The 72,089-nt window shown below is 37.0% G+C and overlaps 2 protein-coding genes across 5 annotated transcripts; both read right to left on the bottom strand.

The window, feature by feature from the left end:
- Positions 1 to 2,653: 2,653 nt before the first annotated feature.
- LOC129261158 (PAN2-PAN3 deadenylation complex subunit pan3-like) lies at positions 2,654 to 29,437 on the bottom strand. Of its 2 annotated transcripts, none has more exons than XM_054899216.2 (15): positions 28,718 to 29,437; positions 26,790 to 26,887; positions 26,234 to 26,336; positions 23,779 to 23,849; positions 23,168 to 23,516; positions 22,715 to 22,950; positions 21,708 to 21,870; positions 20,954 to 21,112; positions 20,216 to 20,332; positions 19,572 to 19,694; positions 18,143 to 18,420; positions 15,446 to 15,585; positions 14,011 to 14,205; positions 12,517 to 12,655; positions 2,654 to 10,824 (listed from the first exon to the last, which is right to left on the bottom strand). In XM_054899216.2, the coding sequence occupies exons 1-15, from the start codon at positions 28,722 to 28,724 to the stop codon at positions 10,669 to 10,671; spliced, it is 2,334 nt and encodes a 777-aa protein (XP_054755191.1). In that variant the 5' UTR covers positions 28,725 to 29,437; the 3' UTR covers positions 2,654 to 10,668. The 2 variants fall into 2 exon arrangements, with proteins under 2 accessions (XP_054755191.1, XP_063955200.1); XM_064099130.1 differs by having other exon boundaries at positions 18,143 to 18,418; positions 19,567 to 19,694; positions 28,718 to 28,808.
- A 13,735-nt stretch (positions 29,438 to 43,172) lies between these two features.
- LOC129261157 (lengsin-like) lies at positions 43,173 to 58,123 on the bottom strand. 3 transcript variants are annotated; one of them, XM_054899214.2, is made up of 2 exons: positions 57,640 to 58,123; positions 43,173 to 47,497 (listed from the first exon to the last, which is right to left on the bottom strand). In XM_054899214.2, the coding sequence occupies exon 2, from the start codon at positions 47,486 to 47,488 to the stop codon at positions 46,148 to 46,150; it is 1,341 nt and encodes a 446-aa protein (XP_054755189.1). In that variant the 5' UTR covers positions 47,489 to 47,497; positions 57,640 to 58,123; the 3' UTR covers positions 43,173 to 46,147. The 3 variants fall into 3 exon arrangements, with proteins under 3 accessions (XP_054755189.1, XP_063955201.1, XP_063955202.1); XM_064099131.1 differs by lacking the exon at positions 57,640 to 58,123 and adding an exon at positions 53,368 to 53,669 and having other exon boundaries at positions 43,920 to 47,497; XM_064099132.1 differs by lacking the exon at positions 57,640 to 58,123 and adding an exon at positions 51,499 to 51,590 and having other exon boundaries at positions 43,920 to 47,497.
- Between the last annotated feature and the right edge of the window lie 13,966 nt (positions 58,124 to 72,089).

The raw sequence follows: 72,089 nt of genomic DNA on the forward strand, positions 1-72,089 counted from the left end.
TGCGCATGATTTTTAGAGTTGCAATTGATTGCAACTCTTTCTGCAACGGCCCCCAGTTAAAATCTGGTTTAAGAATCATTCATATTTTAAAATAATTATATATGGTTATAGTTATCGGCAAAAGATTAGTAAAGGATCGAAAGCTGGTTTGCAAGTGCAAGAGAGTATAGGGATGTACGTAATGTGGAGTGTCTGTTTCCGAAAGAGAACCTATAATTAATATAAGGAAAGTCAACTGAATTTATCTATTGTGATTATTAAAATATCAATTAAAAAGGGTAAGGAACTAATAACGGGCGATTCACATTTTTTCAAAGAATCCCCATGATATCACCCTTTTCCCTCCTTACACTTTTCCTGACATAGCATCTCATCAGCTCCTCCTCCATTTACCCTTTTGGTCCAGGGGCGCGTCTCTTCACAGCTAGGCCCCAGATTTTTTTTATATAGTTACATATGTAAATAGGAAAATAGGAAAGAGATAATAAAAAGGACTCGGAGATCAAGCAATTTATAAAACACTGTAAAAACGTTCTTAAAATTTTAGGCATGATGTTTATGCCCCTCGCTCTATCAAAATTGTTTATAACCTTTAAAATATTTAGAAGTTTAAACAACCTTTTTTAAAACGTGCTTAAAACGTTAAGCACTTTTTCTACTGCTTTGGGAAAGGTCGTGTATATGTCTTGGATTGTCTTGCCCCCAATCTATCCAAAGTTTGCCCTGGCGCCCCTGTTTGGGTCGTTTCCTCGCACTTAGCTCAAAAATTTGGACAAGATTAGATTTGACAAGCCATTGGATTTGTTTGGATTGGACTTGACTTGACTTGGCTTGATTTGTCCTTTTTTATTTGACTTTATTTCAATATTCAGCATCACAAATTACGTAGGCCCTCATATCAGGAGCCCTGTTATTACCAGGAACAATGAAATAGAGTAGGCTATTGGGCGAGTATATATACATGGTGACTTTGGGCAACCTTTGGGATAAGTTACAAAACAGTTCATAATAATTATGGTGTTTGCTTTTCGATAAAGGTTGGGAAAATGAGGGCTTAACAAAGAAATGAAAACTGACTGCATGCCTATCATGGAATTTAAGTGCCCCCTCCAAATAACTATTTCCCCCATTATTGAAACAAAATTTTACACAAAGTGGTAATAAAATGTGTCCCAAAAAGGTGAATTGGAATTATATTCTGTGAAGTTTTGGAAAGAAAGATATTTAAACAGTCTGTACAAAAGTTTCATGACTATGGTGCAATTTTGTAAGGATTGATTCTTTTTAAGTAATTTGAATTTAACAGATTGTGAGATTTAGTGACTTTTCTTGATAATGTTATCGATATCATAATTATTTGAATTTAACAGATTGTGAGATTTAGTGATTTTTCTTGATGATGTTATCGATATGATAATGTGCATTTTAAGATTTTTTTTAAAATAAGAATATCAATGATTTACACGAAATGATAATCATGCAAGGCTTCTGTATTCATTCATTTTCAAATATATATTTGATAAATATATATTTATAAATCTAATCTTAAAGTTTACTCGTAAAGAAATTGGAAATTAATCCAGTAACCATTATTATCCTAAGTTTGTTTGATAATTAGAAAATACGATGTAGGTTATGTTTTATAATCTATACCCTAACAGCAATTGAATAGATCAGGTGGCACGTCAAGAAATTCAATTAAAATTTGTTTTGTTCTTGATAATATGAAGAGATTATATTTTTTAACTGACAAGATGCTTTTCGTTTTTACAAGAAATCTTATTAATAAAAAAAATATATTCAATTACTGCTTTAATATTGGAAATTGCAACACATACGGGCATCAAACCCAAATTTTACTCTCAGCAACAGAGGGCGTTTTTGCATTTACAAAGTCTGTCACATAAATCGTATTGTTCAAAATCACTCCTGATGGTGAATTTATTAATCTGACTTGAATGACTAGTATAACTTTGTTGATTTTTATATACTATAAAAGCACAAGACATATCAAACATGAATGAATGTATTACAAATAGAAAAAGAAAAAAGAATAGAGGCTAAAAATGCATTTAATAAAGATTTTAAAGTTTGCACAATTTGTATCCAACCCTTTCCTAAGTGTTGATTATTATTGTTATCTAAAATTATGATTAATAAAAGAAACATGTTAGTATCTCTGATCGTCTCATGATTTGGAATAGTTTTGATCATTACTATTATGGTTTAAAATTACTTTAAGAAATACATTTAACATTTCTAGTAATTTTCAATACAATTAAATTGTCAAGACTAGATATTTGGGTAGAGTTATTGTATTTGTGCTATTTTACAAAAATATCTATCTCCATCTGTCTCTTACTTTTTTTGGACCTCCCTTTCCCCCTTCTCTCTCACTCTTTCTGAAATTTTCCCCCTCTCTCACTTTCCCTATTATCATCTCAAGTTATCCACCCTCCTCCTCCTCTTCTTCTCCTCTTCCTCCTCCACCTTTTCCTTCTCCTCCTCCTCATCCTTCTTCTTCTTCTCCTCCTCCTTTTCTTCCCCTTCTCCCCCTCTTTTTTCTCCACCTCATCCTCTCTCCTCCTCCTCTTCTTCTAACAAAAGTGATAACATGACTCAGACAAAAAACACAAGAGGATGAACCAACATATTTTAGTGTGCTTTCTCAACTTTATTTTAAAAATACCAAGAAGTCTGTACAGTGTGGAAGCTAGCCATTCAGGTTTTACATATACATGTACTGTACAAAAAGTACTTCACATATAAAAATTGACATTTTGCTTATCATGTTTAAATATTCCATTTCAAAATTTCCTTTCCACATCGAGCGACAAAAAATAATAATAATCTGATAAAAATAGTCATAAAATAATTGCCTAGATCATATTAAATCACAGGAAAATGTCCCATTTACAGTCCATTAAATAATGCATCCTTTTCGGGAAGAAGTGAAAACAAGCAGCCATGTGTGATTAGCAGATCCATTGCATATATGCAAATGTTCACATCTGATTGATAAAACGTTAAAAGAAAACGTGCTTCCCAAATGCAGTGTTCACTTGTTCTATAGTAACACAGAGTATCTGGAACTTGGTAGCAACTGCTCAGGCAAGATATTACTCCAGCCTGAATGCTCCTTAGTGTATCTTCATTTACAGGAAGTCTGAGTTCATTAGTAGCAGAAACTGCACTTCATATCTGACTTTGATAATGATGATAACTAATAAATTCTTTGTAGTATGACAGTTTTTGAAAAGCCTTGTTAATGCTGTGTACAAGGCTCCACTTAATATATATGCAAACTGGTCTTGTGTCCTTTGAGATACATGCACAGAAGCATACAACGTTCCCTTCCTCCACGACATGAGACATGAAACTTGCACAGTTATACGAAACAGCCACATTAGTGAAATTTGATCGACCTTTCGTTGATATGGAGTATACAATGCATTGAATGTAACAAACATGAAAGTAAAACGTAAAATAAGACAATATTTCAGCAAAACTCATACGTAGGCTTGTATTCTGAATGATGTCCAGTTTGACGGCCAAGGCCATGGCCTAACTCTGCGTTAAAGTTATGGGGAGCCAAACATTTCAACACTTGGTTTTATGATTTCTTTCCTATTTTTACTTATGCTCCATCCTCATGCTTTAAATGGTGAAGAAAACTTTTGGTTGCCATATCCAGACAGTTTTCAATTTTCAACTTTTAAAAAGAGCTGATAAATTCAACTTGTACTGTAAAATATTTGTGTCACGGTTGGTTTTCCATAGTAGACCAACTTTAGACCAGAGTTTATATTAAAGCAATTCAGAATACCGACCATCGAGGACACAGGCAGATACACTCTCATTGCTTTTGATAATTGCAAGGCCCAATATAAAAAGAACAATCAGGAAGAAAAAAATTGTACCATTTTGACATTATTTTTTACAGAAATGCATACACCATAGGCACAAATAAGGGCCACTGTACCCACTTGACATAGCGGTATCGGTAGAGAAAAGATCAATGATGGCTGAATTATACACTTTTCCAGAAACACATAAAAAGATGTCAGTAAAAACCTAAAAATCATTATCTCTGGAAAGGAAAGTTAAGAAGGCCATCAATATCAATAATGCTACGCATCGGATATCTGCTGACATTTCATGAAGAACTTGTAATTATTTTTTTCATTATTTCATACTTTGTTGTCATGGCAACTACCATGGTAACAGGGCTTAGCAGCCAATCACAATCAAGGTTTCCATTACTCCAAGTTTTACGTTTTTCTATTGCGTGTGCACATGTGGAGTACTTTCCATGTTAGTATGGCCCTATATACTGTTAATTGTGTCATGGAGAGTACATATACTTTTCTTATGACTCAAGGTCGTGCGTACGAGCTCCATCTCTGTACTGTACTGGGAATATGGGGTGTAATGCAGTTGCAAGACATTCGCAGTATATCAACAGAAAATGAATGAAAGTGAATCTGCCTTGTCAAGTAACACAAAACTTAATGATTAATCATACTTAAGACTTTTTACAACTGATTGTACACTGTAGTCAATACAATCAATCATAATTATTTTTCTACAATCATTGATATGCTTTGTGTTAGACCTCCGTTTCGATGATCAAGACATAACACATACACCAACAGATTGATTTGGTTTCACAAAACACACAATTAGGGCCTACTTTTGACAGAAAAGGGGGATTGATTTTCTTCCTATTTTTTTTTCTTCACAAAAATACATATATTTGATAATGTAAAAATGAAAGCCACATGATCAGCTCTCTCCCTGATAAGAATGAATGCGAATGTACATGAAAAAAACATTTTAAGATTTCCAGGTTCTTCATTAAAAAGGCAATCTTATTAAATTCGGGAGAAGTATGTACCATTCCAATTGATTTCCCCAACAAACCATGTGCTTCAGTCACACCAATGATACTGAATCCAAATTGACTGATGGTTTGTCATTGGCTGTCATGCAATAGATTGGTCAGTTTGGAGTCGGTTTTGCTGGTGTGACTAAGGTCATATATCAACACTAATGCTAGGGTTGTATTCATCTGCAGACAGACCCTGGGACTGTCAAATCGTAATAAAGGTGTGAAAAGAAGACTAAGTCAATGGGGACCGTCTATTGCAGCGCCTACATGTACGGACACAGCAAAAAAAAATCAGCCATGTTGGGCTTATTATCTCCAGACACCCTAAGTAAGTCAGAGCATACCAGTACATATTTTCGGACCTGGGGTCCATTTCATTAAACTTGCTATAATAACTTATTTGTAATAACAGTTAAAAGCTACTGAAATGGTGATTGGCTGATGGTAAATTTGTTAGAGAAACTGTGCATTTTTTATTTTAAAAACAGGATCCAGGTGGGTGTTTCACAAAGCTGTTCGTAAAGTTACGCACGACTGGAACATGATCTTGGGTCTTAACTCAATTACATAAGGATATATCACTTGGCATGAGAAAGGGTTACCAGTTGCGCATAAAGTCTTTCGTATCTTATGAACAACTTTATGAAACACCCACCAGGTGGGTGTTTCATCAAGTTGTTTTTGAGTTACGAGAGAATTTAAGAACGACTGGTGATCCTATTTTTTTTTTGGGGGGGGTGATAAATGGTATATTCATTGGTGATGGTTAAGCACGTAAGAAAGGTTTACCAGTCATTTTTGAAGTCTATCTTAACTTACGAACAGCCCCAAGGTGGGTGTTTCATAAAGCTGTTTGTCAGTTACGAGCGACTTTAAGAACGACTGGTGATCCTTTCTTGTAGTAAGTGATACACACCAGATTTCCATTAGCATTGATTTAGTTCCTAAGAGAAGGTAACCAGTCATTCATAAAGTCGCTTGTAACTTACGAACAGCTTTATAAAGACCATCTGGAGGCCTGCATCCTAAAGAATTGGGGCCCCCTTTCATAAAGGGTTACAAGTATAATTATTGTTAATTAATTAACTACCGTGCCTGGCTGCTGAGCCCTGTTACCATGGTAATTGCCATAATGCAAAAGTTGTCATAGTTGTAACTCTATTAGGAGAGGGCCCCAGATTGTTATAGTAAATTTACCATTATGGTAAATACAATAGAGGGCTTAGCAGCCAATCAAATCAAGCTCCAATGGTAGTTACCATAACAACAAAGATATCATAATCATGGTCTTAACAAAACGGGCTCTAGATATGAGAAGCTGGGGCAATGAAAGTTAATGAAAAAGGAACCCTATATCATTTCAAAAATCATTGAATATAAAGAATATAGATTAATGAAAGTCAATCAGAAACTCATGATCAGATAAATTTGTTCAATCGATTAAAAGTAAAAAAAAAAAAAAAAAACATTCATAAAAGAGGTGCATAATTTTTTTACTTTGGATATTAAAAATATCACAAAAACATATCATTCCACATGAAAAAAAATTGTGAATGATAACTGGTATATACTTTTTGGTTTTTCTTTAGCTTGGGCTTAGCATAGAGAATTGCTATGGGACTAGTTACTCAAAGCTTATTGACATATTGTAAAGTTGAACCTATCTTGTGCAATCAATCTTAAACACGAGTTCTACGAGCTTTGTGTTATGGAGGCTAAGTACATTGGAATGGGTAGTTGTTTGCCACAGTTTTCTATTTTCTTCAAACATTGTTGCTTGCAACCATCAAGGTCAATTGCATTTTGTACACAATCGCCATGGTCACAAATACATGTAGTCACACGACCAATTCTGCCCCCCCCCCCCCCGGGTGACGTAGTTACAGGGATATCAGGGCCCCGTCTTTCAAAGTGTTGCCATTGATCCGATCAACCACAACTATGGAAAGCCAGCAACGTCAACATCTAAAAGGCATGTTTGTTCAAAATATTTTATAGATGTGATGTATAATCATGCATTCATTATCTTCTTGAAAATTCAGTGTGCTTCTCTTTGTTTACAAAGGACACCATGCAAATTTACTGGAGAAAAAAGTATGACATTGTTGGATTTCCATATAGTTTTAAGATGATCAGATAATCGGAACTCTTTGTAAGATGGGGCCCTGGATTGTACGGCTATCTGGTACTGCTCGCTGGCGATTTGAGGCAATTTTGTTGTCTGAAACATATCAAAAGATCATTTTTGTAAAACAAAACCTATTGTAGAAAGAGTTGCATATAATAAAAATCAAAATATTAAATGCAGGTCCTAAATGCATGCTCCTGTTTGCTTAGATTTTGAGTTACAAATGTTTTTTTTTTTAGATGTGTATGATTAGAATCTTTCTGTAATTATTTTTGGACCTTCCAAAATGCCTTATCCCATTTTCATCTCTTACAAACACACACAAATCAGAATTTTCTACATAATTAAATGAAGTATTTCATTTGCACTTTCATAGGAGAATATTAAAAGCTAATGACTGTGGTCGGTGGATACAACATGGCTACTTACTTACACTTTAAGGTGACAGTTTTGATTTTCACACGTCAAAATGCTGTGCCTTTTGGCACTTTACATCTGATTTCAATGAAATTTCCATATTTTGCGAGATTCATTTGACACTTTTCCTTCAAATCAGCTTGATTTCAGGGTGACATATCCTGTTAAATGGTAAATAAGCATAGAATTAGAAGTGCTAAAAAGCAGACACTACTCTCAATAGCCCGACATAAACTAAGAAAGTTCATATTATACATCATGAATGGAGTTATTTTCGTTCACTGGATCACTGGTTGGTATCGCTATTGACACTGGGGGATGGCACTGATGAAATTTGACACTAACCCACAGAGGAATGGCCTATATAGGCTTTGTATAGGGACCAACTGATTCCAGTAGGGGATGGATTAACTAGTTGACTACCGAATTCTAGATTCCTATAGACTTTGTACAGGGATCATCTGGTTCCAGGAGACACTGAGTTAACCAGTTGATTACAGAATTATGTTTTTACCCTAGGCTTCGTACAGGGGACTACCCGGTTCTAGTAGGCAATGGGTTAACATGTTGACTACTGGATTCTATAAAATAAAAAAAATCTCATAGGCTTTGTAAAGGGACCATACGTTCCAGTAGACAATGGGTTAACCTGTTGACTGTTGAATTCTAAGATTCCAGTATAAGTAGGCAATGGGTCAACTTGTGACTACCGAATTCCCTAATCATCATAGGTTTCGTACAGTAGGCAATCGGGTAAAAGAAGAGAAAGCTCACGACAATCAGCCCTCATTGAGTCTGCTTCGCTGAGTGGAATGCTTCAACATTAACAACAAAAATTACATCGACAAAAATAAAGTGATCCTTGACAAGAAAATGATCAGTATTACACTCCCTGCAAATTTGAAATGATACGACAATGACTTAATCATCCGTTCTATGTACACCTACGCCTTCCATTCCACTCTGAGACTGTACAAGATAGCATCTCGGTATGTACAACAGTTGTCTTTCGACAGTCATCTATGTACACCTTACAAGAAAGCGATTCGCTCGTATAGCTCATTGATCAATACTGTTTCAAACTTCTGTTCATCAATGCAGGTTACATGTAGGTTTCCTCGACATATAAAAAAGTTCATGAATTTCATTCAACGACATTGTCAGGCACTGTACTGATAAAACAGGGACATCTATTTACAACAAAATTTGATCATTAAAAGTGGAAAGTTCATGACTTATAATATATATAAAAAAAACAAATTCGCGCGGGACCACGTCACAATGATGATTATGCGGCATGAATACCACTTTTCTCTATTTGTCGTATGACACAATAGTATGATTTCATGTTTGTCCTGCTCTCAATACTTGGCAATATATTAATAAGGTAAGGGGGAGGATGCCGAGGGGGGCACTGTTTGTCATTACTAGATTACCACTGGTCATCTTACCGATACTCAACTAAAAAAGATCATTCAAGTTCAGTGTTTGTATTGGTGTTGACAGCATGTTTCAGGCGGCCTAACTTAACAATGAGACTTGCAGTGTTCGGTGTCAATATTGGTGTTGAGAGCTGGTTTCAGACTGCTTAACCTAACACTGGCACCTTATGAAGTATTGGTGTTGAGATCAGGTTTCAGGCAGCCTAACCAAACACCATTGCTTTATGTAATCTGGTATTGGTGTTGTAACCTAACACCAACACCTTGCACTAAAAGTGAAATTAGTGTTGGTGTTGAGAACATGTTCAGGCAGTCTAACCAAACGAACACCAACACCTACCTCATTTTGCTCTAACACTGAATGTTGGTGTACAAAAGTGATACCTCCAATACTATAGAAAGCTCAATACTCCATGACATCTGAAATTATCTCAACAACAGAGAATGCCAACACTGAATTCAAAATCACTACCACAAAATAGGACTTCATCTGAAATTTAAAAACGTTGCAAAAATACTGCTCTCTAGTAACCTATTGAATTCCTCCTTGTTCATTGTACAACAAAGATTTAAAGATTTTATTCATTACTTTTGTAAATCAATAGGCAGTTCATAATCCATTGTAAAGGAAGATTACCTTAAATACAGATTCAAGAAATGACATTGATCATGATTTAAAAAACAAAAATATAAGAAAATCTATAGTAAGTGATTCCAATTATCAATAAAATTTATCACTAATTGAAATATGGACAGTTCTGTCAGTTCTTAGTACATTTTAAAATGAATACAATGCAAAAAAAGTGTGGCCGGAATAAAAACAATGAAAATTTAAAAATAAAAATTCAGTCATGTGACATAAGAAATAAATTGCTGAATTAGAATGCCATCTATGATTGAATATAAGAATTGGTTGTTTCAATAAAATATATAAAAAGAAAGTAAATAGTGATTGGGATTAAAAAAATCAAGACAGCATATTTTGGGATATATTAGGTGAATTTCAGCAGTTTCTTAGATATACTGGACCAGAATGGTGCTTCTGAGTGATTCTCAGCATTTTTTCCTCTTCAACAATTTCACAGTTCAAAATGACAAGAAAGAGTCAATTTCTCTCAAAATCCAGTAGCAGTAGAAAAATAATGGTTGCCTTAAAAAATGTGCTCACAAGTTTTAGGTCCGAAGTTTGAAGAAGAAGCAATCAGAGGTAAGGTCAGTGAAATTGAGATACTGATGGGTATAGGCCAAATACCAATGATCATGGTTTGTACTGGCACAATAAAGAATTTTGCGGAGAAGGAAAGGAAAGCTGATGTCAGAACTCCTCATCTTTTAGAGGTCTAAAGAGAGCAGCAGCCAGAGTTATCAGTGGCCAATATTTTTCAGGAGATTCTATCAATATCTGCACATGGTTATCCAATAGCAGTATCTGACAATAAGGAGAACAGCAGTCAGAATGCATAGTTATCGGTGACCAAGATTTCTGGAGATGTAGTTAACATGTCTAGAGTTATCCATTGGTAGGGTTTACAATGAAACAGAACAGTATAATGGACGATATATCTGACGATGGTGCTAACATTTCATCACAGAGCAGTGTTTGAGATTCATCATTACAGTTGGATTTGCTATCAGTGACCCATATTTTCTGACGACGGTGCTAACATCTCCTTAGAAAGCAGCGTTTGAGTGACCAATATTTTCTGGAGATGCTTGAAATGCCTCAAAACTTTACTAAAAGTGTTTAAAGCAGTGTTTGAGATCAAGCAGAATGACGGTTGAATGCTTTATCAGTGACCGATATTTTCCGGAGATGCTTGCGACGCCTGAAACACTTCACTAAAGGTGGTCTGAAAGCAGTGTTTGAGATCCGAATACGAGACCACCAAGATGTTCTGTTCGTCACGCGACATCAGGCAGACCTTCTCTGGGATACCAGCATCAAGCTGCAAGAAAAATCAAAGAGTGTGCAAAAAATGAGTTAGGATAAGTTTCACAAAAAAAACCCACCTAAAGAAAAATGGTACAAATTGTGGGTGATAAAGGGAAGGCATAAACACAAAAGCAGTGATTTGGGAAAAAAATAATGTTTCATAATTTTATCTCAAGCAGATTGATTAATATGTGATTGTGAACATTTTCATTTTCAGGCAAAAAAGGTTGAATTAGATTAAAAATAAACTCAAGTAGTTGAAATTTTAATTGTTACCCAATCATTAGAGGTCCAGATCTAGACCCACCTATGGGTGTTACTGACTTTTTTTGGTGTACCAAATATCAAAATGGCCAAGAAGTGAGTTACGTCCATCTGTGGGCATTAGTGATTTTTTTTTGTGTGTGTACCAAAATCTAAAAATGCCCCAAAAGTACATTCTTCTGTCCATGTTAATGATTATTTTGGTACAAACTCTTAAATAGCCAAAAAGTGGATCATGTCCATCTGTGTGTGTTACTGATTTATTTATTTGTTTATTCATTTTTTGGGGGGAAGGACCAAAAATCTAAAAATGGCCAAAAGTGAGTTATAGTACATCCTTCTGTATGTACCTATGTAGGTGATTAATTTAATTAAAATCTTGAGATGCCCAAAAGGTGAGTTATGTCCTTCTGGAGGTGTGACTGATCATTTAGGTACCAGGGGCCGTATTCTGGAACACTGTCATTACTTTTGTCATAAATTTTGTCATTTCTCTTCGAGATGTGACACCGCTATGATTGTCACGAATCAGTATTCTGAACATTGTCTTTTCCCTGTCATATCTCTCTAAGTTCCCACCCATCTTTTCAGAAGCATACCAATCAAAATCATTGTTAGTTCCCAGTGAGAGCCCTTCTAGCCAATCGGAAGGCCCGTGGCAGGTAGGGCGTATCCCCAATACAGTTGCTGGCAGCGCGCAACTACGCGTATATTGATGCGCTTAATTACAAAGAGAGACAGGGAGCTGTGAAGATTTTTTAGAAGATAGATAGAAAAAGGGAAAACAGAGAAAAAGAGGAGGAATTTACACGTAGGGCCTAACTAATTGTAGCATGAAAAAAAATATTTTTGAAAATAGTCATGATTTTGAGTGAAACTAATACCACAATCTAATCTAAATACTATCATTGTATGCTTGACATTTATTCGGTAGGGTATCAGAAAATTTGGTACCTAAAAGATATGACCAAAATTTATGACTGTAGACCCTGTCATAATTTTTGTCATATCTTTTGCTTGTATATTGGGATTATTCACATTTAAGAACCGCGTATATTTGGTGCGTGCTAAAGAGAAGAGACAAAATTTATGACAATTTTCATAACAAAATTTATGACATCCACCAGAATACTGATTCTGTCATCTCTCTAAAAAAAGACAAAAGACAATGTTCAGAATACCACCCCAGAATCTCAAAATGGCCAAAAGTGAGTTGCAGCCTTCTGCATTTACACACAGGTGTTACTGATTAATTTAATACGAATCTCAAAATGGCCAAAATGTGAGTAACGTCCTTCTGTGAGTGTGTCTGATCACTTATGAAACAAAATATAAAAATGCAGTTATATCCTTCTTTAGGTACATGTATTAATTAGGTACTGTACCAAAATCTCAAAATTGCCAAAAAGTGAGTTTGTGACCCCTGGAGAAAGTGACATACCTTGTTGAGGCACTGAACAATGTGAGAGAGATCAAGCCACGGGGAGCCATTCTCTTTGACCTGATGGAATAAGTGATCTCTAAAGAGCTTGAGAAGGTATCGGTCACCAGTCTCCGCCCACTGCACATCACCATGGAATCTACAGGAGTGAAAGAGAATGGTATGATGGTAAAAAAGGGACTTGATGGAATAAGTGATCTCTAAAGAGCTTGAGAAGGTAACAGTCACCGGTCTCGGCCCACCACACATCACCATGGAATCTACAGGAATGAAAGAGAATGGTATGATGGTAAAAAAGGGACTTGATGGAATAAGTGATCTCTAAAGAGCTTGAGAAGGTAACAGTCACCAGTCTCGGCCCACCACACATCACCATGGAATCTACAGGAATGAATGAGAACGGTTTAAGTAACTTATCCATTTCTCATTCATGTTCACATTATTCACAAACACATACATGAGATGAATGCATACGTGTACATGCATAGAGTGATACATGATTAAGGCATACATGTGAATATAAAAAATGCTTATTTATAGAACACAGAGGTCTTGCAACATAAGGTTGAACTTGAAGATTGAGTCATTGTAAAGCCATTAATGACTGTAAAAATAGGAGAGTAATGGAGTAGTTGGAGCAAAATGATTTATTGACATATTTTGTGTATAACAATTTATGTAATGAATATTCATTCTGTTCCACTTTTTTTTTGCTCAAAGTAACAACCTAAATTTCTCCCAATGGAAGCCTAATTTTCTACAAGCTCTGCTTTTTTATTTAGGCTCCTCACTTTTATGACATTCTGTAGTTCACCTTGTGTTGAATACTTATGTTAAGTTGTTAATTTGATCTTGATACACTATGTTTATGAATATATTTTTTACGTATATTATGTTATTTGTTTTAAAAGTGAAATAAATAAAATAATCAAATAAACAAAGAAAATATGCGTCAGAAAAGAGGAGAGGAAGGGAGAAAGAGACAGACATGGGTGGACGACAGCAACATAAAGAAAGACTAAAACCAGGAACAACAAGCAAGGTAAAAACAGATAAGGTGAGAGATAGCAAGAGAATCAGATGAATAAAGGGGAGAAAATCAGGAGAAAGAAACAAGACAGAAAGACTCATTTATAAACATGTATTACCTCAACAAAAAAAAGCTGGGTTATAGTATAGAGTGCTTATATCATTATCATTATTATTATTATAAAAGAAAAGAAATAAAGGCAAAAAAAAGAAAAGGATTAAATAAAGGAAGATAAAAAAATAAAAGGAGAAAAGAAAAGAAAAAAAAAGCAGCGGGTAACAGAGTCAAATCTGACTGTCGCCTTTAAAAGCTAAGAGAATAAGAAGAGGAATTTAAAAACTGAATTTTTTATCTCATACTTAGCTACACAAAGTGAGTTTCTCATATTGAATAAACACAACATCGCCTGCATAATCACCGATTCTTCCAAGACCCAAATTACAATACTATCCCATGATACTTACTCAGGTCTTTCGTTGATGACGCCAAGTTTACAGAGGAGTCTAAATAGGCGGCTATTTTGGATCTCCCGCGACAACTGTTCCTCTAGAACGTCATTGCACATGAGAGCGGCATCCAGCTGCGTGTAGAACCTTGCCCCAATCATAGGCATGATGTCGTTCACCGACCGTGGACGGGGCTGGCTGGTCAGGAGATATCTGGGTTTGTTATGAAAACACAAGTCGTATTCAGGAAAATGCATCGCTAGCAACAGATTTGAAAATATCTAAATAGACTTATAAAATGTTAAAATAATACTTTCATAGGATATTCACAAATATGCACAAATCCACCTTGTTATCATAAGGCTGCAATTCTGAAAGGGTATAGGCTAACATTATAAACGTCTTGTTTTTAAAAAAAAATATGAACTTTGATCTATGATGTTGTACTCAATATTGTTCATATGGATGACAAAACACCCTGGAAGAAAAACAAATAAGCGTAGACTCTTAAGATATCTGCGACTGAAAAATCATCACTCACTGAGAAAATAAATAGAACACAAGTCAGTGTGTGAGAAGAAATTAATGTATCCAACATTTGCTGTTAGTGGTCTTGCCTAAGTTTAAACATTAGAATACTACCCTATTAAAATTTCATTGGGATATATTAGAATCAGTGCTAATACACTAATCCCTCTTGATCTTCACTTCAAGCTGATTTAATTGTTTCCTTAAAATAGGCTCCTCAATATGAATAGGAGACCAAGGAGGGATTAAAGAGGCTATTAGTAGAAGTTAATCCCCCTTTCCCTCACACCTGCCTTTGAAAAGAGGTGTGTTTTTGTTCCATATTGATTAGTACTTACATGTACTTGGCACTACTGGGGCATTGCCATTCTTTACACAAGAAGAAAAACTTAATATCAACATCACACCCTACATATAACGAGGCAATCATGCCAGCTAAAAGGAGTGAAATTTGGAACAATCAACCATTTCGAAGTTATTACTTAATATTTCAGGGTTCCCACAGAAATTTGAAAACAGAATTCCATGACTAAATTGCTGCTTTCCATGACTTCCCGTGATTGTGACGTCCCAGGTGTCATGTAGAATTTGGGATGTCACAAAACTGGGAAAAATGGAAATCATGAACACCAATTATAATAGCAGAGTATGATCACAGAGTATGAGAGTTGCGAGACACGACAAACTGGATAGCTGCCATAGCCAAGAGGTAAATGCAATTCCATGACATTTCCATGACTTTTCACAAATTTTCAAAATTCCCTGACTTTCCATGACCACAAATTTTTCCAGGATTTTCCACGACTGTGGGACCCTGTATTTTTCGATACCTCATATCCCATTGACTTCAAACCTAAAACATGTCGATGATCTTTGTCTCACAAAGGAAGAACAAACCCAAAGAAAGATGAATTTGACTACTCACAAGACCAGGTTCTTAAGGTCGCCCGAATACTGGTGAGCCACAAGGTCGACAGAGGCAGATAACCTTTGACGCTGGATGCTCTGAACTGAATTGCAAGCTAATGCTAAGATGACCTTCCCGAGAGAGATCAGGTCTTCTTGCTGTAAAAGGACAAGACAAAATGACTTTCATTAAAGATAAATTCTAGTTGTGGTAATGATTTCAAAATAGGTTCAATCACATCACTACCCAGGGCCCCGTCTTACAAAGAGTTACGATTGATCCAATCAATCTTAAAGGAGAATGAAACCTTTGGAACAAGATAGCTTGTGTGAAAACAGAAAAATCAAAGAAATAGATCAACGAAAGTTTGAGAAAAATCGGACAAATAATGAGAGAGTTATGAGCATTTGAATATTGCGATCACTAATGCTATGGAGATCCTCACATTGGCAACGCGACAAGGATGTGTGATGTCACTTGTGAACAACTCTCCCCATTACTTTAGCATATATTTCACTTCAACTGCCTCTTTTATCACATCTATCAGTAGATCGTGTGTTCTTTCTATAGGAGGGCATGTAATACAGATTTTTAAAGAATACATCATGGATAAAGAGTTTGTATCACCATAAGAAAAAGCAAAAAGAGACATTTTGGGGGTATTTTAGAGTCCATCAAAGGGAAAGTTGTTCACATGTGACATCACACATCCTTGTCGCATTGCCAATAGGAGGATCTCCATGGCATTAGTGATTGCAATATTCAAATGCTCATAACTTTCTCATTATTTGTCTGATTTTTCTCAAATTTTCTTTGTTCTTATTCTTTTATTTTTCTGTTTCGAAACAAGCCTATTTGTTCCAAAGGTTTCATTCCCCTTTAACTCTATGGAAATCCATCAGTGTCATAAATTTTTTACAGGAAATTTGCACAATGTCCTTTGTAAACAAAGGAGAACACACCAAACTGTCAAGAAATCAATGAATTTATGGATAAACATTCACATCTAGAATTTTTTTTGAACAAACATGCATTTAACATGTTGACTTTGCTGGCTTTTCATAGTTCGATTGATCGGATCAATTGCAACTCTTTGTTAGACGGGCCCCAGGTGTCTGTATGTAAAATTTACAAAATACTTGCCAAAGGAATCTAGAAGAAATGGAGTACCTACATGTAATTGTTGTGAAATTAGCCAAACAAGCATGAAATTCAAGCAGTGTCAGGTCTTTTCCCTAAGTAATAATAATACACTGTCCCACATGTGCTTATCTGCGTCGGTGATCTTCAGTGTGATCGTCTTTTCAGCTAAGATGTCATAATTTCACAAAGTTTAGTTTATATAACTATACCAGGGCTCCGTAACACAAAGGTTTGCGATGAATTGCAAATATGAAAGGACCGCACTGATTGATTTCCGGTCAGCATGCAACGATGATCTTGATTGGTCAATGGTATTCAGCGATTGATTGCAAACCTTCATGTTACGGCCCAGATCTAAATAAGATAAATTAGGGACAATTTGGTCTCATCCCATATGATAAAAAACTGATTAATTTACAACCAGATCATCTTCATATCAATCCTGACGTCCGAGAAATAGGAACAAATTACTAAGTAAATTCCATAAAAAGGAACATTATTGAATTTTGTAATCTATTCTAATAAGGGCAAAACTCAGCGGACGATGTATGTCAAGATCAAACCCTCGGGTAGGAGTACGTTAAGACCTCCACTGCTCCCTGTGGAGGAAGACACAGGTTACAATGGCACCCCCCCCCCCAAGAAAAGGGAATATCCTTTTTAATTGGAACACTTAGCAGGTCATTTTGTCTAATATCCACCTTGTCTTCCACCACTTAGTCTACAGTATATGATCAGATGAACCAAATAATATGCAGACAAAGTTGAAATAGATCATGGGGCATAAGACATCAATCAGGGGTGTGAGTGGTCACAAATAAAAAGATTTGAATAGTGTTGAAAAAATCTGAAATAGAAAGAGCTCCTACACTTTTTGTGCAGAGGAAAGCCAAATATAAGCTGGAATTAAGCTGAAAAATAAAAATTAAAAAAATCTGAAATCAGCTAAAAATCTGAACTCTCACACCCCTGATCAATGACCATTAAGTGGGAATTATACAAAGTGTAGTGTAGACCAATTGTCAACTGGACCAAAGATACATGTAGTACATGAAGTCAAAATGGGCTTTGCCCATGTGTTTTTAGACCATCTGAGAAAGAGATCAAATACTTCTAGACCAAGTGAATATCAACCCATTATTCCTTTACTTTGAGATTACCTTAAAGTGAGAGAAACAGTTAACAATCACAACTCAAACCTGACAGTAGATTTCAGTTAGCTTCATGAAACTATTAGTAAGTAATGCATGACTACTAACCTCTTGACATTTTTTCCCCCTGTTTTAATATAAAGTGAGGTCATGTCCTATAACAAATATCAATTTTTGACCCATTTGAGAACAATTTTGCTTCTGCACATTTTCCCCATCATCGTCATTGTTGGTGTCACCATCCTTGTTATCTGCAGCTGGTGAAGGTGATGGGCAAATTATCACTTACAAGGCAATGTCATTATCACCATTATTATCACCACATCTATTGAACAGATTTGGCATTGAGATTGACTGTAAACTGATCTTGACAAGATGGTACCCTTGATAAAATTCAATCTTCCCTATGCTCAATGCTCACCTGATAATGCGAGATCATGGCAAGAGGGTTCGACTGGCTGGGGTCAAAGGTCAACACATCAAAGATACCCACACAGTTGACCCTTAACCTCGACTTGGACATGATGAGGATCTTGGTGGGGTCCATGACCCGGCAAGCCAGGCCGGCGGTGTGGATGGCACGTAGGGCAGAGCTCAGCTGGACGATGTACGTCCAGATCAAACCCTCCGGCAGGAGGCCAGCACTGTGCCCTCGGGGCCCGTTGAGCCCTCCGCTGCTCCCGCCTCCTCCTCCGCCCCCTGTGGAGTACAGTACACAGACAGATGCAAGTTAGTTTCAAATGCTAAATCAATACTAAATCAAAATAGCGTGAGTCATCATCAACACTGATGCCATATTCAAAACAAAGAAACAAACTCCTGGGGGGCGTTTCACAAATATTAAAGTATGACTTAGGTCGCACTTACATGCCGACATGTATGTGATATGCAACGCGCAATCTTATTGACCAATACGCAGTAGTGCGAATCCTCTTGGCATGATCTGACCAATGCAGCCATGCCTTTTATACTGTGCGCAACTAGACATTTAAGTGCGACTCTAAGTCAATTTTGTGAAACACCCCCCAGAATGACCGAATCTATTTGGGATTTTTCAAACACAAGCATACCATTGGTTGGTTTGGAGTTGGTGCCATCGGTGTGAATGTGGCTATACAAACTTTACAGGTGTACTCAGACCTCAAAGTTCGTAATTTCCAGATATTCTCTGATCGTGAAATCTGCCCTGATCTACCCCCAACAGAAAATACCCGGAATTTTTGGCATTGTGATAGCAAGTTACTCATAATATCCCGAATAGTAGGTACTTGCTAAAATTACGAGAAGTTTTGCAGGGATTTTTCCAAGGTCGTGGGGATTTTGGCAGAGTGAAGCAAATTGTGAGAACTTTCTCAGCTGTACTAACAGTTGGGTGCGAAAGCTGTGGCCTCACAGGCTAACCAGACCACAATGCGCATGCTCGTAATTGCGAGAACTTTAATAACCAAAAGGGTCAGTTACAGGTAGGTATGAATGCAAATTATTATTGTTTTGAGGATAAGGGCTCCATATCCCACTAGCAGTACTTGCTCTTTCTGTGGAGTCCTTTTACCAATGAAGTTTATATGACAATTTACCCTGTATCAATGTATTTTGACATTATTTGGTAATAAATTCAGTTCAGTTCAGTTCAGGCCTGAACAAGTTCTCGTAATTTAACAGGTATTCTGGAGATTGAGGCGGTCTGAATACATCTTACGAATATGATTACATATATGACAGTCCAACTTGAAACTAACAAAAATATTGTTTTAAGTGTTTTTGTGGACCTTCATTTTTAAAATTCTTGACAATAATCATTCCACGTTCCCATAACTAGACCTTTGAAAGACAACCTAGAATACTCCTACCTCGAGATCCAGGGAAAGGACTACTGTGGCCTTTGCGGAATGAGCTGAGACCGCCGGAATGACCGAAATGCCTTGACATGAGTGTGGTAGCACCAGGGTGGTAGTCATGTACAAAAACAATGGCTGAAAGACAAAAGGAGAGATGGCAGTTTCAAACTGACATGCATTTACCTGTAAAACTAAAATAACTTAACTATGAATTCAAGTTCAGGGGTTTGTTTCAAAAAGATAAAAGTTTGATTAATAGTTGCAATGGAACTCCCAGTTGTGTGTGGCATATTATAGAAATGACACATATTTGTGAGTGTCTTGTGGCCATACAGCGTACCCAAAGGTATTTATAGAACACAAGCACAAGCTTGTGTCGAGAGCTTTTGAATAATATAGTGAACAACCGAGATGCCTGCATCGTCACTAACATCACAACAAAAAATATGTGCTTCATTTGTTTTATAAAATGGGTCAGCAGAATGAATGTAAAGTGAAAGTTTGTTCAAATCCCTCCAAATTTTCTAAGATCGCACAGACTACATGTAAGTATCTGCAGGCATATCTACTATGCGCACATAAGTTACTACAAATTTTTCCTTGTATTTTAATATGGATAGCTCATGGAAAGGATTTATTTCTTGTTTTAAACTTACAATGCTCTCCAAAAGCTTTAGTTGAGAAGACTTCTCTTAGGGATACAATGTTAGAGTGCTGAAGCTTCTTCCATTTATCTACTAGCACCATCCACTGCGTGACTCCAACTCGAAAACCTGGAAAATAACGCAGGGGAAGTGTCAGGAAGCATGTTGGAATATCATTTGCATCCCATACACCAAATCATCATCTTCATCATTGCCATCGCCGTCGATGTTTTTATCAGCTTTATCTTCAACATCATACTTATCATAACTTTGATCATCATTATCATTGATATATCATCATCACCGCAAACATCATCCTCATCATCATTACATGTATCTATTCAATATCATTATGGCCATTATCATCATCGCAGTCATCATTGTCATCACCATCAAGGTTATCATGTTCACCATCATCAAAATCATGATCATTGCCATTATTGCCATCATCATCAACATCATCATCATCATCATCATGACTATCACTACCATCACCATCATAATCATCATCATCATCACCATGTTGATGATGATCGCCACCACCACCACCATCATCATTTTCATCATCATCATCTTCATCAATATCATTAACTTCATCATCATCATCACCATGTTGATGATGATCGCCACCACCACCACCATCACCACCATCGTTTTCATCATCATCATCATCAATATCATCATCATCATCATCATCATCACCACCATCACCACCACCACCCCCACCACCACCACCATCATCATAATTACCATGTATTCTCCTAAGGCAGTAGAGTTTGCTGTCCTTCTTGTTGACGGCCTTGTAACATGTGGTGGTGTAGCCAAAGGTACTTGACTTGTCCATTGGTGTCTTGGGTGAAGGTTCTAGAGGAAACAGAGAGTGGTAGTTGTCCACTTCTTGTGGGATATCTGAAAGAGATCAAATTAAAGGAAGATCTTCTACAGTGGCCATCTCTTTGTCAACAATGTTTTCAGTACGTGAGCAATTCTCATCATATATTAACTGATACTCAGTAAACTATCTATAGCAAAAAATGTCCTTCCAAGTAGCTGCACATGCTGCAAGGGGTACTTTCGGTGTGAGTGGCTGATCAATGTTTCCCAGCACTCAAAATTCCTCTCAGCTGTCCACCTGTTAACTTTTGAAATTGATCCACGCTATGTAAAAACAATTTTTTTTTATTTGGTAGAGCTAGAGAAACAATGAAATTCACACTTTCACAATCGGATAAGTTAGAAAGCTTTAAAAAGTAGCATTAAACCCTAGCAAATTTACTCACTGGGCTTGAAATCTGAGACAGACATATCAAATCCTCACTTTAAAAACTTGAAAAAAGTCTTAAATGAAATGGGAAGATCTCAGGGACTGATAACACTGGATTTCAAATAGCCTTGTAGTGTGACTGCTAGCACTCTTTCTTATTGCCAGGGGAAAAACGGGGAACTGATAGCACATCAAAGTGCAATGTATGATAAGGTGCAATGGTCGCATCAGCATGCGTACCTGGGTGTTCTGTAAGGTCCAGCTGAGTAAGGGCCTGGGCCTGCTTGTTCAGGACATCAATCTTGAACTCTTCATCCATGAAGAAAGACGGTCCATTCAAATTCCTCTTCATGTAGTCCACATGGGCAGGTGTCGACGGATAGACATGGAACGTTGGCAGCACCTACACATTATAATTGGGAAATGAATAGGATACAGATCAGTTATACCCCTTCATAATTAGCCGTTCAGCTGGGTGATTATCAAAGACGATGCAGTTGCTGTAGAATGCTCCCTCGTTAATAATGATGATAATAACATTTATACACTGCCATCTATCTATATATCTATAATAATAACGGCATATTTACCCAGGGTAGCCACTTCAGTTCCGAAAACTGCTCTCCCAGTGGGCCCTGCTATAATTATTACCCGGCTAAGCTAGGCTACCGATTCAGGGGCACACAGCTTTTTGAAGAAATTATTTCCTGCCGGTACCCATTTACCTTTGTATTACTTTGTATTATGTTTTTTGAATGGAAATGAAATAAAAGAATTGAATTGAATTGAATTGAATACCTCACCTTGGTTGAGGGCAGCACAGTGTGGATACATTTCTTGCTGAAGGAAAACATGCCACAGCTAGGATTTGAACCCACAACCCTATGTTTGAAAGGCAAGAGTCAGAACCACTAGACCACAACGTGCCCACACTATCTATCTATCTATTCTGAGGCTCACTATTATTATTAATTTGCTTTTAGATAGAGCTGCCCCCCAAAAACTAAAAAAGAGCCCCGCAAATTCCCACAGAGTCCAGTATAGACTGTGATCTGGTGAGCTCAAACAGGAGTTTCATTATTAATTTTTCACTGAACAGTAATATTCTCAAGGGGTTAACCAACCTACAGGTATTCTTTAATGACTTTGATTGAACCAATTTGTGGTATATTTGACTGTGAAGTATTAAGTTTGTGAACAGAAAATAAATGAATAAAATACATGTGTACCCCTACGTGATAACTTACAATGCCGGCATTGGATTGTGCTTGTGACATGTTCGACATCTGGTCGTCCGTATAGAAGTAGGTGGTACCCCCGATGTTCTCTTGAGTCACCCCAGGGTATTGGGCAGACCCCTTGGACTTCGCTGCACTGTCCATCTCGATTGGCTTGGGGGCAGGGGCTCGCCGGAGCTCCTTTCTGCTGGTGTTGGGTGAGCCACCGGGAGAGTGGAGGGGTGAGGCACCGGCCGACAAAGAACCTGAAGGTCAAATGGCAAAGGTCAAGTGGGTGATGTAGCAATGCTCAATGTCAACAGAAGAGACAAGTTCTGACTGACATTAAAGATATGCTAACTCTGGCAATTAATGTATCTACAGACAACCCAAACAAACATTTAAATTTCATGAATATTCAATCCATCAATTAAGCGAAAATAAATAATCGAAACAGAACTTCTAAGTCTGATCTGCACTCACCAGACACAAAATCGCTACTCATTAATCCTCCTGCGGTCGTTCTGGGTATTGCGCTGGCTACATGGGCTTGACTAACGGTCGTCGGCAACATCGAGCTTCCCTGGCTCAACGGCCTCGGGACAAACTCCGGCACTCCTGGAGTAAGGCTCTTCAGCTTGGACTGTGGCTTGAACTCGTTCAGGGAGAGGGGCCCGGTGTCTTTCGTCGGTGTGACGGGAAGCGGGGGAGGGGGAATGGACATGGATGAATGGGGCGGCTGCTGCGGGGGAGGCTGGAAGTCACCCCGGCTGTTCCTGGGTTGGAACTCTGACTTGGGCGTGTTCTGGGCTCCGGGTACAAACTCCATTCCCTATGGAAAACAAGTGAGAGAGAATGCATAAAATTCGGTATTACTATAGAAAGAAGTAAAGACCAAGAACCAAGAAAATGGGGTTAAAGGTGACAGAATGTACATATACTACTGATATTTAACTCAGTGATGCAAGTTGGGAAGATTCATTTAAAGAATTCCTTCAAGATCTCTAGAAAAAAAAATCCAAAAGAATTTCCTTTTTTGAAATAAAGTCCACTTGAAACGTGGGTCATATCTGTATTTCCAGTGTCCCACTTACCTCTAAAGCCATGTTGAGATGCATGTTGGCGAAATTGGAGCTCAAGTCATTTGTACTTAATGTGCTACCACCTGCAAAAAAAAAACCAAACACGATTTTTAATTGAAAGTGAGACAAGATATCTCTTGCTGCTAGAGGATAAATTTAACAGAATACTAGCACCAGCAAGCTAGCCTCAATAATGATGCCCCCCCTCCATCCCCATGGCATACATTGGGTGATTGAATAGGGTGGGGGCAGGGCTCGAATTAGGAATTCAAGAGGGCAAGGATATGTTTAATAGGGCACTTTATATAAAGGAGAGGGGAGGCAGTGTTCACTTGAAGGGTCATCCAAGGTTATTAATATTGGGCAACAATATTAATGTATTTTTCAATGCGACATATGCACTGAATTACCGCGGGGCACCAAGGCCTCATGCAAAAGGGCACTTTTGGGCCTTAACCTTATCTAGGCCCCTCAACGAATCGCGCGATATTTTCGCCGCGCGAAAATTTTTGACCGCGCCCCTCGCTGACTTTTTACTTTCAAGTCTTGCGCAACTTTTGAGACCAATTTTGCGTCACCCGGGTACGTGGTTCCGAAATTACGCAACATTATGTAAGTGCATGTCAGACCAAAAATTCCTTAAAAACGTGGTTTTGTGTACAAAGTCAATGCAAATTGTGTCTAAATGTATATATTTTATGCTTTTTATGATCCCAGAAGAGTCCCCAACAAATTCCATTGAAAAAAACAATGAAAAACAAAAGGTAAAAAAACAAAGAAATACATAAGAAATTGCAAAAAACAATATAATACATAAGAAAATGATTTGATATCGCAATTTTTTTCATGTACACTTGCTAAGAACACTACAAAGAGTTTCTACACCAAATATTAGAACATTTGGAGCTTTATTTAGGGAATTAGAGGAAAAAGTATGATTTCGCATACTAATTACGCATAAATTAGCATAATCACTTAATAGCGATTCGCATGAAATAAATTACTATACATTTTGTAGATTATGTCCCAGGCAACCCGCGTGCCAATTTTCGGCGCGATTGCGCGGTCGACGGCCAACATCTCAAGGGGGGGCCTGGGAGGCCCCCCCCCCCCCGGCCATATGAACTCCCAAAATACCCCGGCCTAGATAGGGTTAAGTCTACAAATATTTGCAAGGGCAACAATGCCATTCTGAGGGAATCAGAAGCCATGGCCTTGGGCTAATTCGAGAGGGGGGAGGGGGACACCCATCAACCTTTCCCCTTTTTTCAGAAGACAATTCAGAGCGAGAGCATACTATTCACTGAATTTCACTTGATGCTGGCTTATCCAGTATTAGATTGGAACTTGATTGCCAGTTAAGACTTTAGTATGAGCATAGAAAGCAAACACCATATAAGCAGACTCATGTACATGTAACATTTCACCCTGAAAATCATCTGAATATAAACTATATCATAGACTCAACCTAGAAAATGAACATCTCTAATATATGACTTCTCATGAAATGTATATCAAGGGGTACCGTACAAGTGTAGTACAAAGCAGAAGATTTAAGATAACATACAGGTACAACATGTACATGTACAGTATATTAACAAAATCACAACTTTCTGATGATGCACAATATAAAGTAATTGAAGTTGAGCCAGTAAAGTACATGTGAACATAACTTTTTTCTAAGACCTGGGGCCCGTTGCAGGAAGAGTTGCAATCGATCGCAACTCTAAAAATCATGCGCAACTTGATTTTCAACCAATCAACAGCGCGCATTTGGGATTTGTGATTGATTTTTTGACTTGCGTTTTAAGGCAACTCTTTCTGCAATGGACCCTAGGACTAACATGCTTGGATTATTATTCTATCATAGTTCAAAGTATTTTTGAATTCCAATGACTATCAGTACATGTAGGTACATGTAGCAGTGATACAACGTGCTACTCAAATTGTATACGTTCTCGCCATTTTTCCATGAACTTCGTAGAAATCAGTCTTTTAAACGCAAATATCACAACAGTGACCGGTTTGACTCTGCCCCTATCTGAACTAAGCGTGCATACATGTAGATGAGATGCGATACAAGACTTTTCCCCAGTGTATTCTACAGACCCTATTGCACAAGCTTATTGATAAATCATTGTGATTTGCACAATTGATTGCGCATAATATTAATAACCAAGCACAAAAATCAGCCCTAAAATCACACACTACGCTTTGTGATGCATACAGTGTACAGTCCGAGTACTGTTAAATACGGTATACCTTTTCTCACACCATTTTCTTAAACCCGGACTATCATCAACCTCATACTATCCTTAAACCAGTAAGCTAAGCTGAACTCCAGACTTTAGGTGGGGCTAAAATGTAATTTAGCCTTACCTATAGTATGGGGTTCAGGAAAACTTTGCCGGTGAGAATAGGGTACAGTATAAGGAATCAACATGGAAAATAAATAAGGGCAACCAACCTGGTTGGAAAATGGGCGTTTCGTCTCTCTTTTGCCCGCTTGGTGCTGACGATGCCGGTGATCCCGTATATGTTGACAGGCTCGATCCCACTGAATGCGATCGCTTTAAAACAATAAAAATTCGAACAATGTCAAGTATATTTATGAAGAGAACATAAAAAAATGACTTTAGGGGCTGAATATCTCTATGATTATTGCTTCCCATTTTTCAATTCAATTCTTCTATTACATACATGTATGCCTTCCAAAGGCAGCACCAGTTAGAAATTACAAGTGTGACAAATGCATGTAATAACTTTTGAACATGAAAGTTTACCATTCATTTTCTCATGAAAGCTTCTGTAAAGCAATAAGAAAGGTCCGCATTTAAGCTATAGCTAAACATCACATCGATTAATCAAAGTGATGTAAATTCATTTGATATTTTCATGCAATCTATTTTATTTTCAAAATAACTAAAGAAACCGCCACAAACAAACAAGCAATAAACATTTTCATAAATTAGTATCAATAAGAATCCTTTTAACTGTCTGTGGACTGATCATTATTACAGTACCTGCATAAGATGCTGGAGTTTGCTGGTTTGTGGACCATAGTTGTCACTGTCAAACGGAGCAGTGAAGAAATGATCTGGTGCCATATGAGGGTCTGCCACTAAAAAAACAAAAAAATAAATGAAAATATAAAGCTGCAAAGGTTAAATATTATCACTCATCTCTATCAACAGTCACAATTAGGAACAAATTTTCTAATTTCAATTTGATTTTCAGATCCGGGTAATTGCTTGATTTTTTTTTTTTTTCGTGGGGGGGGGGGGGGTGCTAGGCCTGCCGGCTAGTTATTTTCTCAAGAAATTATAAAATGCACAGCAGTATTAACACAAATACATGTATCTTCATTCATACTCATTTTGCCGGTATACGGAGTATTATTTTCAATATATTCTTGAATATTGTTTGTGGCAGATTTGGGGGCAAATCTGGAAGATTGCCCCGAAGCATTCAATTGTGAAATTTTAGAGGCAAAGGGGCTGTGAGGAGTGTAAATTTTGTTTCGTGTACAGATACATGTATTTCCTACATAGATGTTCCCTCAACAGGAATACTGACATTGTTTGGACAAAAAGTAATCTTGGCAATTGTAAGGGATGGGCAATACATGTAGTTTATGTACAGTGTAAGGCATTGCTCTTTATAAAGTTCTACATGTAAGCAGTGACAAATTGATCTGGTGCCATGTGAGAGTCTGCCACTAGAAACAAATGAAAATATGAAGGCTGTAAAGGTCAAAATTCACAATAAAAAGAAAATATTGAAGAACTTGACTTGCCAGGGATACATTTACATGATATTGAACACAACTTTGTTTATAACTTTAAGCTGTATTCCTGTAGCACAAATTCCAATGGCCAGCTGATTGCATTACCACCCACTATTGAAAATTTTCTCTTTAATATTCATAATATTTCATCTATATTTACTGACACTGGGAAAAATACTTATTTCTTTTCTTCCAGGGCTACTTTTGAACTCACCAGCCCAATTTCCCTACATTGTCTGACAATTTACATTGGACCCTATGGAAATTTCTGTGACTCTTTTTATTACTCTTCCAGACTCTGTACAGTGTACACTGCTTGGTATTTCAAGGGCAAATTTACCACGAGCCGGCAAGCCCCCCATATAATTTTTTGATAATTGATAAACATATTCAATGGATATCTGAATAAGAAAATTGCTAAGGAAATCAATAGGTGACGATCAATTACATATATATAAAAAATAATAACAAAGTGACAAAACTTCATTAACAGAATAGTTATGATACTCTTGAAACGATCAAATTCTGATGATAATCATCATTAGCTTGAAAGCATTTCATGGAGCAAATAGTGACTTGCACTGAAAACTGATAAGCCCCCGAAATCCTTTTCGGATTTGCTTACAAATTTGGTTAGTGAGAATCACTGGCATGATGCAGATGAATAAATGGCAAGTCCAGATATTCTATTTCTAAACAATAATATAGATATTTTACATGTAGGGCCCGTATCATTATCAATTTATCTGAAAGCATTCATATATGGTACATTAGTACATTATATGGTACATTATTAGAATGTTACAAAATAAAGGATTATTTTGAATCCTTTCAAGACATTCCAAGCTCATACATGTTGCAACATTTTCATTAAAAATATGAAATAAAATTGATAAATTTTGCAAGAGTCACAATTTGGGTAAATAATTTATTGGCACTATCAAGAAATTGGGAACCACGGTGCATCATTTTGTACAGCAGTGCTGTATTCAGTCATGCACATGGTTCCATTTCTACCTCCATCCCCTTTAGATCCAAGTGCGTGCGTACAAATCAACCACACAATTTGGCCCAAATTTTTCTCCTACATGTACTTTATTAGCAAAGTCAAAGAGCAAGGCATGCATCGCTAAAAACTAAAGAAGTGCCAGACTTTACACTTACGATCCATCTCGAGTTTTTACTGTGACTGTGTCAGTGTGACTGAGATTTGTGTTTAAAAGATGAGTTTTTGAGTTAGCCTAGTTTAGAATGAAGTCGATAGAGGTGAATCAATGGCTGTGCTCTGCGATCTTGGCACAGACATTCACATTAACAGAACTTCAAAAGATGCTCAAATTAAAAAATGCACATCATGTCTGTCAATTCTCATTTTCATTTTCAGAAATACTGTGATTTTGAGGTCAGTCAAGCCCTGCTGAAGAGATCCAGTTCTGTAAATCCTGTCCTTGGCTTGGAACTGTAGTCTGTACTCTCACCAACTGCAACACAAGTGCACAGGCACAGCTCAGCTCAGGCACCACAGACACAGCCAGTTGCACTTGCTCAGGTCAGCTCGCTCAAGTCAATGCTGTTTACATTCGCTCCAACACTAATGACTTATGCACTGATGGGGATGGGGGTTGACGCCACTCGAATCGAAGCCGGTGAGATGCGACACTTTTCCACCGCCTAAATTCTTGATGCTATCTTCCTTGGATTTACAAAATCACAACATTTCCCCACTTATCTTGGTACTATGTAGTCCTGAATGGCGGTGAAGTCAACATGGCATTTCCCGAAAGCGATGAATTTAACCTGAAATTTTCCATATGTGTAGATGTATTACGGAGGAGGAGCGTCCATTCATACATGTAGTTCAATTATTACACATAAAAATGCATTGACGATCTCGTAAAAAATAATAATGAATTTAGTCTACCGTAGATGGGGTACGTAAACGAGAAAGGGGGGGTGGGAGGGGCACTAATGTTCTGCTAAATGGTGACGGGCGGGATTTTTCCCTCAATTTTATCATGTCTTGTGTTTCTGTTGGATCAGAGAGAGAAAGGCTACGGGCGGATATTGGCGACCAACATATTTTTTTTTCAAATACTGAAAAAAAGGAAATTAGGAAAAAATGAATGGATCGAGGGAGAAAATGGCATAAACTTAAAAAAACACAATTAAGAATAAATTAATGATAAATTATAGATATTTCATGTCATTCAATATATGAGACAAAATGACGTCACAATGAGGTCGTTTTGTCCCCAATACTTTGCTGGCGCTTCCGTGTTGCCCCCTCAAAAGTTTACCTGTGCTCAGGGGCGGATCCAAGATTTCCCAAAGGGGGGGGGGCACATTTTTCCCGAGGAAAGATTTGACAGACAAAAAAAAAGGGCACACTTCTGTTTTAACGGCATTTTTACTATACAAATTTTAATTGTGCCTCTCAAGGGGGGGGGGCACGGTCCGGCTTTGCCCCCCCCCCCCCCGGTCCGCCAGTGCCTGTACTAAATCCTCAAATGGTGAATTTTACCATAGGGTTAGGGTGAATATTCTTTTTACTGCCTCGGCTTAATTAATCTAACAATGTCACTTACGAGTAATTTTTCCATCTTGAAGAAAACTTAAAATATTTGACCTCCAAACAGAACGCGGATAATGTAGGCCTATACCGAGCATCTTTCTGACTTTTCAAATGTTTTAAAATTCTCAGGATCTCAATACATCATAGGCGGATCCAGGGGGGCCCGAGGGGCCCGCCCCCCCCCCCCCACCCCTATTGGCGGAGCAAAAAAAAGGAAAAAAGAGAAAGAACGAAAAAAGGGGAAAAGGGAAAAAAGGAAGGAAAAGAGTTAAGAAAAAAGAAGAGGAGGAAGACGAGTGAATAAAATAAGATGTGGGGAAGACTTGGAAAATAAAAAGAATCTTTCATGTCACTATATAAAATTTTCGCTCGCGCTTCGCGCTTGCATTGTCTGTTAGGTGATTTTCATATCTTGTTCAATATGGAGTTTAAAAGTCAAGTGTGAAAGTCAATATACAAAACATATTTCACCTCGGAAATCGAACTTTCATTATTTTGTGTGATTTACAAATTTATTCATATGTCCAGTTTTCAGGCCATAATATAATCAGATTTTGCACCCTCATTAGGCATTAATGAATAAGATATTAATTAAATTGTCCCTTTTGTTTCATCTCACGCTAAGCAAGAGGAATAGAAAGATAGTCGTCATTTTCATATACAAGTCCTGAGGAAGTCCCGGTCCTATGTTATTCAAAGTAATAATAATGTGCGAGCCATATCCACCTCACAATTTTCCTATAAAGTGCTTGAAATATAGAGCTGAAATCGACTCTTTTTCTTATATCGGAATATCAAATATATAGTTTAAGCTCGCGCTTCCTGCTCGCTTTGATTTTCATGACAAAATATGTATTTAGAATGCCTAGATTCTAGGTCTAAATATGAAACACGTGCGCATGTTTATTCAAATACTAAACTTGTTCTCTATTTAAATCATTATCCAGTGTCAAATCACAACATCAGAAATTTTCTGATCGCGTTTTGTGCTCGCATTATTAATGTAGGAAGGTCCTCTTTTACTCATTCTTTTCATGATTTACAAAACATGAATAGTGTCCCGTTTTTAGGTCTGAATCTCGATTTTTCCGCATCAATTGCTTAGTTATATACCTATCCCGTTCACAATTACAAAAATTGATTAACTGATCTTACATTCTTTATGTAGAAATGTCAAAAATTTCCAGCTCGCGCTTCGCGCTCGCATTATTTGATTGTTTTTATATGTAACGTCTTCATGGCTATATAAGTGCAAGCAGTCCTTAACCATGTTAACAGGTACCTTTTCGATCAGTTCAAAACGTATTTAAATTTTTTTGCTCGCGCTCTGCACTCGCATTATTAATGTAAGGAAGATCCCCACTTACTCATCCTTTTCATGATTTACAAAACTTGAATAGAGTGTCTCGTTCAGTAGGTCTAAATCTCGAAATTTTCCGCTCGCGTTTCGCGCTTGCATCAATTGTTTAGTTATATACCTATTCTGTTTAAGTTACAAAAAGTGCTTAGAATTTCTATTCCTTATGTAAAAATTTCAGCTCACGCTTCGCGCTCGCATTATTTGATTTTAAAAATATGTTACGTCTCCATGGCTAAATGCAATTGCAGTCTTTAATAGTACTCTTTCCATCGGTTCATTTCTGCTCGCGCTTCACGTTCTTAGTAATTATTCATTTGCATATACATCTTTGTCAGGATAACAATCATTGCCCAGAATGTTCAAAATTTTAGGAAAAAATACATAAGCTTTCCCAATTTTTTTTTAGCTCGCGCTCGCATTTTATAAATAAGGATTATGATATTATATATCTATGTCTATACATAAGAATAAAACTAAGAAGTGACTATTTGGAATACCCCTTCAAAGAAACCAAAAATCATTTTCGAGGGCCCGATCGGGGAAAATATGGCTGAAAAAAAGTTCCGGGCCCCCCTATTGGCGAAGGCTGGATCCGCCCCTGATACAGGCCTATACACTTTCTATAAATATATCAAGAAGATAATAATAGGAGTGTCGCCATGATGCAGGGTAGTTTGAAGTGATCTTTAAAAATGACTTCATTTATTACTCTTTCAAAGATGCGGGGATGCGACCCTGTTTTTATGTTTTTCATTTATTTCAGTAATCCTTTTCTCCCCCCTCTTTTTTTAAATAAATATTTTGTTTCATGTAACATCTTAGGAGCCGCCGCGGCGCGCCGTCCCCTATTCGTATCCAATGTGATGCCGCCCTTGTATTTACCTATTAAAAAAGTAAGATTTGAATTCACAAATTAATTTCTATATATTTCAGACTTGCATAATTTTGTTGAATCGTCATCACATCAGATTTTTTGTTGAAAGTATTATTTATCCCAATAGTGGAGTCATGAAAACCTTTTCGTAGGCCTATAGCCTATGGTGCATTTGTGTGTGTGGGGGGGATTTGTGAAGCGAGCTAACCCCTTCCCATAGCAGTTGTTTTCACACTAATTTTATAATACAAACTGAAGTGAAATTGATTAAATGTTAATGAAATGTACGATAATTATGATATTGGATATTGAAGACAATTAACAATAAAAATAAAGTTTGTGATTTTTATCATTTTTTTTAAGGAGGGGTCAACTAGTCAAATTGCTCTAGTGCTCTATTGTAGGCCCATATAAATAAATATTATAGAAGAAATGACAATAATATATTATATTGAAATATTATTTATAAAAAATTCTTGGCTCTGAATTGATTATTCATTTCTTCATGCATATTCAAATTTTGATGGGTTTAATCTTGCACGAGGGGAACTTTGCCATCAGTCTAATGTTACTTTTTGAGATGATAATGGTGTTATATCGTTTGCACTTTTATTCTCCATTCCCCATCTCTCACCCCAATCTTTCCCCCACCCTTCAACCCCCCCCCCCTCATTCCATCTCACCATCTCCCTCTCAACCTCCTTTCAATCACATGCTATTAATTCAGGGGCGGCGTCGGGATATTTTAATAAGGGGTGGGGGAGAAGACGAACCATTTTGGAATTAATGGAATAACAAGGGTAATAATAATAATATATGTTCATTTATATAGCGCTCTTACAATATATCATCGTTTCACATCGCTTTACACAATGATTGAATAGAAAATTATAATAACTACTATAATACATGTAAATATTATTGATTAAAAAGCAGTCTTGAGATGTTTCTTAAATACTTCTAAAGAAGGAGAAAGTCGCATATATCTTGGAAGCTCATTACAGAGTCTTGGTGCACATGTCTGAAAAGCATTGTCACCTGCTTTAGTATTTGTCCGTGGAATATGGAGTAGAGTAATGTCTGTGCTCGAGTGAAGCATGGGACGTTCTAGAGTTCATGTGTAGAGCTTCATCATGGACAATCTTGAAAACACAGATTTACACGATCAACCCATTGTTTCTTTCACCTTTTATTTTTTCCCCGGCCCTCTTTTATTCACCCCTTGAAAAATAATGGGGGCCGGTTGTCACTGCCCTTTGGAGCTTCACCCCTCCTAATTTAATTGTTAGAGTTCAATTATGGAAAATCCAATTATACGTAGTTTTGGGGGTTAATTCAGCTTTTAACAACTGCCTCGAAATCGGAAATAACATTTTGGCCCTAAAAATTTTAATGCCAGATAATTATGTTCAATTTTGAGAAGATAACGAATTTCAATAAGAATTATCTTGCAGCTTTATCTAACACTACAAAGCAGCTTCCGATCATAGCTTTGAGGTTGTAGGACACATGTTTCTTTAAACGATGAACAGAAAGCACATTTGGAAATAAAGGTATATAATCTGATTTAAACCAAACGAAACCGGAAAAATCATATCCATAATACACGAATTTTGATGAGAGATGGCGCTATTGATGAACCGTGAACGAGACATGTCGTGCATTTCAAGATGAGGAGGGGGGAGGGGGAGGAAAGAGAAAGAGGGGGAGGAAAGGAGGAGGAAAGGAGGGGGGGAGATGAATACGTAGAATACGTGCATTCATTTTCTGGAGCATGAATGTTATAAGGAAAACAAATTGTTACAACTCCGACCCCCCACGCATTGATACACAAACATTTATTACTCATGAACTATTTCATTTCATTGTTACTGGAATTCTTGAAAGAACCATGTCCATCAGAACACCTAAAAACTTTTGTACAGGTAAATGATCCCGGGGGGGGGGCATATATTGATGTACACACGCGTGACCAAGGAATTTCTAAACACCCCCTAAACGAGTTTTTTCCCCGTGTGCAAAATAACCCCCTAAACAAGTTTTTCGCGGGCTTTACGTACACATTTTGGCCCCTAAACAAGTTGTCGCCAAAATATGACCTCGGGGGAAAAAACTTGGGAAAAAACATACCCTAAACACGTTTGGCTAGTCTTAAAAAAAGCTTTGGGGAAAAACACATACCCTAAATACGTTTGACCCCTCGATTGACCATTAACCAGTCTTTCAAAACCACCCTTTTTCTTGAAAATCGGTGTTTTTGATACCCTTAACGAGTCCACGCGCGGACCTCGTCCAAAACTGAAAAAAAAAAACACCCTTTAAACGCGTTTTTTGGTCACGCGTGTGTACAGCAATACATTTGACTGCCCCCCCCCCCTGGGTAAATGATCGCTAACATACTCTCACAGCCTTACCACAACAATAAAATAACCAAATGTTTGAATGAGTCATAAAACATGACTTTATTGGAATATATAATTAGCTATCTATGGCACAAATGAAATAAAAATTGATTACATAAAGAAAATATTACCATTACCATGATTACCGCCATTCTACAACATTTAAATACTTTTAAATTATTCTTAGTATTGTTCTAACAATTTTCTAAATTTTGAAAAATATATTTCTTCTTAATGTTCAGTTCTTATATTGTCCTCATGACTTATACATTGTATGGTGATTCTACCTTGTTCATATCTAAATTGAATACTTTTCTAATTAATATCTATAGAATCTTGTATGTCTTATGGCACAAATGAAAAAATATACATTATCACACTATCACCTTCATTTTTCAACAACATTAAGATAAATTCTACTTTTCTACTAGTATCTATAGATTCTTATATGTCTTATGGCTCAAATGAAAGATATCACACAATTTCATTTTCCAACAGCATTAAGATATCGTCCTTATACTTGTCTATATTGAAAAAAAAATTGTTCTTATAATATCAAATATTATGTTCAATAACAGAAGTATATTTTTTCAGGTGTTTTGTAAGTCACCCCAGTTGATGGTTCAATCTAAAAAAAATAAAATGTTAAATCAGCAATTGAAAGGTTGCAGGAGTGACAACCTTTCTAAATGTTATATTTACCACTTTAAAGGGATGGTCCGGGCTGAAAATATTCATATCTAAATAAATCGAGTGAAATTCAGAGCAAAATGCTGAAAATTTCATCAAAATCGGATAACAAATAAAGATATTGAATTTTAAAGATTTGCATTTTTCCAGTGAAACAGTTCTTGGCAGGTCTTTATGAATGTTCATTAGGTAGGCTGATGATGTCATATCCCCACTTGTTCTTTTGTATTTTATTCCATATGAAAGTAGGTTTATTCAAAAAAAATTCTACCAAGAACTAAAACAATTGGATTGACAACTGATTAAGTGCATTAGTAATTTAGTTATTTATTACCGCAACTTATTTCATCATAATGGAGACACCATCATTTTTCATGTATGAAAAAAATGAAACATTTATGACTTCATGTAATGACATAAGAAAAAGGAAAGTGGGGATCTGACATCCTCAGCCCACCTAATGAATATTCATGATGATATGCATATAACTGTTTTCACAAAATATTGATAAACTTTAAAATTCAATTGCTTTGTTATCCGATTTTGATGAAATTTTCAGCATTTTGCTCTGTGAATTTTACTCTACCTATTTAGATATAAATATTTCAGCCCAGACCATCCCTTTAAATGGTTCGGTTCCAACACTTAAAATGGTGAATTCAGCTTTATGCAAGGTTAGATATAACATTATTTAGAAAAGGTTCTGTTCTTACACCTCCAACCCTTCAAATGTTGATTTACCAATTCATTTTTAGAGTGTTCTCTTTATACCCTGATCTTGACATACATATAAACATTTCTGGAATGTTACTTTGGAAATGTAATCAATAGCTCAGAATAATGAGAGCATAGGCAATGTATAATAGAAAAGGAATGATAATTAAAAGATTGGAAATTGGAATTAAATAAGTCAACATAAATATGCTACACTGCTTCTAAGAAAAGGTTTCATTGTGCAAAAAGGTGTCTTATATGTGGTGAAAACTTGCACCCCCTCCCTTTAAAAAAAAAGAAGAAGGTTTGAACTTTTGAAGGACCAGTCCTACAAACTTCAGTTAACAATAAAGTACAAAACGAAAGTAATCAAATTATGATAAGATAAACAAAGTTCGTTTGATGTAAAACTACAAACCATGTGTTAATACATGCTGATAATGACTAAATTGCGTTATACAATACCAACTGAAATAAAGTTATATAATATTGAATAGTAAAAATAAATTGTAATGGAAATCATTAAATTAAAACATCTGCTCATCATTAATGGTTCAAGATTTTTAAGATAAAGTGGTATCAATTGCGGAGCAAAGTATTAGATAATGTAAATTAATCTTAAAAGAGGACAAATTAATGATTGATGACCATAATCAAAATATTCTGTCATCCGATCATATAATAATAGTAATCATATTCAGTTTCTGTGAAAATAATAATATTCAGTTTCTGTAAGGCACATATCATGTACCATTTATCTGTTTATGCTTCCTCATTGACTTGGATATCATTATTACACTGGTTTTTGGTAAACTAAGCCTTTATATACATCACACATATTTCTAGGAATATATTACTGCCAGGTACCCATTTACCTCACTTGGGAAGAGTGCAATACATGTACAATATGGATCAATTTCTTGCTGAAGAAATTACACAAATGCATGGATTTGAACCAAAAATCCTTTGATTCAGAGTACCGAGACTAATCCACTGGAGCTACATTACATGCAAACGTATTTTTGTTTGGTCTTGAAACAATTTACCTGGTATATACACATCTGCATATATTCTTGATATATGCAATACGAAAGCAAAATTCATATTTTCACAAGTTTCATGGTAAAAAAAATAACCAAAATAATGGAATTCATAATGATCATAATTTGTGCAAAGTCTATACGAGAGGTAGAAGATAACAATGAACTACCGTGACAATACATACAACTTTCCTTTAAAAGACTGAGGAATGTTATCAGAAATGATGAATCAAATCAATATGTACATGTAAAGTAGTGTAAATGTAGGCTTCATTCATAGAATCATTTACCCTTTTAGTTTGTTTATTATTCACAAATTATAAATCACAAATCCTTTACACATGATTATTTTGTATGTAACTTTCTTATAACATGTCTTTTTCAAGTTGATTTAATGACCTTGGTATATTTTTTATGATGTTGACTTGTTATGATTGTATTTATTTGATTTATATTTTGTTGAAAATGAAAATTATTAGCAATTCTTCTCACTCTTGCACTGTACTCTGAGAAAAAAAAAAAGAAAATCTCTACCTTTTTCAATGCAAGATTTGCTCGATTGATTTCTAAAAGCAGCAACATAGTTTAAAAAGGAAGAAAGAGGACTGTGTACAAAGAAGATTTATGAAGGTGAAGGATGTTGTCAAAATTCTGTTTGACATCCCTTACAAATGAATGGAATTATGGAGTGCCAAATGGGGGTGCTTCACAAAGCCATTCCTGAACTTACCAATGAGTTTAACAAACGACTTGAATATGGAGTGCCAAATGATACGATAAAGAATATGGACCAATTTCTTGATTTAAGGGGAAGTTCACCCTGAAGAAAAGTTTGTTGTAAAAATAGCAGAAAAAATAATGAAATATTGGTGAAGATTTTATGAAAATCCATTAAAGATTAAGTTATTAGAATTTTAAGTTTTGGATTTTGGACGTTTTAAAAAGAGCAGCAGTCCCATATGTTATGTTATATAACATGCATACATGTAAATGTCAGTTTTTTAATTTGTGATGATTCATTGTTTTCGTTTTAGGAACGGGTGTGAAATGATTTGCCTATTGATATAGTGAAGGTACAGGAGAACACCATCTTCAATTTTCTGATAAAATTACATTTCATTGGTTTTTCACCATACGATATGTAAGAAAGCTGCTCGCACTTGACATCACAAATAAAAAAATTAACTTTTACTAATAACTAATAACTTTTTTATTCTTTGATGGATTTTTCTCAAAACTTTGGCAATATTTTTCATTGTTTTTCCTTCTTTTTTTTACAATAATTTTTTTTTATCAGAGTGAGCTTCTCCTTTAAGGATATTAGGCTACATGTGGCTGGGGTTCGAACCCATGACCCTCAGATTGCCAAGTCAGGAGACTGGTCCACTGGGTCAAAATGCTCAACAAAACCCATACATGTACATCTAGATCTATGACACCGTCTTCAAGACCAATGGAATTTTCTCCCTGAAAATCATGTTCTTGCTCCATATTTATTTGAGGCCAAATTATAAAAAGGGCATTCGCATTCAAGATCATCAAATTCAAATCTATTTCACGAGTTTCACTTATTTATACATAGTTGTCATGTTTTCAAGCAAATTGCTTTTATATATTGAGTCGTTCATTTCTCATAATGAAAATACAATAAATATATGGTCAATATTTACTTCATCCACGTTTGCATTTGTGCTAAAATGTTGAACTTATATACATATACATTTATGATTAACCATGAAATTATATCACACCTTATATGTTCTGAACATTTTAAGAAAATAGCTATAACAAAACAAATATACTCGACTTCCAGGATCGTGTCTTTCATTTCATACGGTTTTGAGTAACTTCATACACATGTTTTCGATTCAGCCCATATTACACCTTTAGTGAGTGTCATTGTATGTCCTATTGGCTCTTGGCAAAAGCGATATCCCAGAGCACCAACGTTTTTATAAGCTCCATTTCCCTCTCTTTAGAACGAGATTACATACAATATCTGAACAGTATTGAAATTCTATGAAAAACATGTGATCATCCCCCATAAACACACTTCATAGGAATACATAAATGACCTTTGAACGACAGAAAAATTACTGCATTTATTTGAACACACACAAGTCCATTCAATACTCAGCAATGCTCAATGAGGATAGAATTCTCACAAATTTCATTGTGCACTTCCATGGCAGAATGGAGGAAATTTTAAAAGGAATGTTGATTTTGTCTGCGCCGATTCATCAAATAAAAGCAAATACCGATTACAATGTGCACAAAATCCAACCCAGATGGTTTAGAATGTAACTTGAATTTACTGCAACATGCAGATTGGATTTAGCATGTATAAACTAGTGAAGCAATTTGGTAGATACAAGATATTTATAAAAGTGTAGGGGCACAGAAATCTCACAAAAAGTTTTTCAATTCTTCATAATTTTCTGACTTGTAAGCAAACAAATGCATTGGGATGCAACTGCTTAAATTTTTACAAAAGGAAGCTTTGTACTCAGGTGGTGGGGCGTCTCGTAGAAGAGGATACCCCAAAACAATTTGTGCGTTTGACATGCGTGAAAGTTGTGTCACACTCACATATCTTAATTCCAAGAGATTGGTCCAACAAATTTTTAGTCAACACCGACTTGCCGCCATGCAATCATCACATTCAAAGTGGCTACAGATCTACATGTACTACAGTTTCCCCGAGATGTCATTTACCGGTATATTCTCATTGATTAATTCTAATTCTTCCCTGCACTTGGGATCACCATTCAGTTAAATACTTCTTGAATTTTTTTTTCAATTTTCCTTGTGGCCCAAGCTATGTAGCTAATAATATTTAAAAGTGAACTAGCAAGCCTCAAATAAAGCACATTGGAGGTGCATATATGATATGAAGAACACAAACTCACTCATACCACTACCAGTACACCATACAGTACCAGCATTTCAGGTAATAGACTATATTGCTGGGCTAGCTGTGTCATCAAGTGCAGACTTAATATACGTCAATTGACAATACTGAACTCTTTAAATCGTCTCTCAAAACTATTATTTCAGCAGATGTGTAAAGTAATTAGCTCAATTGGATGAGCCTGTGAATATGAATGTTTTTTAACAAAAAATATGGCACAATATATGGATCATCATTATCATCAATATACGCACAGAATGACATTAACATGTAGTCAATGGGAAGAAAACCTCTTATCGCAAAATTGAAAAAGAAATTGACCAGGGAGGGGGGGGCAGTCAAATATATTGCTGTACACATGCGTGACAAAAAAAAAGCGTTTAAAGGGGTGTTTTTTCAGTTTTGGACGCGGGCCGCGTGTGCATTCGTTAAGGGTATCAAAAACATATTTTCAAAAGAAAAGGGTGATTTTAAAAGACTGGTCAATGGTCAATTGCGGGGTCAAACGTATTTAGGCTATGTTTATTTTTCCAATGCTTTTTTTTAGACTAGCCAAAGTGTTGTTTAAGGTATATTTTTTCCCCAAGCTTTTTCCCCGGGAGCATATTCTGGCGAGGGGCCAAAATGTGTTAATAAAGCCTGCAAAAAACTTGTTCAGGGGGTTATTTTGCACAGAAAAAAACTTGTTTACGGGTTGTTTGGAAATAATTTGGTCACGCATGTGTACAGCAATACATCTGACTGGCCCCCGGGGAAATTGAGCAAAGCACAGACAAAAGGCTGTATTTTATATCATCATGGCTATGGTAGTAACATCATTCTCTAAATTCCGTGGATTGAAAGTCAAGCTAACAGATTGTGGTCAGGGACCAATCCAAACTTGGGTCAAAATTTTCAAGCGAATAAGAATGAATTCTAAATCTATTTGACTAAAAACTTCAATCTAGCTATGGATTAGTCCCCGATAGTGCAATCTTTTTCAATCCAGGGAATTGAGAGAGGATATATTGTCTGAAAACAGTCTCCTAATACCCACAGAGATTCTATTTCTACTTTTAGGCACAAGATACTGCTGCTTATGTCAAGAATGATAAAATAGAGATTTGTCTGAGGCTATCCTCTACCTTTTTAGAGTTTCAGATACAGAATGTTCCAGTTTGAATACCCCTCTATGTGTATGTTGGGCTTTAGGGGAAATTAGATTCCCTCTCACACAAAGGCCAAATTGGATTAGATAAAGAAATATACTTCAACCATATACACTGTATGTACAAAATGCAGGAGCAAAATGAATAAATAAGCTCTAGCTTACAGTCCAATGAGAGTTTGGCAGAGCTTAATTAGCCCCCCCCCCCTCCAATCCCCACCTTTACCCCCTCCCCAATGTCAACAAAAGCTGAATAGTTCCAAAAGTGAAATTAATCCCTGACTGCACACGTGTTTAGCATCAAAATTTACATAATTATTTCCCCTTGAATATTCCCCTGATATGTATGCACTTATGCAGGTACCAGCTCCTTTGGAAAGAATGGGAATTATATTCAACTACTTATCCAACATAATTGTGATAGAGTTACATTTTTTTAAATACCATATATTACTGTGACCGCTTGCTAGCAAATTGTCAGAAATGTTGCAAATGTCAAATCAAGCCATCTTCACACACTTGGCCCATATAAAGGAAGAGTAATGATGATGAGAATGATATTAACAATAATATCAATACTGTATTCTGCTTTGATTTACCACTTAAAAATCAGAATGATGTCTCTTGCCTACAGGTGTATAAACTTTCACCCCTCCCTGGGGAGCATTAAAACTCAATTAGTAGACATAAATGTAAAACATTGGCGTTCTTATCCAACTACACAGTACATCTAAGTTACCAATTTAACCACCTGGGTAGAGAGTGGCAATGTGTGCACTCACGCCCAAACCCCAAAAGTGAATAGAAATTGGAATATAAATGATTGTTGCCAATTTGAGCAACAAAAGATTAAATTTCAACTTTAGCAATTCTAAGGGTTAACGCTCCTCATCAGAAGCACTGTGACGTATACATCATAATGCAATGCACCGAATTACAATTTACAAAAGATGTAAAGCTCAATAATATGATTGTCATTGAGATAAAGTCCACAATCAGACGCATGATACATGTATATCACAACTGGTGATAGACAACATGCATGATCCATCACCAATGGAATTAGGCCTGAAAGAGGGGCTAAATCTGGAGAGATTCCAATTAATTATTCATACAGTTACAATGTGTCCCATAAAAAAGGAAACCCATTTCAGGGATATACATCAAAATCATCAAACATAAATAGGTTTGAAATTTAGTACCCGATACCGATAGTACGAGAGCAATCTTCTCTTTAAGGAGAATGAAACCCTTGAAACCAGCTGAATCCATATCAAAGAGAAAAATCAAAGAAACATATTGTTGAAAGTTTGAGGAAGATTGAATGAATAATAAGAAAGTTATGAGCATTTGAATATTGAGATCACTAATGCCATGTAGATCCTCCCATTGGCAATGCGACCAAGATCTGTGATGTCACACACGTACAACTCCCTCATTACTTTAGTACTTATTTCACTTATATTCTCACTTTTACAGAGTCTATCACAAGGTGAGGTGTTCTCTTTATGAGAGGACAAGTACAGAGGGTTTTACAACATTATATCATTGATGAATCGTTTGTCATATGATTAGAATGAGCAAAAAGAGATGTTTTGGGGTATATTTTCAGTGTCCAAAAGGGGAGAGTTGTTCATCTGTGACATCATAGATCTTGGTCGCATTGCCAATGGGAGGATCTCCATAGCATTAGTGATCTCGATATTCAAATGCTCATAACTCTTCTATTGCTAGTCCTATTTTACTCAAACTTTTGTTGATCTTATTCTTTGATTTTTCTGCTTTCACAAAAGCTAACTTGCTCCAAGAGTTTCATTCTCCTTTAATTAGAGACCAAATACATGAATAGTTGATCGTTCAAGCAGAGCAGAGTAAAACCAATAAAAAACAGAGACATGACAGAAATGAATGGTGCAGAAATTGATAAACACATGTATTTGAATCTTGACCAATTTTTCTGGGCAACCCGGTTTTGGTAATCAAAATTATCAAACTCTTCTTGCTCATCGATGCATAATTTCATGATAGTGTATTTTGTTTCAAAATTTAACTTTATGATAAAAATCATTTGATTATGCTAAAATAATTAAAATCTCAGTTTCCCTTTTTTCTGGGATGCTCTGTACAGTACTCTACATGTATGTTTCAAAACAAAGAACATCAATGCTAGGGTCTACATGATCTAGAACACAACAAGAAATGTAGAGCTCAACAAGAAATTGTGGGATTTTGAATTTCAAATGCAATAGGATGCCATGCAGCTGTTACCTTTAGAATACCATCATTTTGAGCTACCATCATACCGGTACTAGATTATTATTCAGAGGAAATCAATTATTTCCAAGGTTACCAGTAGGTCAGTTATACACTGCACGAATGAATCAGTGAAGTGTCATACCCTTCTGTAGATTTTAGGAAAAAAAATGGAGCTCAGAACCATTGTGCTTATTGTGGATATATATGCCAATTCATGATATCTCTAGATCTTTCCTCAGAACTATCCCTCTTTTATACCATCCTAGGGTATGCTATTGCTCAAACTCCTGTATAATTTTTCTGTTATGAGATGATATTAATCGGAAGATGCCATCTTGTGTTTTATATGATCATATGACTATGTATTTCCCATTTGGATTGTGTTAACGCTTGTATTAAAAAAATATATATATATTAGTGATATATCATACAGTACCCAAAGTTAAACAATATCTTACTACTGATGAGGTTACCATGTTTAAAGAATACAAAATAAAATAAATGAATACAATTGGGTATCAAATGGCAGAATCTCTTGCTATCAAATTTTAGCGACTTGATTTTACTGCTTATTACTTTTCAGAAAACAATGCTAAAGTAAAAAGACAAAACAGTGCATTTAAATAATCTGAAAGGACAATTAGTGCTGGCAATTGTTCTACATTTTCATTTCAGTATTTCAAACCAGTGTACCACTTGAACATTTCTATTCAGCCATTCTTACTTGAACATTTCTATTCAGCCATTCTTTTGTAGGAAATAACTTCAAATTGGTGAGAGAAAGATGGGAAAGAGAAAGAGAGAGATCAATTAGAGGGTTGTGCCTACCATTTGTCAAAATTAACTAACACAATTTAGTCAATGTTAGATTTTCACAAATTTCATGAATTCATTTCTTAAACATCTACTACTTTCTTATTCCTTGTCTCATTCACTTTTTCAAAACTTTCAAACTTCCATTCTCATTTTTGCCTATTTTTTTGTGGTTTCAGCTTCGTTTGGTCATTCATTAACTTATGACTGATTGGAAATGGAATTACTCACTCATGATTAACATTAGATTGTGTATCCATGTAAAATGACATAAAGTGACACACATACTTTATATTCACATAGTAACAAATATTCGTACTAGTATCAAATACATACATGTGCATAAAAAATATAAAAATATACTTTTCAATACATGTAATTCCACTGAATACAAATTTCAAAATTGTAACAAATATATGCATTTACAATGTTCATGATTAGGTATAAATTTGGAAATGCTCATATCTTTATACAGTTATGTCATTGGTATTTACTACCAGACTGTGTTTAACCTTCTTGTGTTTTCATAAATGATAATGGTGTGGTGAAAATCACCCTGGAGCTCACTAAAGGTCCATATTTAAAATAAAATATTAACAGGTTCGATCTACATATTTGGATCTAGTATGCCTACTTTATACCCCTAATTAGAGTCAATGGCTTATTTACTCTATTTCCAGCATCCATTTTAGCAATATTTGTCTTATTTTCTTTCAAAGATAAGGAAGAGGATCTTAAAAGACTGCTTGTGTGCATTGGTTATTTATTTGTCCAAGTGCGTACTAATGGTCGGTGATGAGTGGTCCTGAGATGAGAATGGTTTATATTATTATCACTATTAGTTTGCCGTCACCTGTGCCTGGGCGGCGAAAAGCAAACTGAACCACTATGACCTGCAAGTCTCTCCTCTCGATATATCTGACTGGGGGAGTGCGGGTGGACCACTACACCGGGGTTTCCCCCTACTCTTATATACAAATAGTGCAGTGGGTTCTTAATGTGCAAATGTGGTGTCCCTCCTCTACACGGGGCCTCCATTTAAGGTCCGATCCAAAGGACGGATAGTATATACGTATCATCATGTTTATCAAATGACAAGAATTCACACATCACTGTCATATAAAACAAATACAGTACTACACCACATTCTTCTCACCATTATATAATACTGTACTTTCCCCCAAACTTTTGTACAGTAACAGTCCAAATACCCTCAGTGCATGTTAGATCTGTTCCGAATGAAAATGCAACTCACGCGTGCAATTCCGTTCTAACCCATAATGCACTTGATGACGTATATTTTTCAAAAATAAATATTACATACAGTAATAATAATAATAATTATCATTATCATTATTGTTACTTACATACATTATGCAGAATCCACTAGTACATGTAGTATAAACAGTATGGGGGTTCTAATTTCAACAAACTATACAAAATAAATAATGAAAGAAACATATCTTTTTTAACATGACAAAAAGTTTCATCAATGATTTAGAATACAATGATTAATTGAAAGACTATATTAAGAGTAATCTAGGCTTTATTGAATATTTACAACAATACAAGTTACAAGTTGTACAATATTGGCCTACAATTCTATGAAAAAATATAAGCTTGGGAAATAAAGTTCACAATCGAGTACAGTTATCATCTAATGCAACTAAGAAACCCCTGACCTATCCACCCATAATTAAGCTGTTTCAACTCTACTGGACAGAATGTCGGAAGCATCGTAAGCAATAAAATAAAAATTGATAGGTTGATACCCCATAACACTGTAATATATCCAAACTTGCTGAAATTGTTACTTCACAGATATTCAAAGTAAAAATCAAAGTCCCAATTCTTTTGACCTTTAGCCAAAGCCTGTTTTTCCAACTTGGCTTCGTGCATCTTCACAGCACTGAAACACTTGATAAAATCCTCACCAAATGCATTTCTTATCACCTCATCATTGAGAAGAGCCTCCAGAGCGGCTTCCATGTTGTTTGGCAGATCAGCTGTCTTCGGTGGGACATCTTCCGGATTGTTGGCACAGCCTGTAGTTTCTGCAGGAAGCTTGTACTTGTTGATGATGCCATCCATTCCCGCAGCAACGGTCGCAGCCAGCACCAGGTAGCAGTTAGCACCACCGGCGCCAGCACGGTTCTCCATGTAGGTGCCCATGTCGCCGTTGACCTTGATGCGAAGCATTGTGGTGCGATTGTCCATCCCCCAGGTGGCATTCTTTGGACAGAAACCACCTCCAACTCTCTTCAGGCAATTTACTGTTGGAGCCATGAGGACCTCGATCGCAGGAGCATGGGCAAGTATTCCTGCAGCCCAGTTCTGGCCAACCTCCGAAAGGCCAATGGGACTGTTGGCATCGTAAAAAACTGGTGTTTTCTCATCCGCTTGGTACAGGGAGTGGCAGAAGTGGGTACAAGATCCACTCTGATTGAGAAAAGGCTTGGACATGAAGGAAGCTTGAAAGCCATGTAGAAGTGCAATCTCTTTGATACCCGTCTTGAAAGTGAAAGCATTGTCTGCAGATCTGATCCCAAAGGCTGGTTTGTAGGTTATCTCAACCTGTCCTGGACCGTATTCAGATTCAACTTGTTCAATATCAACACCAGCAACAGGCATGTCCTCCATAACCTGTTTGACGAACCTCCGCAACGGAAACATTCTCAGAGTGGATCGAATATTGATGTCATTGTTGATGGGCTTCTTGGTGACCTTATCCACAACATAGAACTCATGTTCATGAGCAGAAAACAGGGAATACCCTAAGTCCTTCAGCTTCTCCAGTTGTCTACGTGCCGCAACCCTTGGATGGGCAGATACATACTCGCCCTTATAAGTTGGCTCGACCAAAATACGGGCCGTTTTCTCCGCCCATGGAAGCTCTTTGAACGAACTGTAATCAGGAAACATGACAGCATCGCAGTATCCAACTTCCTCAGCAAATCCAGTTCCTGGAACAACCGCCGCTTGGACGTCCATTCCTATGTGCCCCAAATAAAAGTTCACCCCTCCCGTTGCTTTGTCCTTGAAGTGGCGGGAAGGGATCAGCTTGGACCGGGCCACGCCATTTAAGTCAGTCTGCTCAAATCTCACTCCAGTGATCCCCTTCTCTTCAATTTCCTCAAGTACTGTGCTCAGACTCATCTTGGTGATCTGCAAGAAGAACCAGCGAGGAGAGGAGGTATTGTACTTTGAGAAATGAAAATTTATAAACAAACTAATTCACACAATTTGCAGAGCAAAAATAGCTGACATGTCTTGACAGAAGAAAAATCAAAAGAGGACATCTGCATTTATCTCATGGACAGGAACGTAATGTATGAGAGCTCTACAGTAACAATCGGGCCGGATGAGCTAAAAGGGTAAAGTTATGCCGCGTTCGTTCTCTCGCTTTCAAAATTGCTAAAAAATGGCCGATCGATACCGAGGCATGTGCGAAGTAGGCCAAACCTATCAATATTTTTGAACATTATGAGTCATGCCAGTCTGTGTTTATAAACAAATACACTTAAATCCCCACACGTGTCAATCAAGATGGAGAAGGCAATTTAGAAGAAACAGAAAAGGAATTGCTGCCTTTTAGATGAGCAAGAAAGATCCTGTTGAAAAGAGAGAAAAAACACATAATGGAGTTCTCCCCACAGGTTATGGAAAGAGCGAATATTTCACGCTTCATCATGTGATAAAAAGAAAGGTAAACAGTTTTAACTAATATTGATTTCATTTTTTTTCTGGAGGGGGGGGGGGGGGGTGTAGCGATAGTGCGTCAGATCTGTTTGTCAGAGAAACAATGGGACATGCCCTTTCAAAGTTGGGAAACATCCAGTAATGTTTCTTTCTTTGTGTCTTGGTTGGAAAAAGAATGAATAAAAAAGACATATAAATTACTAAAAAAATAACCCCGCCTTATTACTGTTAGTAATTATATCTCCATCATTCATTGTAGCTTCTTGCACGGTTAAGCTACAGCTAAGAATTAACTTAGGCTCGTGGATAGTCAATATCCGAACGCACCTGCACACTCCAAAGATAAATGTCCAATCACACAGTCATGTAGGTTAAGACATCCATTTAATAATAACAGTAAACTTGGCGGACGAAATAACGGCGTGTTCACACAACGCGAAAATAAAATGATCGATGAAACATAAGAAATGGTGAAGTAGAACAGAACGATAAATAACTTGAAGTGATTGACAAACGTGAGTGAGCGAGCAATTGGTGGTTCGCTGCAATAAAATGAAAGCGTAATTGCAAATTAGTATATCATCACCATAGAGAAATTTACATGAAAGAACGGTCATAATATTCTGACGGATAAGGAGATTAATATTATTCTCATAACCATGTTGGTATTCATCTAATTGGTATAATAAACTAGTAAAAACAGAAGGTATAGATATATACATAATAACATGAAAGTCAATAGCAATAAATCATAACTAATGCTAATAGTAATAAACTTAATTCTGTATAACTTATAACCCGTCTGAACACACCTCTACTCAAGCTGTGCCATAAACAAGATTATCTCCTTTGGGATAGCATTGACCATGCATGGGCCTATACACGTTAATAACTCTCAGTACCAGTGGCATTGAAACCATCACTTAAAGGTCAAGTCCACCTCAGAAAAATGTTGATTTGATTCAATAGAGAAAAATCAGACGAGCACAATGCTAAAAATTTCATCAAAATCGGGTGTAAAATAAGAAAGTTATGACATTTCAAAGTTTCGCTTGTTTTTAACAAAATAGTTATATGAACGAGCCAGTTACATCCAAATGAGAGAGTCGATGATGTCACTCACTCACTATTTTTGTTTTTTATTGTTTGAATTATACAATATTTCAATTTTTACGAATTTGATGATTAGGACCTCCTTGCCTGAAGCACAAAATGTTAATATAATGGAATTCCACGTGTTCAGGGAGGAATGAAACTTCATTTCACATGACAATGACGAGAAAATCAAAATATTTCATATTTCATATAATAAAATACAAAAGAAATAGTGAGTGAGTGATGTCATCAGTTCCCTCATTTGCATACCGACCGAGATGTGCATATAACTGTTTTGTGAAATGAAGCGAAACTTTAAAATGTCATAACTTTCTCAGTTTACATCCGATTTTGATGAAATTTTCAGTGTTATGCTTGTTGAATTTTTCTCTTTTTATTCAAATCAAGTTTTTGTTGGGGTGGACTTGTCCTTTAACAAGCACTTTTGTTTGCTTATTAGCTGTACAACTTGTATACTCTCAGTGAGGATTACACCATGAAGCTATTAAGAGATAGCTTCATGATTACACATACCCTCTTCTTCCATACAGTATACTTCTAACCAGTGTAGTGCCGAAAACTAATTAGCAACATATAGAATTATGGATGTAAAACATATATAAAATACATAAATAAATACTCAATATTACTTGTTACCTACTTAAATATTCTCAACAATAAACTTCATATACAACTTCTGGTATGACGTAGCAAAGAAAGAATGAGAGGTAGAGAGAGAGAGAGAGAGAGACTCAGTACAAAGATAAACTTATCCCTCTGAAACTTGAAATATATACACTACTCAAAAAAAGTTAAGGACCACTTTTTAAAATGTACATAAAGATTTTATACAAGGTGTTTTATTTCTGGAAATACCTCAGTACAACTGTCCTAAATGTCCTTAAACACGCTGTAATCAATTTCACGCATGGGTGGTTTTAGTTGTTGCACAATGTCTCTCGCATCACTGCACATCCTGAAAAGTGGGCCCCGAGGGGTATCAGCTACCGACATGAAGTGGTAAAAACGAATGTCTGAGTGTCTTTCAGGCAGTTCAGTAACGAGTGTGACCACCTCCTGCAGCAATAACGGCTTCACAGCGCTGTCTCATGGAGCTGATGAGGCGATTGATGTCTCTGACGTCCAGTGCATCCCATGCAGCCTCCAGAGCCACACCCAGCTGCTGCAGTCCAAGTGGATGGGCTTAGAGCTGCTCGAGACTCCTCCCCATCATGTCCCAGACGTGCTCTATCGGGTTTAAGTCCGGGGACCTCGCTGGCCACTCCATACGCTCAATCCCCTGGCCCTCAAGGAACTCGGTCACCACCCTAGCTCGGTGGGCACGGGCATTGTCATCCATGAAAATGATGTTTTGTCCCACATTTTCTGCAAATGGCACCACTATAGGTTCAAGGACCTCATCCCTGTACCTCACTCCTGTCATTGCTCCCCCTGGGACCACGTAGAGACGAGTACGGTTGGCGTAGGTGATGCCTCCCCACACCATGACGCTGCCTCCCCCATAACGGTCATGTTCTGCAATACAGGGGTCTGCAAATTTCTCTCCTGGTCGCCTCCAGACTCTCGAACGTCCATCATTGTGGTCAAGGGAAAATCTGCTCTCATCTGTGAACAGAACTCTACGCCATTGCTGTCTGGTCCATCTGACATGCTCCCGGGCCCAGTTGAGACGAATTCTTCTGTGAGCAGGGGTGAGTGGGACACACTGAGCTGGCCGTCTGGCATGCATATTGGCTCTGTGAAGTCGGTTACGGATTGTTTGAGTGGAAACAATCACTCCAGTTGCTGCAGCGAAGTCATTGTTGAGGCGACGTGCACTGTGAAAGCGGTTGCGGAGGCTGAGATTCGTCAAGTAGCGATCATCTCTAGGGGTTGTCGAAACTGGTCGGCCACTGCGGGGTCTCTCGGAGTATAGCCCTGTCTCTCGGTGTCTTTGATTTGCTCTGCTAATGACACTGTGTGACACGCCCATCATTCTGGCTACTCTTCGCTGACTGAGGCCAGCTTCCAGCATCCCTAGGGCTCTGGCTACATCTGTTTCACTTAGGTGGTGTCTTGGCATTGCTGTTGTAGGCAAGTTGTTGATTGTACAGACTAAAGACGGAAAATGCTTTGGAAGACACTAGTCTTATGGCCCACTGCAATGATGCCAGAGACATCATGAAAGAACTGCATGTGTGAAATTGATGTCATTGTGTTTGATGGCATTCTGGACAGCTGTATCTTGGCATTGCTATTGTCAGCAAGTTGTTGATTGTAGAGACTAAACAAACTTACAAACTTGACATAACTTGTATAATATTAATCTAGTAAACATAACAATATTATATATATCAGATGTGAGAACTTACCGATTGTTTGACCTCCTGGTTTCACAATATCAGTAACTTTTGATCAAATGTATAACAGCACAACTTGTTGCAATGAAACGTTTCTTCCTTCTGAGGTGGAAGATGCAAAGGGCTTATCACCCTCCTGAGATGCTTAGGCTAATTTGCATACCAGCCTAAGTCTTGACCAATGGGTTTATTGTTACTATGCACCCCTGGTCTGACCAGGGCGTGGCTGACCAACCAGAATTGACATTATCATAAACAACCTTGTTACTAGGCCAGAAAACATACCCAGTGACCAACTGGCAATGACTTTACCTTATTTGGGAAACAGAACATGAATTAATGAAGGTTAAGTATATAGTCTTGACTTTCAGCCCACTTATGGTTTATGCCGCTACATTCATTATTTTATAATTTGACTTTCAATTAATTTGTTTTCTTCTGCATTCAGAACATTCGTATATAATACATTTTTCATTACATAACAAACATAATATAATAATTTATTTATTTTCCCCCTTCCACAGGGTTCTTTATTTTCAAAAGCATAGTTACATTGTATTAACATTTACAATTTTTCAAACATTAAATAAACATGGTATATTTTCTAAATACATAGACATGTAGTCAAACTGACTTATTATACAATCAAGTTGTCACAGCCAAAGCAAATTTGGCAAGAAAAAAGGGGTCTGATACATATAACTAAGAAATAAACACTGGTAATAATTGTGTTTGTTGATGTAACAGATTGCCAGCTTGTTCGAAAAAGTTTCTGAAATGAAACCATTTCTTTCTGAACTTATTTGCTCTGAAATTTGTTTCATAAATATATTTTTCCATTTCATAATAAAAAGTCTTAAAGCCGACATAATTGAGGTAAATGAAGGTAACTCTTTTTTCAATTTGGCTAAGTATTTGGCTAAGATAATTGATTTTTGGCATGAATCATTAAGAAAAAAAATGAATAAAGACTAATTCTAAACAAATATGATCTACATACATGTACTACCAAATAATTATAACATTAACAGTTTGCAGAAGGATTGCCATTGAAGGATTACACGCAGATTGCTTGAAAAAATGACAACCCCGGAATAAAATTACATTACTTCATACATTTATAGAGCAGAATGGTAAAATTATTTTGTTCATAATTTTAAAATGATGAAGATTGAAGGAGATTATAAGAATGAGGATAATGGTGATTATGGTGAAAATGAAGGTTTATTTCCAATTTGTCCAATTGCCAAATTGTTTACTCTCATTTGGTCTACCATCAGTTCGTCCACTCACCAGTTGGTCTACTTTCATTAGGTCTAATGCTATTCCGTCTGATAACCAGTTGGTCAGATAGCCATCAAGTCCATATCTTTAGTCTAATTGGACTAAAGTGTTAATTGTGCATGATGAATGAAAATGAAATGGACATTAGACCAACTGGTTATCAGACTAAATGGTCATGGACGAAATGGGGATTAGACAAAGTGATGATTGGACCAAATGGTTAACGGATCAAATGGTTGTTAGATAAAATGTTGATGGACGGAATGGCATTAGACTAAATGAAAGTAGACCATGTGGTGAGTGGATGGGTTGACAGTAGACGAATTGGAAATTTACCAAAATAAAGGCCATGGAGATGATGATGATGGTGGTCATGGGAGAGCATTTAGTGATGAAATGGTTAACAGAAATATTGACACAGAAAATTTACAAGTACTTCAAATATTCTGATAATAACACGGATTTAACATTTGCTATAAAAGGGGAGAGAGTATTGATGAAATTTTAAGCGTTTCGTTTGTCTGATTTTTCTTCATTAGTTTAAATCATTATTTTCAGCCCTTTAATATTTTTCAAGCAATTTTTTTTTAATGTTACCTTACTCTTCAGGATCTGACAGGTTGCATGGAACATGGCTAATTTGGCTTCCTTGGATAATGTGCAGGTGACACGCAATACCTTCACAAAATTTCTCCTTGAAGGAGTTGGAGGATCTCACCATGAGTTGTTTGCAGTTTTACTTCTTCTCCATCATTATCACCATTTTCATCACTGACATCATCGTCATCATTATCATCACCATTGTCATCATTGCCATCGTCATTGTCATCATCATCATCATCATCTTTTTCTGCTTCATGTATCTTATCTTTTGCAGGTGTAACAAACTTGGCTGTTCTCTTGACAGTGGGAGTTGCACATTGGAGAGACATTATAAGTCCTTTTCTTTCTTGCATTTCTGTTAGGACACCTCTATTTTTTCTTGTTTGATGCATTAATTTAGATTGATAAAATCTACAAATACAACAGTTGATAATATTGTCTCTATGAAAACCCTTTGATACTGTTCTTGGGCTAGTTAAATTACTTATAATAGCCCAATCGACCTTGCACCAAATATTCATTACAAATCAATCATTGATTCTGTTTTTTCCGCCATTCTTTCTACTTGTTGGAGGTTCCTGGGCTTCAATATCATTGCAGCAGAGCTCAAAAGACCCCCCCCCCCCCCCCGAGCATGAAAGAAGGGAATTCCCCTATCTCTACGTCATGAATATTAATTTGCTTGTACATGTGTAAATCCGTTTTCTTTGTGCATGCGCCCTAGCCTCAGTATCGATCAGCCATTTTCTTTGCAATTTTGAAAGCGAGAGAACGAATGCGGCATAACTTTCCCTTTTTTGAGGTTCCAGTTTCTACCTTGATGTCAGAATTCTGCAGTTTGATAGACCTTCATCAATATAATTGAGGTGGGTGCATGATTTATTTTTTTTTGCCACGCCAACATCGAGCGTACCCATGTCTGTTAATGTATAGTATGGCAGCCTATGGTTCCGCTCTGGCCTGAAGCGGGCAGGAGCCCAGGGCGGAACACTATCAGCCAGGTTTATCTTTGATCGCAGTCAGCGCAGCTACAGCTGAGCGTACTAACTAGGGCTGTTATTGTTAAGAAAATTCTCTGTCGATATATCTCTAAAAATATCTTACTGATATTGTTAACAATCGACAAAAGAACATAATCAATGCAAATTATTTTATGCACTATAGCGATGTCACATACTCGCCTTGTTCAAAATTTGTATCTGCCACTGTACCAAGAATGCTTTAAAATCCGCGTTCATTGGATGTAAATGATTACATAACATCTTTTAACAAACATATTTAGCATAAATACATCCTCAACTTATGTTATTAGTGCTTTATTTTAGAGTTGGATGAAGTTTTGTCGATAATTTTTGGGCTTTTTGGACATCGTTCTGTGCAGTAAATGTCTTTCGCCTACATGTATCTGGGGCATTCCCTGCCATTTTGATATCGTGCTGTACATCTTCTAACGTAGATAGCAGCAACACATGGCTGTGTGCTGCCTTCTACGTTAGTTGGTACTTCGCTAAAATTGATGCTGTAGTTAGGCGGCGGTTGTTTGCTCCATTCAAGCCCAATGGCCGTCATCCATCTATGTAGGAGGACAAAAATAATCGGAAAATGTTGCAAATCTCCTCTGAAACAGCAGATTTATCTGTCTAGAACAAAATCTGCATATTCTCCCCTTTAAACAGGAAGAGACCCTATCTCTGTCAATATTTGACATGAGTTGATGGAAAGAGTTCCATATGCATCCCCCACCAAAAATAACAAAAGATTGTTGAGACTTTTCCGGTTCGTTCACTTTAGATTTTTCTATCATTTCTTTACTGTTGCTTACCTTAGTTGGGACTCGAACTCACCTCGTTTTATCTGCAGTCAAGACCTTTCCTGCTATGCTAGCAAGAAGCGCTGATACCGGAAGAGGTATTTTAACGATTATCAGCCGATAGTTTGACTAGTCTTGACTCACAGACCCTTTACTGACTAAATAAACCGATGTCTATGGACAATTACACGCACTAGATCCTGCTCGAAATTTGACGGAATAAAGCCATATTTTGGTATGTATTTCCACTCCCCCATCATATATGTTCTATATTAGGGCTAGATATATTATTCTGAACCTTCTCCATATTTTTATTTTCAATTTTAGTGGGGGGGGGGTGCATATGGAACTCTTACTGAGTTGATATAGCACTATTATTTTTCTTCTTTCACAAGCTTTCAAATGGTACTCAAACAAGCCTTCAATATTCTGCATATTTTCTCTATAAATTGGAATATCTCCGTCAATATTTCAGACAATGAGTTGATTTGCGTACCATATTTAAATAACAAGCTTTCCAATGGTATCAAATTTGTTGGGTTTCCTTCAACTTCAGATTTAAAAAAGTCACCAAATTCCCTAAGCTACGGCTGGCCCCCTGGCCTGGTGTAGGTGAATGTGGAAAATACAGGAACTGTAAAGCCTGTCTCACACTATGCCATCAGGTGCAATGCGATTTTTCAAGATATCGCATTTTGCATCAGAATATGAAAGTTTAAGAAGTAAAATCATTTTATTTCAAGTTTGACATATTGTTAGGAAAACTAAAATAATATTTTTACTGAGCGGCAAGCCCTATCTTCAGAGTAAAGTCCAAATCCAAATCGGATTGTTGCAGCTGATGATGATGTCATTATGATTTTTGGATGAATTTGTTTTTATTTTAGGCCTAGGCTTACTGTATTTTGATTTCAGTCAATTCTAGTACGGTACTGTACCACTATTCTGAACTCTGATCCGTAATAAATAGATCTATCCATATCAAATTTTTATCACAATTAATTTGAAATTCGGATCGCAACGAGTCGCACAGTGTGAAACGGGCTTAAAACTTTGAAAAATTGAAAAGTGTTAAGGCAGCTTCCCCGGAGGGGCCACTTCCATTGACGAGTGGATAGTGGATACCATGCGCGACCATGGGGTCTTGAAGAGCACCCTAAACACGTATTTTCCATATTCTGAAAATGCACCCCTTAACAAGTATTGGCGTGTGAAACCCTACCCTTATCAAGTATTGGAAACAAATACTATTGGCAAGTATTCCCAGAATTGAGCCCCTAAACAAGTACAGCAATGTATTTTCCATATTCTGAAAATGCACCCCTTAACAAGTATTGGAAACAAAACGATCCTCTTGGCAAGTATTCCTGAAATGAACCCCTAAACAAGAACAGCGATATTTTATTATGTCACGGGTCCGTCGCCCGTCGGTTATATGGTAGTGGATCGTATTACCGAACACTTTTCATGAATTCAATCATATCAAGCACATTATTCTCAAAAAATTCACCAAACTTTCACCATAAATACACAATTACCTACAAAATATAAATATGTAAAATTTTTGCCAAAATCGTTTTTCCTATTTACGATTTTTGCTTCCAATCGGACCCCTCTTCGCATGTGAAATATTTTGGTCACTTGAAAAAGGTATTGTATTACCGAACGTGTGTTTTCTATGGGAAAAGTTGAGAAAACAACAAAATCACTGCAGCTATTTTGACCATATTTTATTGTTTTTAGAATATTAAGACTTTGGAAATGTGTTTTTGACCATTTTTCAACATCTTTCTATTCAAGTTCTCTTTGGAAGGATGTTGCGAAATTTTGAATGTATGAATTTTTTTCTGATGCGTATGATGCGCGCGTTCGGTAATACAAGGCCGGTCGGTAATACAATCACTCACTATACCTTTAGTTTTACACACCATTTGGTTTAGTAATAGTACGGCCCCACCTAAGCTTCCACACCTCGCGCAAATCGGACTCTAAACACGTAGTGTTGGGGCAAAAAGGACATCCTTTATAAAGCATTTTGATTTTGTTTTATCATCCCCGCAAATTTGACCCGAAACACATATATTTTTCCGAGCGAAATAGATACCCTTTTTTCTATATTTTTGTGTTTTTGACACCCTTATCACGTTACGTGCCCTATCTTGAAAAAGACATCCTTTTTACGTGTTTTTTTGGTCGCGCATGGTATCCACTCGTCAATGTAAGTGCCCCCCCCCCCCCCCCCGGGCAGCTCCCTGGGTTTAATAGGAACACACCAGGGAACACAGTGCACTGTGTTCGGGCTGTCGCAGCCAGGGCACGGGCACTCATTCAATGAACAAGGTTATGATATAACGGGGAGCTAAAGCCGCGCTGGTCCCTGGATTTGGAAGCTCAGCTCCGCCTCGTTTATTTTCGGCGGCGGAGCTCCGACTCGAGTTACCAAATTTCATACTTACAGAAATCTATAAACTCAATCTGAAACTAAAATCTGTTCACGTTCGACACAAGATCGGAGGCCCAAGCTAAATCAGCCGCTGGAATCTGGACAAAAAGAAAAGGATCTCAAACTTTCCAAGCCAGGATGGGAGTGGCCCGTGACAGGCTGTCGATATGATGCGTGATGATGATGATGATGCAATACTGCGATGCGATGGCGCGCGCTGATGCTGCGTTGATATATGCGGATATCGGGGTGCTGTGTGTATTATTCACCATACGGTACCAGGCAGCATCTGGCTGGAATTGCAGATTTTTTTTTCTAACGCCCCCAACTCTTCCCCTTTTCACACATTTTCACCCGCTACCGCTTCTTTACTCTCCTATCAACAGAATTTTACCGATTTTAAAAAAATCTTATAGCCAAAACATAATTTCAGCAGGTTTTACTACAAATTATAGTCGATTCAATATTGACCACGATTAATGTTCCCAAACTCGTCTGAGATCTTGAATACTTTTGATCGGGGATTTTCTTTGGAAGTTTCATTTCGTTATTGATCAGGGGCCGCGGAACGGTTTTCAAAGTGGGGGGGGGGGGGGAGGGCTGAGCCAAAAGTGTGGGGGGGCTGACCATGCAAAAAATCACAATCATATGGTCATTTTTACGTTTTTGTACACGGTTTTGGAAAAAAGTGGGGAGGGCTGAAGCCCCCCCCCCCCCCGCTTCCGCGGCCCCTGTTGATAAATTGGCCCGTATTCTGAAGTCGGGTTTAACTTAAACTCAGGTTTAAAGTTGTGGTTTAAGTATGGACAGCCAATTGTTACATGGAGTTGCCCCCATTATTATCCTGTGCTGAATTCATGTTTGCATGCCCTTACCCTGTTCATATTCAAATTTTATTATATTCTCTTTCTTAACCATGCATGTATAGAAATAGTAATGTGAATGCCTTTTCCGGGTGAAATAGCGTTACTCGCCTTGGTTGGGTGATGCACCTAAACCATGTTTAATGCTTTGTTATACGTTTGTCGGAAATGCTCAATGTTTTATAGCATGTTTTCAACCCAGTATACAATTGCAAGACTTAGGAACGTATTACTGCATGTCATTACCTTGTTCATTTTCTCAAATACAATGACGACATTCCCAGGGTACGCATTAAAGATAATTATTGTTCATTTTTGAAAACGTGACACTGCTTGGTATGGGAATCGTTTGGTATTCGTTGGACGATGCTCATTAATCATGATGCTTTATAATGCTTTAATTGCATGTTTTCGGATTTTTTTTTTGTTAAGCGATTTCCCGCGCGTTTAAAAGTATTTTAAGCGCCGTCGCCAAACTATACATGAGAATTATCTATTTGAAAGACTTTACATTGTCTTTCATTCAAAATGACAATTACTGCTTCTTCTAAACATGTTTTGAAGGAAGTTAAAATGTGAACACCTGATCTTGACTGGTATGGTCATTTCTCGGCTTTGGTTGAGCGACAATATGTTTTAATTGCATGTTTTTGGTTGGCAAGGGCATTGCTCGGCTTTGGTCCGACAATACTCCTATTATCAAATGCTCAGGCTTTGATGTCCGTTTCAATCTTGTTTGAATGCCATTCACCCCGTTCATAATCAAAATAACAACAATACTGAATTATTGAGGAGATTTATAATGTGAACACTTTACTCTGGTTGGTATTGAGATCGTTCTGTTGGCTTAGTGCTCGTACAGTAATGACCCATGAATAGGCTTTTTTTTTTTAATACTGTTAATGCAAATTTCCCACGTGCTATATAGAATTTCAACTCTATAGTCTCATTGTCAATCACCAAACTATATTGTCTTGTCTCCATGACTTTACCTTTTTAATATTTTAATAACAACACTGACTGTTTCTTCTAAGCATATTGAGGGAATCTGTTTTATTCGTAAACACCTGACCCTGGTTGGTATGGTCATCGTTTGGTATTTTGCCTTGGGTGGTGATATAATACAAGTATTTTATAATGCGTTAATGCAGGTTTTCGGAAATGTTATTTCAACATTGAATGAACCATCGCCAAACTAAACGAATATGTCTTTTTTACATTACTTTACTCGCTGTTCATATTCACAATAACATCATTATCGATTTTACTAAGCATGAATAGATGTAATCTGTTTACACATGACCCTGGTTGGTATGATTTTTGGCATTGCCTCGATTGGGCGATGCTCCTGAATGAGTGCATAATACTTTGATATATGTTTTCACTTATATGAATTTATTGTTTGCATGCCTTTACCCTGTTCATATTTATAGCAACAGTTGCGCCTTTTTATATATAAGCATGCATGGATGTTTAATATTGATGTGAAAACCAGAACCTATAGTTGGCATGGGCATTGCACGGTTTTTGGTTGAGCGATTCACCTTTTGTTATTTTAAAGCGCTCAATGCTATGATATAATGTTGTATGATTTGTTGTCCATACATTTACCATGTTGAAATCCTAAATTATAACAATGACTGTTGTTTCAATGAATGTATGGAGGTAAATTGTTTAATATGTATAACTGAATCCAGTTGGTATGGGCATTCCTCGGTTTTGGTGACTATAGTCAGGTAGTCAACCAAGGCCTGTCCATAGGAACACTATACTATAATGTTCCTGTCATCAATCTCGCGCTCTTTAGTTTATTGCATGTTTTTTTGAAATGCTTTTGTGTTTCACAATATCCCACGTGTTTCCCTGTATTCTCCCTTGACCCTTGGGATAAAATTGCAACATACGAATTGTTTCGCTTGCATGCATTTACCCTGTTCATAACAACAACCACATTCTTAAGGAGTGCATTAATTGGGGTAATTAAAGTTTGAATGTAAAAGGCAGTATCGTTGGTTTTGGGCGCCGCTCGGTTTTGGATGAGCGCCAGTAGTTATGGGGTAGACCTCATACCAATTTTGGTGACCTTTGACCCGGCCATGACCTTTGACCACATGACCTTTGACCCATGCCCTTTGACCACATGACCTTTAGTCGGTCAGCCGTTGACCTTTAGCCTGTCAGCCTTTGACCTTCGGCCCGGTCAGCCATGACCTTTAGTCCGGTCAGCCTTTGACCTTTACCCCGGTCAGCCTTTGACCACACGACCCGATGGTTGACCCAGACTTCCGGTCAGCCATGAAATGGTATTTTATCCATCGTGATGTCATCCTAGGGAATTACCCTTATTGCCCCATCGATATTGCACCACCGTGGCGCAATCGTCACGTATAGGATACGATGCACAAAACAGACGTATGATTTCTGCACAGTGTCCTATTGAAAAAGCGATCTTTTTCCGCCTACCGGCGGATATGTCAACCGCCTCGCATGACGTCACCGGCTACGCAAGCACCGTGATGTCATCCCAGGGAATTACCCTTATCCCACCGTATCGATATTGAACCACTATGGAAAGCCATCGTTGCCACAATTCGTATTGCTATACGTATAGTCAATTTCTTATACGTACAGGCATTTTTACTATACGTACAGAAATTGTCCAATCAGAAGGCCCCTTTTTAGTATACGTACAGGACGTACACTCTGTACGTATACTAGTTTAACTCTGTACGTATACGAGTTAACTCTGTACGTATACGAGTTAAGATCTGTACGTATACGAGTTAACTCTGTACGTATACGGGTCAAAACCACTATCTCGGCGCAATTGCGTCAAATTCGTGTCCCGCATGTTATGGGTCCAATTAAAAATAAAATCGATATAGAATGGTCGAGTTAAGCTATTCTATTTATTATATGAGATCCATTCTTTAAAAAGAAAGTCATATTATTGACCTTCTTTTGGTATATAATGAGAAATTAGCAAACCCATCCGTTGTAATAGTGAAAAACAGCGTGTCGCCGGTCATATATTTTCTAAATGTCTGTATCTTGCCAAAATAAAGTAAAAAGCAACTGCCCTAAAACTAAATTAATATGCATATAAGTGATCCCTCCACAAAATACAATCAAAAGTTTTTGATAAAAATGTTTTGTTTTCACATGCGGATAAAACCAAATGTGTCGCCAAATGTAGTGAAACTTACGTTACCGTATTTTAGATCAATAATTAATTACTTTTTGTCATCGTAAATATGTTTATTTTTATTTATTTGACACCTCGGGTATATGATAAGAAATGATACTTATGTACTCCCATTCCTAAGTAAGAATTATCTTATCAAAACCAAACTAAATGCAATTTATAGAAACGTAGCGTTAAGAGATGAAACTTACGTTACCGTTTTGGGGTAATGTGTATAGACCTTAGATGCTGATATGTATATCAGCAGTTAGCATTGATAAAAGGAAAGTCAGAGGGCCAACGAAATCATACTTGCAAAGAGCAATTTTGGATCAGCAACTATTTATTTACCCCATCATGTAATTTACGTTATGAAACTTACGTTACCGTATATGCAGACCTCGGCCTTTTTGGCGTTAAAAGACTTTTTCTCGATATATAACAAAGATGAGCCATCTACGATCATTCTCAGAAAGCCTAGCAACAACTTTTTCAAGTCTATGGTGGATCTCGTCCCATTTTTCTAATCCCTTGCATCAGAGGCTGACTAGTAAGTATTCAATTTCATCAAATTTTTTAAAGGTTCTACTCCCCTAAATATTTGAGTGTATTTTAGGTGCAACCATTAGTCAAGGGCTTCTTAAGAAGTGCTAGAAAATCAAACAAAAGTTTAAGAATGTGAAATTACTCTTCAATCTATTTTTTATACCTTGATAGCTAGTAATAATAATGTAACGTACGTTTCAACTCTAGTAACGTATGTTTCAAAATAGAAGTTGTCCCATACATAGATGATATAAGGGGATTTAATCTTGCTAATCGTAACTTTATGTTTATAATAAGCTAGTACTACATTCAATTTCATTACCAGTGGAATTTCGGGAACAAAAAAAAAGAAAAAAGTACAATTACTATCACTTCAAGCATTGTTTATGTTCCGTTCAACTTTTATTTTCATGAAATATTTAAAAATAAAACTAGCCCTTTAAAAGATTCGGTATTTTGTTACACTGTCTATACCTTTCTTACATTAATACTTGCCAATATTCTTCATAAATAAGATCTCTCTCAATTGGTTGAATTAAGGTATATAACAAAGTTCATATGCTAATATTTTATCCACCTCATTATAGTAACGTAGGTTTCAAATTATAATAACGTAGGTTTCAGGATTTGGTACCGAGTTTTGAATACTAGTTAAGATTTTTCCCAAGCCCATGATCAAATTTTATTTTTCGCAATATAAAGGAGGGGCGTATATCGGTTTATCGAATGTATTATTGTTGATTTCCTTCCCTCAAATTTCTTTTATATATATCAATTTTATATAATTGCCTTCTTAAAAAAATAAATATATATATATACCTTAATATTTTTGTAATGAAAGAGAAAAAAACTATAAATAGCAGTATAAGGCATATTTGTGTAAAGAAGTTGTTGATATCAATTGATAAACGCGACACCTTTTAATAAGATTTGGAATATAATAATGGCATTTCCCCTGCCCAAAATGGTAACGTATGTTTCAAGATTTCATTGAAAACATAAGATACAATATAACCTTTCTCTTTTTATTTTCCCTAAAGGAATGGCTAGGAGCAGGGCTGAAATTCAGGCTGCTTACAGGCAAAGGAAGCGGCAAAAGATGGGGGAAAATGCTTACTTACAAGCGGAGAGGCAGAGGGTGAAAAAATACTACAAACCGGTGGATACGCTCACAAAGAAGACGGTCCAAGAGAGAAGAACGCAAGTAAATAGAAGAGTACGAAAGCATAGAGATCGAGTTCGTCGGGTAAGACAGGAAATGGAACAAAGAAGAAACATGAACATAGATGACGTCGGATACACTGCGGATGACGATTCTGCTATCTCGGACATATCCCCTGACATATCTAACCAGTTAGGCCTTACTATCAAAATGCCATTCCAAAAGCCAAGAAGAAAACGAGTGAGTAGGTGTTTGAGCAAGGCTCATAGAAACATTGAACAGCTCACACTGAAACTACAGGCGGCAAAGAAAGACAAGACAAGACTAAAGAAAAGGTGTGAGAGGCTGCAGAATAAAGTCATGACTTCAATGCCAACAAGAAAAGAAGTTAAGAATACACCGCGATCCCGTACAAACTCTCAGCTAGAAGATGAAGGAATAGATCCAAGCCGTGTTCCTTCAATCAGAAAACGATTGTTATTCTCCAATGCAATGATGGAAGAGATTCAAGGTTCTTCTAACACAAGCAGAAAGATGTCTGATCGCCGGATTCTTCACCAGTTGGTAGCTGGATCAAAGGTTCTGAAGAAATACCGCCTATTAAAGTTGTTCCGGACGGAAACTGGATTGGGGAGACGTAACCTTTCGAAGGCAAACAAACATACCAAATCAACTCAACAATCACGACCAACCTGGACTTCTCTCCATCTGGAAGTAGTAGAATTTCTGCACAGAGATGATGTATCACGTATGTGTCCGGGAAAAAAGGATTCAAGCAAGGGCAAAGACGGAACCAAGTGTCAGAAGAGGTATTTGACTGATTATCTGTCTAATCTTCATGAAAGGTATCTGGCAGAGACCGATGGGAAAAGAAAGATATCACTGTCAGCATTCAACCGCGTGCGACGAACCCTATGTCCTCACATTAAGCCTGTCCAGTTCGCCTCGAGAGATCTTTGCCTTTGTCAAAAGCATCAGAATGTTGCATTGAAGCTCAAAGCACTACAATCACTCGGGGGAACTGTAAATGACAACCCAGATGAGTTCATTAAAGAACATAATGAAGCTCAGGTAGATATTCTCCTCAACAACTTGCAGTCAGAGCAGATCCAATTTGATGAGTGGTCAAGGGTTGAGGTAGATGGGAGAAAGAAAATCAAAATCATCCGCATATCTCAAAGTAAACCTGACTTTATCAAGCGCTTTCAGAAGGAGATCCAAGAATTCAGGCAACATGTTGTCAGAATCAAAAACCAATTCAGAGCTTTGCTAGATTGCAAGAATTCTTTGAAGCCAGATGAGTGCATTATCCAGATGGATTTTGCCGAAAATTATGTCTGTGTTCCACTTGAAGAGGTCCAAAGCGCCTACTGGTGTCAGGATGGGGTGACACTTCACCCAATTGTCGTGTACTTCCGCAACGACGGGAATGAACTAGTTCATCAAAGTTTTGCAGCTGTGTCTGATGACAGAAATCACAACACTTCCACAATACTGGCAATACTCACCAAGCTCATGCCAAAGCTCAAAGAGCTGATACCCCATCTCCACAAGGTTCACTACTGGACCGACAGTCCTACATCGCAATATAGGAACAAAACAATGTTTTCGTTGGTGAGTGAGCATGCTGATATCTTCGACGGCATACATGCTCAATGGAACTATTTCGAGAGTGGCCACGGGAAGGGTCCGTGCGATGGGATCGGGGGTACCATCAAACGTCTTGCAGACACTGCAGTGAAGAGACGGGCAGCAGTTATCCAAGATGCCTACGACTTTTTCGCCTGGGCCTCACAAGAACGCCACGAATGCTCAGGTTCAAAGATCAACTTCTTCTTTGTAGCCAAGGGAGACTGTGCTGCAGGAAGTCTTCTCATTGCGGAGAGGTGGTCCAGTGTGAAAACCTTTCCTGGGACAATGCAGATGCACGCAGTGATTGGCCATGACAATGGAGTTCTTCTCAGAAAGTTGTCCTGCTACTGTCAAAGCTGCTATGGCAGTCGTGAAGAAGGCCAAGTTGAAACGATGTGCGAAGGGTGGAAACACAATCGTCTCCTTTATCGATCGACTACCATGTCAACAACAGGTGCTTCTGTTACACCACAGAGTCCAAGCAACACAAGCATGTCTGAAAATGATGAGTCCTCACCAACAACCAACGAAGCGTCCTCGGGTACATATGGTGTTGACGACTGGGTTGCTGCAGTTTATGATAAGCAGTGGTACATTGGCAAAGTCCTCAAATTTGACTCTTCTGATATTCATATTGACTTCATGGCAAAATGTTCTGGTACCCATACAGGGGGGAAATACAAATGGCCTGTAAAAAAAGATGCAATATGGGTGGCATGGGACAAAGTGTTGTGTCACATTACACCATGCTTTTGTGATACTTCTCAAAGAATTGTCACTTTATCTCCAGAGCAGAAAGCTCTGATCGAAGAAGCCTTCAAGGCCGTTGTCTGACTTCATAGATCTTTACTGGAATGATTCAAAAGGGGTTTTAATTTTTATGTGTTAATTGATTAATTGATTTCCATATAAATCATTGGCCATATGTTTATTGTAAGAGCTATAAGAAATTAATATCACACATGCAAAACTAGAGTTAGGCCTATGTGATTAAGTTGTAGGGATATCAGATTGATCTGCTTCCAGTCTTAGGGAATTAATATTCAAGCATAAATAATTGATATGTGAGTTATCTTCAACTCCCTATTATGTTCCTCATCATATCATGGGGGGTTCATTTCTTCTTGTTTTTCATCTTGTGTCTACTTACTGCAATCTCCCTTTTCCTCATTTCATCTCTCTTTTTCAACATTAGGTTTTATGGTTCATCCACAATTTCAAATCTTAAATGTTAGCTGAGTTAAAATAATTGTTTTACATTGTCAGATATTGAAGTTAAAATACGTTACTCTTTTTAAAATAATTTTATTACTAATTTTCGCTATGTAAACGTAATCAAAATTTGCTAACAGAAAATTGGGAATTGATATAAAAGTCATCGGGAAAATAAAGGTAACCACGTTTTGATGATTGATCAATCACATTTCCATATGTTTGACGTATAGTTGATCTATAAGTGTTATAGTTTATTCACAATTTCAAATTGGTGTTATAGTTCTTTCACACTTTCAGTATTTCATACCTTGGTAAAGTTCAAAAAGACAAATTGTTAAATTTTAAAGTTGCAATTTCTTGGCACATTGGTGTTATATTTCATCCAAGCTAGCAGATTTTTAATGTTAGTTGTGGTAGGACAATTGTTTAGCATTGTCAGATATTAAAGTAACATACGTTACTATTTTCAAAGTAACTTTATTTCTACTTTTCACTCGTTACATTTAATTAAAATTGCAAACAGAACGAGGGAGTTGATATAAATACCATTATCTGAAAACACAACTGACCCCGCGTTTTGATTATCACTCACACTTCCACACGTCTGGCACTTTACATTTGAATATAAAATGCCCATATTCTGAGCACCGTGTAATCTAAATTTCCCGTGGATTAAAACCATTTTGTGATAATAGTTGGGTCCATTTTGTTTCATGATATTATTTGAGAATGTAACCAATCAACTTTCAGTTATTTTCGTGCATACAATTCTAAACCTTCGTAGTTATTTTCAGATTTTTAGAACATGTAATTTACGTTACCTTTCATGAAACCTACGTTACCATATTTAATGAGACAATTACATATTACATGCTGCCCGTTCGTTGAATTTGATGAACATCCTGTAAACTTAATCTTTACATGACTTTATAAATGTTTAAATCTTACCTTTATCTTTCAGATTTATTGTTCGAAGTAAAAAGATACGATTCGTGATTTTGACAGTCAAATTTCTTTATAGAAATTAATGTTTTCAAACTTCAATTCCCCTCAGTGGTTTTCGCAATCAAACTCAAGGGAAGTAATAGACCATTATCGTACAATTTTTGGCACCAAATTGATTATTTCAGAAGTGGCAAATTAGTTCTACTCAATATAAATATATTTCACCACGACTATTAAAGGTGTAATGCTCTGTAACGTAGGTTTCACACTGAATTATACATGTCATTACGAAAACGTGAAAATTTAGTCAATCAGCAAAATTCAAAAGCCAATAATCAACGGATATTAACTTGACAATACATGCATTCTTTTCATAATAAAATGATATGTGTTGAACAAAGGTTATTTTTCTGATTTGTTGAGTTTCCAATTGCGCCGAGATAGTGGTTTTGACCCATACTGGTTATCTCTGTACGTATACGAGTTAAGATCTGTACGTGTACGAGTTAACTCTGTACGTATACGAGTTAACTCTGTACGTATACTAGTTAACTCTTGTACGTACACGATTTCACTCTTGTACGTATAGACGATTGGCCAATCAGCTGCCGTCTTCCATATAGTGTCCTGGAGCATGCATTCTGCACTTGCTATAGCGCCAGCGTCGGCGCGCTATCGCTGCCATACTCCCATGACTACAGGCCAGGCCATATCCATAGGCAGATCCAAGGGGGGGGGGCGAGGGGCCCGGGCTGCCCCTATTGGCGGAGCAAAAAAATGAAAAAGAATTAACGGGAAAGAAAGAAAAAAAAAGGAAAGAAATGAGGTAAAAATAAGAGGAGGGAGACAAGTGAATAATAAGGTCAGGGGATATCTTTGAAAATGATTTTTGGAAAATATTTGATGCCACAATATTAAAGTTTTGCTCGCGCTTCGCGCTCGCACTGCATTTTAGGTGATTTACATATCAATATACGAAGCATATTTCAGCTCAGACATCGAGTTTTCAATATTTTGTTTGATTTACAAATTGATTTTTTAAAAGTGCTTTGTAAAATGTCCGCTTTATGTTGTGAATATCATTTGCAGCCTTTTGCGCTGTGCGCTCGCATTATTTGATTTGCCAAGTAGGCCTACATATTGTCTTTGTTTATTCCATAAGATTCTTTATTGATTCTATAACTAGTTAAAATTCCCCTTTTATGACAGTATAAAAAATTTCGTCTCGCGATTTGCACTCGCATTAATTTTTACAAATATACCAACTCATAAATCCTAATCATGATTACAAAAGTGCTTAAAATATCCAGTTTTTAGGCCTCAATGTCAACAAATTTCACTTGCTCATTAGGCTTATTACATTAATAAATATGATTGAAAAATTCATGAATTTCTAATAACTAAATTGTCCCTTTTTCAGAAAGGAATATTTACAAGTTTCATATCGCATTCAGGATGAGGAATAGGAAGATAGTCATATCATTTGTATATGATGACAAAATGTCCTTAGGCCTATAGAATGTCCAGGCCCTAGGTCAAAATAATAATAAAAATATCAGCTCGCGCTTCACACTCGCATCATTTATTAAGTACTATCCAAGTGGCGTAACAGGCGGGGAGCAGGGGGACAGGCTGCCCCCTGGCGGATTTCACCGGGGAAACAAGTGAGGGAGAGAGAAAGGGAAAGGGGGAGGAAAGGGGAAAAGGAAAGGAAAAAGTGATAAGAAAACGAAAAAAAATATATTTTTAATGGAAAAGGAAGGAAAGCGGGAAAAATAAAGAAATAACATTTGAGAAAAAACAAATCATTCCGAAACAGCCCTATGTAATGCAATAGCATGAGGGGAAATAAATTAAAAGATGACAAGATGGCAAACAATAGCGGGTAAAGAAGGTAGAATGAAATTAGTCAAAAGCTAAATTGGAAAACGTAGAAAAGGGACAAGAAAAAAAATTAATAACAAGTCATGACCGGGCTGCCGAGGATAGAAAATAAAGAGCGGGAAAAAAGATGGACTGAATACAACATTGCGCGATAAGCTTGCTAAATTTTATGCAAATAAGCTACCGGGGCTTTGCCCCAGGCACACGCAGTAGGGGCTCTTCATCTATAACCTTCAAATGGCTCTATAACGCCCTCATGTATATAGGAACCCTTCCTAAATTAAGCTTTACTTCAGTCACTGGCGTACAGGTGCGGTGGAGGGAGGTCTCGGTTCCACACCCAAGAGGGGAAAAAAAAGGAATGGAAACAATGAATGTGTTATTTGCTGAATATAATGGATATCTATCATATAATTAAAATTTAATTTCAATAGGCTTTTTTTTCAGCTCGCTTTGCTCGCTGGCGACTTTTTACAAATTGTCCTACATTGCTATGTTATGCCCCCTCAAAATATTTGGTTCAATTGGGTTGAATAACTATATGTGTTGTGTAAAAGCTATATTCTGTATATATACCCGCAATTTGATTAAAAATAGCGGCAATATGCGAGGTTTAAATGGCTTTGATATCAAGAAGTTCCGGGGGCTCCAGACGGATCCCAACCGCATAGCACTGTCGTATAGGAGTATGGAAGGGTTGGGCCATGGTCCCCAAAAGTTCTACCAAGAAAAAAGGAGGAAAGAAAAGCAATGGAAATGTGAAGGATATGATTTTATTTACTGAATATAATGTCCAAAAATATCTCAAAGTTAAATTCTCATGAATGATATTTTAATTCTCGCTCGCTTCGCTCTCTCGAGACTTATATCAAGCCCCTTTTTAGCACATGAGCCATACTGCGCCTCTCGTTATTTTACTCATCGCGCTACAATGTTCACAATGGCATACAGACCACAAAAAAGGAATGGAAAGAGAGAAGAGTAAAATATAATATTTTCCGGATATCATTTCAAAATCTATCACAAAATTAGATTTTTGTACTAAATATGTCAAAATTTTTGCTCGCTCACTTCGCTCGCAACTAAAAAAAAAAAAGATATTCTTCCCGATACGAAATATCTGGCCTTCTCAAAATAGTCGCTTCATTACACCATTACGCCTGTTCATACCATGATATGACCGGGAAATTTTTGGCTCTTGCCCCCCCCCCCCCTGGCCACCAACCCCTGTTACGCCGCTGACAATTACGAGTTTATTTCAATAAAACCAGAAAAAGAGGAAAGAGCTAGAGGATATGGTATCATTGTTCCATCTATTGCATATTCATGGCCTCATGCTGCTCAGTGATATCATCTGCAAAATACAGTGTTAAATTTTTAATATTCAAGAATTTAGTTATTTTTTATCAGATTTTAATAAAATTTTCAGCAATTTGCTCATCTAATTTTACTCCATTTATTCATATATTGTTGTGTGGGCTCGGAATACCCCTTTAATTTGGTCGAGGTCTATTTTAAATTAAGGGAAACAAGTTATAAAGGGGAAATTATTCACTAACATTGTCACTATTGGTGCCCTTGGCACTGTTAGCGATTTGTATTAACATTAGCGCCACTGTTAGCATGGTTAGCTTCTGCTTGGGCCTTTCATTGTTAGATTATTAGGAATTCGGCTAATATAAGCTTATGTGAGTTTATCGATACCGATTGGCTTCCTGTTAGTGCTCTGTTAGTGAAAACAATGCGTCTAGGCGGTGGTCGCCCGTGAAAGATGTGACTGGCCCTACTGATAGCGTTCTGTGCGCAAAGAACGCTTCTGTGCGGCCTCCACAGAAATTGCAACTAGATAATTACTGTGAGCGCGAAGCGCGAGCAGAAATTGTTTGACTTGATCGGAAAGGGACCTGTTAAGGACGTTTTGCAGTTAGCCATTAAGACGATGCATATTTCAACTATTAAATAATGCGAGCGCGAAGCGTGAGCTGAACATTCTTGACATTCCGACCTAAAAAATTAACATTCTAAGCATTTTCTGTAATCATTAACTGTATAGGTAAATAACAAAACAATATTGATGCGAGCGGGGAAAAAAATGAGATTTCAGAACTTAAAATGGGACATCCTATTCATTTTTTGTAAATCATGAAAAAGGATGGGTAAATTGGTATTTTCCTACATCAACAATGCGAGCGCAAAGCGCAAGCAGAAAATTTTTGATGTTCTGATCTGAAACTGGATAACTTTAGCACGTTTTGAATAAAGATCCAGCTGCGTATTTCAATAAACATTTGTGCGCGTGTTTTAGAGTAAGACAGATTCTGGGTATTCTGAATACATTTCAATTTTTATCATGAAAATCAATGCGAGTGCGAATAGCGAGCGGAAAATATTTGATCCGGTATGAAAAGGATGAATTTAAGCACTGTGTAGGGGAATTGTTAAGTGGATGTGGATGGCACAGCTACGTAACAGGGATCGGTGGCCAGGGGGCGAAATTATTTTTCCCACCGAGTTCTGGACCGACATATGAATATTCATGACTTGCGTCTTCGGATTGAGAGTACGCATGCGCGTGGATTTGGCCTCGACCAGTGCCGATCGTAAGCATTCACGTTGCTCAGAATGAATTAGCATCGTCAAATTACCGGTACCCTTACATAGTTACATAGGCCTTATAGGCTTAGATCTATATATACATCCAATTCTTAAACACTTATCAAACTAGCTGACATTAATGGCAAGACATGTGCTAGGGTAGGGCTAGCTTAGGCTAGCGCATTAACTTTACCTCAAATCTGGACCTGTCTAATGCCTAATACTATAGGAATAGCCGACTAATGCCATGGTTAACTTCGAACTTGTTAATTCCGAACTTTACGTTTGATTAGGTTTGGACCAATATTAGCTTATTTACCATGGTTTAATATGTCTAGTCCGTATACAGAACCAGTCCTAGATCTAAAATAATTATCTTAGTTCTAGTCTAGTCTCTATATCTAGACTCTGATCTACGCGCTATCAGCATGGAACCA

This window comes from Lytechinus pictus, chromosome 5, assembly GCF_037042905.1.
Source record: "Lytechinus pictus isolate F3 Inbred chromosome 5, Lp3.0, whole genome shotgun sequence".
Classification (NCBI taxonomy): Eukaryota; Metazoa; Echinodermata; class Echinoidea; order Temnopleuroida; family Toxopneustidae; genus Lytechinus; species Lytechinus pictus.

Coding starts and splice junctions, on each gene's coding strand:
- LOC129261158 (XM_064099130.1), bottom strand. Junction 21,871..22,714: donor CACAATCCAATGCCGGCATT/GTAAGTTATCAC, acceptor TATAATGTGTAG/GTGCTGCCAACGTTCCATGT. Junction 14,206..15,445: donor GACCTTAAGAACCTGGTCTT/GTGAGTAGTCAA, acceptor TAACAAACCCAG/ATATCTCCTGACCAGCCAGC.
- LOC129261157 (XM_064099131.1), bottom strand. CDS start 53,403: ATGTTCCATGCAACCTGTCAGATCCTGAAGAGTAAG. Junction 47,498..53,367: donor GTCAGATCCTGAAGAGTAAG/GTAACATTAAAA, acceptor TTCTTCTTGCAG/ATCACCAAGATGAGTCTGAG.